The 72089-nt window shown below is 39.7% G+C and overlaps 3 protein-coding genes across 8 annotated transcripts in view; 2 read left to right on the top strand and 1 right to left on the bottom strand.

Annotated features, from left to right (window-relative positions):
- The window catches only part of LOC109922033 (fatty acid amide hydrolase-like), a 66658-nt gene extending 58584 nt beyond the window's left edge, over window positions 1–8074 (top strand). For all 3 annotated transcript variants that reach the window (XM_048603332.1, XM_048603329.1, XM_048603330.1), the window contains exons 18-20: window positions 643–727; window positions 4790–4877; window positions 6351–8074. In XM_048603332.1, coding sequence (XP_048459289.1) covers window positions 643–727; window positions 4790–4877; window positions 6351–6461 — 284 coding nt within the window. In that variant the 3' untranslated portion in view covers window positions 6462–8074. The remainder of the gene's footprint in view (window positions 1–642; window positions 728–4789; window positions 4878–6350) is intronic.
- Window positions 8075–16853: 8779 nt separating this feature from the next.
- Window positions 16854–24035, top strand: ndufb4 (NADH:ubiquinone oxidoreductase subunit B4). The gene is made up of 3 exons (XM_048603089.1): window positions 16854–17142; window positions 21453–21602; window positions 23875–24035. The coding sequence occupies exons 1-3, from the start codon at window positions 16966–16968 to the stop codon at window positions 23932–23934; spliced, it is 387 nt and encodes a 128-aa protein (XP_048459046.1). The 5' UTR covers window positions 16854–16965; the 3' UTR covers window positions 23935–24035.
- A 2316-nt stretch (window positions 24036–26351) lies between these two features.
- Window positions 26352–64424, bottom strand: hgd (homogentisate 1,2-dioxygenase). 4 transcript variants are annotated; one of them, XM_048602605.1, is made up of 15 exons: window positions 64335–64424; window positions 58813–58920; window positions 51385–51473; window positions 49309–49414; window positions 48626–48685; window positions 47931–48022; window positions 47549–47583; window positions 41169–41248; window positions 39195–39294; window positions 38041–38165; window positions 33822–33926; window positions 30538–30664; window positions 29583–29764; window positions 27733–27904; window positions 26352–26607 (listed from the first exon to the last, which is right to left on the bottom strand). In XM_048602605.1, exons 1-14 carry the CDS (start codon window positions 64347–64349, stop codon window positions 27761–27763), a joined length of 1368 nt encoding a protein of 455 aa, XP_048458562.1. In that variant the 5' UTR covers window positions 64350–64424; the 3' UTR covers window positions 26352–26607; window positions 27733–27760. The 4 variants fall into 4 exon arrangements, with proteins under 4 accessions (XP_048458562.1, XP_020376271.1, XP_048458563.1 ...); XM_020520682.2 differs by having other exon boundaries at window positions 58849–58920; XM_048602606.1 differs by having other exon boundaries at window positions 48626–48680; window positions 58849–58920.
- Window positions 64425–72089: the final 7665 nt, after the last annotated feature.

Raw genomic sequence — 72089 nt, 5'->3', positions numbered from 1 at the left:
CTTATGGTATTAACTAATTTGTTTCTTCCTTCTCACCCAAATTATATCAGCAAAGGAGTAATTTCACAATAGATCTTGAATTTAGTCAGTGTTCTAGTAGAACGAAATAAACATTCTTTTAATATTTTAGGAATAGTCATTGTGTTCAGTAGAGAAAGACTATGATTATTGCAGTCTCAAAAATGTTCAAGAATGCTGTAAGTTGATCTCTGACGAATGCATACATATTAAGAGGGAGTGAGGGGGTGCTGGGTGTGAGAAAGTCAGCACAAGCAACAGTAGCAACTATTGTGTTTAATTATTACTTTGGCAATTTTGGAGATGTAAAATAACAGCTGAGCTTCAGTATGACATCTAAGGCAGGAGTTTTCATTTTGATGGTATCCTCAATTACTTGATAATGCGAATCACAGGCACTTAAACTATTTAGGTGAATGAGACTAATCCCTGGACTAAAATTGAATGCAATTTGAGATATTAATGTTCATTAAGTATAGCTGGCGATTTGCTAAAAATGTGTACATGATAAGTAGTAATAGTAAGTTGCCACTAACTCTATAGCATCCAGTCTCCATGTGATTTAGTGTGTAGGCAGATGTATTCACTGTTATATTTTTATACTGTTCTTATCTGTGTCTCTAGCTATACCCTGTACTGCTCTACCTGCTGAACCTTCTGACTTCGTCACAGGGTGCAGTGATTTTCATACCTTGTTCCACACAATAAGGTAAGAATGAGGAATTTTTGTATCTTTTATTTTTGAATGAGGAACATCAAACAAACAAAACCACAAGAAGATCAAATGAGCTATTGATCCTGCCACATTCTACAATTAAATACTGGCTGTATTTAGATAGAAAATTGAAAATATGGACATGGATTTTTGTTTCAGACTGGAAAACACAGCTTGGGTTGTCTTACAGCTTTGAACAGTTGAGCCAACCTGCAACCCACATTCGCACCATGTTTTTGTCTTTGAGAGATGTAAGTAGGATAGGCTCAGTTTTGCAAACTGTGATGCAGTGTGGGAGGAATGTAACTATATAGGTGGGTTGAGTGGAGGTCTGCTTTTATAGATTCATAGATTCATACAGTGCAGAAAAGGCTCTTCAGTCCAATGAGTCTGCATCAACATAATTACCACCAAAAATGCGCTAATCCCAATTTCCTGCACTTGACCGTATCCTTGAATGTTATGATATTTGAAGTACTGATCCAAATATTTTTTAAAAGTTGTAAGGTTTCCAGCCTCCCAGGTAGTGCATTCCTGATAGCCATTACAAACAGCAGATTACAAACTACATGGGATTTAAAGATAAATGTTTCAGGCTACAGGAACTTCGGAAAGGACAGTGTAATTATGAAAGATATGAATACGATATCAAAAGAAAGAGATGTGAATGGTCAGTGGAAATGGATTTGGGGACAGCAGCCTAGCTTCCAATGTTGCTATTGTGCCTCCTAAACATCAAGTAGTGAGATCTGAATTTGTGAAAGCGTTTAACCCTTACCTGTCAGCAAGCTTCTTCCCTTTTTTTTCTCTCCCCATCCCCGCCACCCACCTCAGCCACTGTACTGGGGGACTCCTCATTCGATGATTTCTAACTCCATTCCCCTTGTACTCAGTTCCCAGTTATGAAGAAAGATCACCGGAGCCGAAACATTAACTCTGATTTTTTCTTCACAGATGCTGCCAGACCTGCTGAGCCTTTCCAGCAACTTCCGTTTTTGCCCCTTGTACTCTGTTTTCTGAATTAATTTGCACCCCTACGTTCCACCTTCCATTTGAATTCTCTCAACTATAGCAAACTTCCCACCAGTCTATCTCTAATTTTCCACATCACTCACATGTTCTTTCTTCCCTGTTACCTTCTTCTTTTCCACTGGAACTTTTCCTGATCACTGACTTCAAGTCAGTAAATACGAAATTTTCAAACTCAGACTTCCTATCCTCATATGTTTCATTTTGTGTGGTACCTCTGCGTTTATTAATCATCTTCAACAATACCCACACCTTTGCCTTTGTTCATGGCAAAATCTTCGTTTTCTTCCGCAACAACTTTGTGTTTGTATACTGCCTTTTAAAGTAATAGAACATCATAAGGCACTTCACGGAATAATTAACATAATGGAATGTGACATTCACGATATAATCAGAGAATCCCTACAGTGCAGATAGAGGCCATTTGGCCCATCAAGTCTGCAGTGACTCTCCAAAGAGCATCCCATTCTATCTCCATAACTCCATAGGCAGGAACTGAAGAATGTAGATTGGAGGCAGATGTTTGAGGGCAAATCAACATATGGTATGTGGGAGGCTTTCAAGTGTAAGTTGGTGAGAACTCAGGACTGGCACATTCCTTTAAGGATGAAGGATAAGTATGGCAAGTTTAGGGAACCTTGGATAACGAGAGATATTGTGAGCCTAATCAAAAAGAAAAAGGAAGCATTTATCAAGGCTAGGAGGCTGGGAGCACACGAAGAAAGGGTGGAATACAAGGAAAGTCAAAAGAAACTTAAGCAAGGAGTAAGGAGGGCTAAAAGGGGTCATGAAAAGTCATTGGCCAACAGGATTAAGGAAAATCCCAAGGCTTTTTATACATATATAAAGAGCAAGAGGGTAGCTAGACAGAGGGTTGGTCCACTCAAGGACAGGGAAGGGAATTTATGTGTGAAGCCAGAGGAAATGATGAGGTATTAAATGAGTACTTTGCGTCAGTATTCACCACAGAGAAGGACTTGGTGGATGATGAGTCTGGGGAAGGGTGTGTAGATAGTTTGGTCCATGTTGAGATCAAAAGGGAGGAGGTATTGGGGGTCTTGAAAAACGTTAAGGTAGACAAGTCCCCAGGGCCTGTTGGGATATACCCCAGAATACTGAGAGAGGCAAGGGAGGAAATTTTTGGGGTCTTGAGGGAACTCTTTTTATCCTCACTGGCTACAGCAGAGGTCGCAGAGGATTGAAGAACAACCAATGCAGTTCTTTGTATAAGAAGGGTGGCAGGGATAATCCAGCTAAGTACAGGCCGATGAGCCTTACGTCAGTGGTAGGGAAATTATTAGAGAGGATTTTTCGATTGACAGGATTTACCCCACCTGGAAATCAATGGGCATATTAGCAAGAGGCAACATGGTTTTGTGAAGGGGAGGTCGTGTTTTACTAACTTGGTTGAGTTTTTTGTGGAAGTGACAAAGATGATCAATGAGGGTAGGGCAGTGGATGTTGTCTACATGGACTTCAGTAAGGCCTTTGACAAGGTCCCTCATGGTAGGCTGATACAAAAGATAAAGTCACACGGGGTCAGAGGTGAGCTTGCAAGATAGATAAAAAACTGGCTCGGTCATAGAAGACAGAGGGTAGCAGTGGAAGGATGCGTTTCTGAATGGAGGGCTGTGACTAGTGGCGTTCCTTGGGACCTTTGCTGTTTGTAATATATATAAATGATTTGGAGGAAAATGTAATTGGGTTGATTAATAAGCTTGCCAATGACACAAAGGTTGGTGGAATTGCGGATAGCGATGAGGACCGTCAAAGGATACAGCTGGATATAGATCGGTTGGTGACTTGGGCAGAGAGATGGTAGATGGCATTTAATCCAGAAAAATGTAAGGTAATGCATTTTGGAAGGTCTAATCCAGTTGGAAAATATACAGTAAATGGCAGATCCCTTAAGAGTACTGATAGGCAGAGGGATCTGGGTGTACAGGTACACAGGTTACTGAAAGTGGCAACGCAGGTGGAAAAGGTAGTCAACAAGGCATATGGCATGCTTGCCTTCATCGGCCGGGGCATTGAGTTTAAAAATTGGCAGGTAGTTTTGCAGGTATATAGAACCTTAGTTAGACGGCATTTGGAATATTGTGTTCAATTCTGGTTGCCACACTACCAGAAGGATTTGGTGGCTTTGGAGAGGATACAGAAAAGATTTACCAGGATGTTGCCTGGTATAGTGTCATTAGCTATGAGGAGAGGTTGGAGAAACTTGGGTTGTTCTCACTGGAATGACGGAGGTTGAGGGATGACCTGATAGAGGTCTACAAGATTATGAAGGGCAAGGACAAAGTGGACAGTCAGAAGCTTTTTCCCAGGGTGGAAGAGTCAGTTACCAGGGACCATGGGTTTCAGGTGCGAGGGGCAAGGTTGAAGGGTGATGTACGAGGCAAGTTTTTTACACAGAGGGTGGTGGGTGCCTGGAAATCGCTGCCAGGGGAGATACTAGAGTGACTTTTAATTTGGCAAATATATGAATAGGATAGGAATAGAGGGATACAGTCCCTGGAAGGGTAGGGGGTTTTAGTTGTGACGGGCAGCATGTCGGTGCAGGCTTGGAGGGCTGAAGGGCCTGTTCCTGTACTGTAATTTTCTTTGTTCTTTGTAACTCTGCATTTACTGTGGCCAATCCCCTTAGCCTACACCTCCCTGGATACTACAGGGCAATTTGCTTTCAGCATGGCCAATTCTGCACATCTTCGGACTGTCGGAGGAAACCAGAGCACCCAGAAGAAACCCACACAGACCCAGGGAGAACGTGCAAACTCCACACAGTTGGCCACCCAAGCTGGAATTGAACCCAGTTTCCTGATGGTGTGAGGCCCCCATGCTGCCCTGTGCAGGTATATAGTGAGATATTAGGGAATACTGGGTAATCAAGTTGCTGATGTACCAACAGGAAGATAAATAAGTAGGAGTCCTTCATGATTGGATAAACAAAAATACCAGAATCAGATGAACATTTGTTTTAGCTGTGAAAATTCTTAATCTAACTGGGTGATATATTTTTCATCTCAGATATATGCAGCTTGCGAATTTGACAGGAATTCCTTCTCTTGTAGTCCCTGTTGGTTACAGCTCCTCCAGACTACCCATAAACCTTCAGGTAATCTTGCACTCTCTCAAAGTTGATGCAGATGGCCAGAAATGTTATTGTAAATGAATGAGGCAAAAATGTTTCATTATGTCTGATTTAAGGCAATGGTTTGATTGAGGTCATAGGTGTGTGTACCCATTTGTTGTCTGATCTGATATTACATAGATGATTTGGAGTTGGAGACTAAGTGTGGTATGTCAGAATTTGCAGATGACACTAAGCTGTGTGGTAGAGCAAAGTGTGCAGAAGACACTGAAAGTCTGCAGAGGGATATAGATAGTTTAAGTAAGTGGGCAAAGGTCTGGCAGATGGAGTACAATGTTGATAAGTGTGAGGTCATCCATTTTGGTAGGAATAACAGAAAAATGGATTATGTTTTAAATGGTAAAAAATTGCAGCACGCTGCTGTGCAGAGGGACTTGGGTGTCCTTGTGCATGAATCGCTAAAAGTAGGATTGCAGGTGTAGCAGGTAATTAAAAAGGCAAATGGAATTTTGTCTGCCATTGCTCGAGGGATGGAGTTTAAAAACAGGGAGGCTATGCTGCAGCTGTATAGGGTCCTGGTGAGGCCACACCTGGAGTACTGTGTGCAGTTTTGGTGTTCTTGCTTGAGAAGAGATATAATAGCACTGGAGGGGGTGCAGAGGAGATTCACTCGGTTGATTCCAGAGTTGAGAGGGTTGGATTATGAGGAGAGACTGAGTAGACTGGGATTATATTCATTGGAATTCAGAAGAATGAGGGGAGATCTTATAGAAACATATAAGATTATGAAGGGAATAGATAAGGTGGAGGCAGAGAGGTTGTTTCCGCTAGCAGGTGAAACTAGGACTAGAGGGCATTGCCTCAAAATAAAGGGAAGCAGATGTAGGACTGAGGTCAGGAGGAACTTCTTCACCCAAACGGTTGTGAATCTGTGGAATTCCCTGCCCAGTGAAGCTACCTCGCTGAATGTTTTTAAGGCAAGGCTAGATAAATTTTTGAACAGTAAAGGAATTAAGAGTTATGGTGAGTGGGCGGGTAAGTGGAGCTGAGTCTCAAAAAGATCAGCCATGATCTTACTAAATGGCGGGGCAGGCTCGAGGGGCCAGATGGCCTACTCCTGCTCCTAATTCTTATGTTCTTTATGTTCTTATGACTCCATTATGTGAAAGAAGACTCTATTATGCAAAAGTGAAACTACAGTCTATCGTACATGAAATGATATGAGCCAGAAAGATTTAGAATATGTTGTAATTGGGGTCGATCAGCATGAGTTGAGACAGACTCAGTATTAGCATATGCCGAAACACACAATATGATCTATGAAACGGTAGAAATTAGTACAAATGATTAGAAGCTATCTTCTGTTAGACTGTTTTTCTTATTCTCTACCTTGTGTTCCCAGCCTTTTGTGCTCTGTGTATTGTCACACTACTGCATTGGAATCACATTGTCTGCCCTAAAAAATTGCAACTTAATCACTCTGATGCTTCCTTTCAGATTATGGGTAAATGGTGGGATGAAGCAATTCTTTTCCGAGTTGGAATGAAGGTGGAACAATTCCGAACTGAAACCAAGAAACCTCAGATTTATTATGATCTTCTGCAGTGATGCATTAAGTTGTCCCTAGCTGTGCAACTGTATATTCGTCCTTGTACGTTTCTCTCTGTTGTACTACTTGTCTGCCTCCCTGCTGGGAGAACAACTTTCGTCTCTTTTTCTCTTTCCTTTTACAGATTACCTCCAGGCTCCTGGCTATTGAGAAAAATGCAAAATTAAGATAGGTATATTTACATGTGCATAATAGATGATCTAATGCAAATCGTGGAGTGTAATATTTTAAAGGAACTGAGAGTAGGTGCATGTTTTAAAAGAATCAAATTAATGATTTCCAGGAGGAATTTAATTCTAAATTAGAATCTCCGTAATTAAATATCAACAGGCACAGAGGTTCAATACATTAATTCAATTTTTGATGATGGTCATTGAGTAGCTTAATCATTAAATTAACAATCGCACTGAACTACCAATGGCTTTCTAAACCTGTATGTGTAGCATATGGATCGCATTCAAATACACAATTCTGGATTTCGATTGTAGATGAATGCTTCTGCTTTAAGTTGGAAGTTATTGCAAAGTTGAAACTTAGTACATTAAAGAAATGAAATGTGGTAAATCTGAAACAATAACAGAAAGTGGGTCAGTCAGCATCTGAGGAAGCACACACATTTACGTTTTGGCTGCAGAAAGGTCTTTATCTTAAGTATGAAACTTTCTTTCCAGATGAAGTTAACTTGGAAATGACCAGGAGTTTTCAGGACTGTGCAACAAACTAAAAAAACTAATTTTTGTCCAACTTCTTAGAATTCTGTCACAACGAATGGCTAACCGCCATCAGGTAGAAAATCCATTTGCTGTTTGTGTTAGTCTTGGGTAACCCGGCTTCCAATGTTGAAACGCACTAATGTGTCTAATAGTTTTGTCAACTTGATGCTGCTAAGCCACTGGGAGTTTGATTTTTGCCTGTCAGGGGGAGAAACTATTAGAGTGTTCTAACCCCAAAGGTGAGATTTAAATTCATAATAGGTTGCATAGATATTATAAATATTCAAACAGGAAATGGAATTTTGCAACCAATATCAAAGCTTTCTGGCAAGCTATTTCAGTTTAATTGTTAAAACATTGAATTGCATGTCTTCCTTCATTGTCTTGCATTTTAAATGGTATAACACTGATACTTTCAATTGAGTTGTTAAGGTCATTTGAAGTACATTTCCTCAAACTTTTACTTTTGATGGGGGTGAAAGGTATGTTATCTGTCTGATTGTCAATTACACACATTGCCCAGTTTTTCTTTCCATTGGTTTTAAAAGGAAGAAAAATCAAATGAGGCATCTAACAGGTAATCAATTTGTTATCAATCATTCTACACTCACGCTAAAATTGAAAACTCCAGTGTGTTATCGAACATTGAAGATAAGTAATTTTTTATTACATATTTGATTAAATAGAGAATCTTTTATTGTAATACTTGTTGATTTTTTTTAACTGTTACAGTTGTACCAACTACTTGATTGCACTGCACATAAGAATCTTTTCAATTGAATAAATCATCCAATGGAGTATTTCAAATGAATGTGATGCATTCCATTAGCGTTTTGTATATATTCACCATCTGTAACTTTGAAATATTTTAATTTTAATAAAAGATCTTTTCAACATCAGAGCTGAATAAGGTTGTTATCACTTATCTTAGCAAAATCGTTTTAAAGTCCTGTATTTTAAGCATTATAAAATTAGATTCTAAGAAGTAAGTGAACAAAATGATCATGATAGGGTTTCGGTAATTTACTGTATCAGTAAATGCTGTGATAGAGTCCTACTTAAAGCAGTCTTCACCATTTTCAATCTGATCTTGGAGCTTGAAGAAGTCATCTTGATGGATGGAGTTATATGGTCGTTCAACATAATTTCCTTGTTTTTCTAATTGACGTGTCCATGTATAAAATTTTATGGGCTGTTCCACTAACATTTACACTTCTTGATAACAATTATATTTGCACCTCAATCTCCCTTCCTAGAACAGTCAGATTAGTCACGATCATACTGAATGGTGGAGCAAACTCAAGATGCTGAATGGCCTACTCTGTCTCCCTGATCAGACAAATACTGGATTGGAGCTGGAAGCTTCAATGTCTGTTTGTAAATTTGGTATCTATAGTCAGTAAAATTTGTAGTTTTTTTCGTGTTATGTCAAAATCTTTCATGTGTGGAAAAAGAAGAGATACCTGGACCTAACAGAGCATATATCCCTCCAATCTTTCTGATTTATTTCTAGTGTTTACTTTTTGTCCACAATGATCCCTCCATCAATTTCTTTATTATACTTGTAATATCATGTGCCTAAATACCTTTATGAAATGTTTAAAATTTCTTCCAAAAATCCATGTAGTTGACATTAATTATAATTTTTCCAAGTCACTGAAATAACTCTAGCAGAATATTTCCTTTACAAGTTCATAGTGAATCCTTGATTTAATCCATGCCTTTCTAATTGTTTGTTAATTTGAACCTATTTTAGTTTCTTGTGGACTGCTTATCTCTGCATTATGGTCTCTTTCCAAGGAAAAGGATTGGAGATTCCATGCGAGTGATTTCTGTTCCATTGGTGCTTCTCAGAACCTCTAGCGCTGGGCAGGGATCCAGGTTCGATCCCAGCCTTGGGCCACTGCCTGTGTAGAGTTTGCATGTTCTCCCTGTGACTGTGAGTTTCCTCTGGGTGCACCAGTTTCCTCCCACACCAACAATGTGCGAGTTAGGTGGATTGGCTGTGCTAAACTGCTCCATCATGTCCAGGGATGTGTAAACTAGGTGGATTAGCCATGGGAAATGCAGGATTACAGTGGATAGGGTAGAGGGCTTGGTCTGGGTGGGATGCTCTTCGGAGGGTCGGTGCACACTGGATGGGCCGAATGGCCTCTTCCTTCACTGTAAGGATTCCATGATTTCTATGATTAAAGGCCAAGTGGGGGCTCAACCCTTGTGGCCGAAAAATGCTTCGGCTTAAATTAGTGTGGAAAGATCTGAGTTGTCACTGGTGCTTGCGTGCCATCTTGATTACCCAACCCTGCAGTAACATCACTTTCCACACAAACATCATGATCCCAGCTGATAGTAATACAAGTCAGATCTTGGAGTGAAATCTGGCTTGATAGATCATGAATTTCACTTCACAATTTGTTTACAAAGGTGGTCAGTCACCGAACATGTTCACAGGAGTCTGCCAACATACTTTAACTGAAGAACATCGCAATTTATAAAAGGGAAAACACACAAATGAAGTTTCAAAAACATTTTTTTCTTCCAATCTTAACTTTAAAAGCATCGAACTATTCATTTGCAAGCCTTTTTTAAAACAAAGATCTTATTTAAATGCATATGAATAAACTCCAGGCAACCTTACAGCATTCTTGGAATTCAAAATGTAAAATGAAACAAAACACTGAAAAATGTGGGATTGACAAGAAAGTTAGGAAAATCCCAAGGGATTGCCAGGTAAGAGCTTCTTGATGTCAAGAGCGGAAAGTACTATTTTCCAACCAAGCATTGAACGCCAAGATGGAATTCTTGATAGTGAGTGGTGAGGGGACTGTTTGTGTGCATTAGCAGTTCATTATTAGTTCATCACACCTCATGTGTTTGCATTTTCCCATTCTCCCACCCACTGGAACATAACTAGATGACAACAATTCCTGATAATGGAAGTTTGAGTGGTAACCTGGGAACTCCAGTTATACCCTTGGTCCTCTGACGGTCCACCTTGTACAGCAGTCACCAATGTTTCCGGGCATTCATCATGGACAGTGACCACGTACACACCCATCCACCAGGACCTCCAATTCCCAGTTATAAAGTGAGGTGCCAATTGCCATTCGGCATGTCTGGGGCAATCGATAATGACTGGAATTCCAGAGCTGCCTTGTACATTGCTTGATCAGGTGTATGCCAGGCTTCAAAGATGGCAACAGGAATCACAGGAAATCCTGGCAGTGGCCTGTACATGTGCATGTAGTGAGAGGGAGGATATGTCAAGTGGGGTACAATAGGCAGGTTTGGGAAGATAGTATGAGAAATTTTGCGAGGGCTCAAAAAAAGGAACCCTCCATGAAACTTGTCAAAACGGACATGTATCTGATCTCAGCCGTGGGTTTCATTTCCCTTAACACACGCAATATTGAAATACAAATCAAACTTAAAGCTGTATATTATTCTGACCACTTCAGTACCCAAATAAATAATATCCACAGGTTCCAAATAATAAAATATCATGAACTGTCAGCACACCTCCCTGCAGAGGAAAAGATGAAATGTTATCATTCAGAGACATTTTCATCTTTCTATTATAATTTCCTCATTCACTATAGCTGCTGTAGTTTTACAAGATGTCACTTTGGCAGTAACAATATTCCACTAATTAATCAAGAAATTTCCATAACAATGATATCCTACACAAATCCATTTTGATTACGACATTTCTTCTGTGCTTGCACTTGATAAAGTATCCATCATAATATTCTTTTCTTCCTGATGCAAATGATTTTCAAATTATGTGGTAGTAGCATTAAACTCCAATAAAATTGCCTCAAATTCTTGGTGTTGAATCGCGATAGAAAAACCAAAGAGTAATGGTGTGTAATAAGTTAACATCTCCCCAGATGTATTAGATATGAAGACTTAAATGTTGTAGAACCAATAGCAAATTCAGTCTCTTTTTCCATAGTTGAATATTTCTATTGATGTACATTTAGTTTGTGTGGGAAAAATTACTGACTGGCCATTCCCATCTCATCCTGCCGTAGCTGTGCTGCACCAACATGGATGCCACTGGCATCAACAGCTAATTAAATGATTTTGCATAATTTGATCCTGCTAAAACTAGTGCAGTAGTCAATACAGCTTTGAAGTTGTTGAACCACTCACTGACGTTCTATTTAAATTTCATGTCTATTCAAATTTCTTGTCTTTCATTGACAGCCTTGTCAACAAAATCAATATAATGCTGAAATTCAGAATGAACTTCTGGTAATATCCACTTGTTCCGATACATCACAAAATGTCCATTTTGTCTCAGGCATGGGAAAATCCAAGATGGCCCTTATTTTTGCTTCTCAAGGTGCAACTTGGTCTTTACCTACACCATAGCTCAAATAATCCACTTTTAGGAACATATAGACATTTACAGTACTAAAAGAGGCCATTTGGCCCATCATGTCTGCATCAGACAACAAAGATATAAATACGATAATTCCATTTTGCAGGTCTTGTCCCATAGCCTTGGACGTAATGGCAACAAAAGTGAATATCTAAATACTGCTAAAATGTTATACAACCCCTACCTCAATCATTTGTTCTGGCAGCAAGTTCCAAACTCCCAGCACAATCTGGGTGAAAAGAAATTCTCCTCAATTTTCATCTTAGTCTTCTTTCTCTTGCCTTGTTTTGGCAAGTTCACTTTTAGTGATATTTATGACAAAATTGGTTCTTGGTGATCAATCAGACATTTTGTTCAAGTGTTCTAAATGCTTTTCCCACATTTGGCTGAATACAACCATCCTTTTTTATTGTTAATACAAAACAATTGCATTATCCTTCAATTACCTTGTTGGTTATTTGCAGAAATGTTTCTGGTGTATTTTTAATTCTGAAAGCATGAGTTTACATTCAGGCCAATTCAGTGTGGAGCTGGAGGAACACAGCAGGTCAGGCAGCATCAGGACTGATGAAAGGTCCCAACCCGAAACATCGATTTCCTTGCTCCTCTGATGCTGCCTGACCTGCTGTGTTCCTCCAGCTCCACGCTTTATTGACTTTGACTCCAGCATCTGCAGTTCTTGCTATCTCTGAGTGACTTTACATTGAGACCATCTGAGGTTACAATTGTAAAAGCTAATATTTCTTTGGCTGTATCAGTCAGTGGAACTTGCCAAAATCCATTTAGCAAGTGAGTTGTTGTAACAAACAGCTTGTCTAATCCCCTCAATATAATTCTCTAACTGAGGAATAAGATATGAATCTGCTTTTATTACCATTTTAACTTTGCAATAGTCTATGCACAGTAGTGATCTATCTGGTTTCGGCACCATCACAATAGGTGATTTCCAACTGTCTAACTCTGTTCAATGATCTCATTGTCCATCATGAACGTAATCTCTTCTCTCACTTTGGTTAACTTCTCTGGGTTGAATTTATAAGTATGTTGTTTTATGGTTGAAACATCCCCTATATTAGCATTATATATAGCCAAAAATGACTTTTCTGACCTATTTACACAAACTGTTTTGAGTATGTAATAGCTTTTGCACATCACTTTGGCTTTCTGGGAGACAGCAAAGTAATTCTTTCTACTTTACAAGCACCTCCTTATTGTCCATTCTAATTACTAGAAGATCAACTTCAGAAATTTCAATTTCTGAATCACCTTTGAATCATTCTGATTTTTAATTCACTCCCAACTTAAACCACCTGCAAGTACACTTATGTTTTGACCATCCTCCCTATCATTAGTATTGCTCTAACAAATTAACATGACATGTATGATGCTGTTTCCTCCTTTCTGGAATACTCAGTACATAATTCATGTCATTGAGATTCTTTTTGATGTGATAAGATCCGTTGAGCATTTCTTTTAATGGTTCCCCAAAAACAGTAACAATAACTGGCACCTTTTCTCTCGCAACAAAGTTCCAAAATTTGGCCCTAGTTTTCATGGTCTGCCAAGTACACTTCAAATGCTAATGGCCAATCCATACACTTTGCTTAATTTTTCTTGGAAAATTGACAAATACAATGGAGGTGTAGTGAGTGAGCTTTGGTTTATAAGTTTTCCTTTAACTTAAGAGGTCTTTCCACATCATTTGTACATCAGTTTGAAAGGACTGAATCCTGTGGACTCATTAGTGGCATCTCTAATGGAAAACAGTAACAAAGGAATTCCTTTATCCTAATCACTAGGACATTCTCAACAATAATCTCTAATCATGGTTGTTGAAGTTTGATGCTGTTTTTACAAAGCTCCTTCAGATTGTGTATGATAATCTGAAGACTATAGTTGTTTTATTCCCAAATTGTTCACTATTTCTTTGGATATTTGTTACGTATGATCAGATTACTGTTCAATTTTTTTCTTTGGATAATTCATATCTTGTTTCAAAATAAAAGAACAAATTTTTCTACCATTTCATATGTAATTTTCCACAAAGGCACTACCTCAGGAAATCTTGTTATTACATCCATAATTGTTAAAAGATACTGATTCCAGCACCTAGTTTTAAACAGTCTATACAATGTATTAAAACCCAACAAAGCAGTTTGTTGAAAGCTGGTATTAGAATTAAAGGTACGGGTTTAATTAATGGTTAGTGTTTCCCTACTGCCAGACATAAATGGCATGTCTGGCAAAATTTCACCACAGGTATAAATGCGTACATGTATAAATTTCCCCCATTATATAACCCTGGCCAATAAAAATGTTAATATTTTACTTTGCTTCTTCCTAATACATAAGTGATCTGCCATTGGAATTTTGTGAGCCACTCATAAAATTTCATTATAATACTCGGATGGAGCTATCACCTGATGGATTACTGCCCATACCACATTGGCTGGTGTTCGAGGTGGTCTCCATTTCCTCATTAATACATTTTCTCCTAAACAGTAACATTTGGGTATTGTTACAGAGATAGCAGGAACTGCCGATGCTGGAGAATCTGAGATAACAAGGTGTAAAGCTGGATCCGAAATCTCAGCTTTCCTGCTCCTCTGATGCTGCTTGGCCTGCTGTGTTCATCCAGCTCTACACCTTGTTATCTCACATTTGGGTATTGGTTCTAATTTAGTTTCTGAGTCGACTGTTTGATATAACTCTCTCAATTCAGGATTCATCTGTTAGAAGATGGGCTAAATATGTTGGTCTCATTCTCTTTACCATCTCCCTTTATACTTATGTTTTTGAAAATAGTGTCAAATAACTTTATTTCCACATCATCTCTCTTCTTGATAGACTAGAAAGAAAGAGAAAGCATTTATAATCTGAGATCGTATCACGAGATATTCAGGAAATAATCCAGGATGTTCCTCCTGTAGCATTTCAGTTTCTTTCACTTCCACTAGTTGTTTCAGCACATTCAATGAGGCCACTTTTTTTTTTGAAACAGCCAGGTCATTACCCAAGATAAAATCAGTTTCATCTATGAGAATTTGTTGATACAACTTCTCCACTGACAAAGTCATTCTTTCGTTTAACTCTACAATGAGACTGGTTTGTAAGCTCCAACTATTTTTTTCCCTTCACAAACACCTCTGGAACACAAATTGTATCATCAGCCAGCATCAGACTTGCTCCAAAGACTCTTTAATGTTTTTTTAAAGCTTGTCTTACTGATTAAAAGAATAAGGAAATACATCTTTGGATATAAAATATTCAGAATCTCCAGGGGTCTGATTCTCTTCAGCAATAATTGTGGAAGAATTTTCCTGACTGTCCTGAGTGGTCTCTCTATTTCTAGTATATTCTGAGGGAACCACACTCTACCTATACCATTGCTTTAACTTAAGACTCATTTATTTTCCACATTTTCTGTGGCTTCCCTCATAGATCACCCAATTTAACTTGCAGCAATCCGCCTTAATGTGTTCACTCTTATTACAATGGAAGTGTATTATTTTCTTTATATAATTTTTAGGTTCTAGGCTTTTTGTTCTTCCGTTTGTTTCCTAAAACTAATACCTTTTCTATCCCCAGATTTTCTGTTCCATTTTTCTTATTGATTCCCATATATCTATTTCCCCACGTGTAACTGTATGTGTGAAGTATCATAGTTATCTGCCTGAACTGCTGATTCTTGGATTTTGATTCTTGACACTTATCTAAATGAGCCTTGAGGGTTAATGTATTACTATTTTGAAATTCTTCCATAATTGCAATTTCCCTCACATTTTCAAGGTATTTCTCAAACTTAAGTGACTGAACCCACTTATCTCATAGCATTGTGGATTTTACAAGTTTCAAAATCTCCCCTCCCCCCACCGCATCCCAAAACCAGTCCAGCTCGCCCTGCCTCCCTAACCTGTTCTTCCTCCCACCTATCCCTTCCTCCCACCTCAAGCCGCACCTCCATCTCCTACCGACCAACCTCATCCCGCCCCCTTGACCTGTCCGTCCTCCCTGGACTGACCTATCCCCTTCCTAACTCCCTACCTACACTCACCTTTACCGGCTCCATCCCCGCCTCTTCGACCTGTTTGTTTCCTCTCCACCTATCCTCTCCTCTATCCCTCTTCTATCCGCCTCCCACTCTCTCCCTATTTAGTTCGGAACCCCCTTCCCCTCCCCCTTTTCTGATGAAGGGTCTAGGCCCGAAACGTCAGCCTCTCTGCTCCTATGATGCTGCTTGGCCTGCTGTGTTCATCCAGCCCTGCACCTTGTTGTCTCGGATTCTCCAGCATCTGCAGTTCCTACTATCTCTATCTCATAGCATTTCTTTTTTTGTTTCCTTGCAAATTCTACAATTATCTGCTTAGGTTTCTTTCTTGTCCTAAATGTAATTGGTGAGCTTCAGGGACAATCAGATAAACATTGAAATAGGACACTTTTATTTTAACAAAGCCTCCAAATACCTTCCCATTTATCAACAAAAACAGAATTTGCTGGAAAAGCTCTGAAGGTCTGGCAGCATCTGTGAAGAAAAAAATCAGAGTTAACGTTTCGAGTCTGGTGACCCTTTCTCAGCGCTGATGGTAGCAGGGCAAATGTTGGTTTATGTGCAGAAAATAGGGAGGGGAATGGGGTAGGGAATAAATGATAGGATAGAGCCCGAAGAGAGATAAGAGCAGTTGGATAGACAAGGGAGTTAATAACTATCTGGCTAGGAAGGTTAATGGGGACTGTTTGTGACTAACAATAGGTAGTGTGTAATGGCAGGCTATGTGATAACGATAACAAGAACAAAAACAAAGTTGCTGGAAAAGCTCAGCAGGTCTGGCAGCATCTTGTGAAGGTAAAAAAGAGTTTACGTTTCACATCTGGTGACCCTTCCTCAGGATCAGTAGTCCCTGAGGATCACCGGACCTGAAACATTAACTCTGACTTTCTTCTTCACAGATGCTGCCAGACCTGCTGAGCTTTTCCAGCAACTTCTGTTTTTGTTCCTGATTTACAGCATCTACAGTTCTTTCGGTTTTTATTATGTGGTAACAAGGCCTGGTGCAGGGGTAGGGGGCTGGGACAAGAGTTCAGGCCCTAAAATTATTGAACACGATATTGAGTCTGGAGGGCTGCAAGATGCCCAAGCGGACAATGAGGTGTTGTTCTTCCAGCTTGCGTCTTTCACCTTTCCATTACCCCCCACCCATGTGTCTTTCATTGCCATGTTGTAAATTGCTGCTGTCCTTGTCCCAGCTCCTTCTCCAGTTTCACCTCCAACCCGTGGGGGTCGCTGCAGGGAGGGAGGGTACAGGCAGCGCGCATGCTCAGCAGCTGTACCGAGCAGTCAATAAAGTTATATTTGAAGGACGCCGGGGCGTTTGGGTGGTTGTTGATCGAGGTTTTGTTGAAGTCATGGCCGATTATAAAGAGGCGCCGCTTGCCTCCCGGCCTCAGACTCTTGATCCCCGCGAGTACTTAGAGCTGAGCCCCGAGGAGCGCCGGGCCCAGGAGGAAAGACTCGCCATCCGGGCCCGCCTCAAGCTGCAGTATCTGAGCCAACTCAATAACCCGAATCGGACTGAGCGGATAGTGAGTGAGGGAGGGATGGAAGGAAGGTGGTGGTTGGGGGGGGGAGGGAGCGAGGCTGGGTGGTGGAGGTGGTGGTGATGGAGGAGGAGGAAGAAGAAGAAGAAGAAGTCGAAGTCGAAGTCTGGGTGTTTTGACTCAGGTGTTTACAGCACATTCAGCCTGTAATGTACACACTTCTCAGATCTGACCTGTGTCCATTCAGGCTTTTGGCGCATAGCCTTGGAGGCTATGGCAAAGCAAGTGAATACCTGAATACTTTAACCATTTCGAGAGTTTTGTAGCACAGAAAACAGGAGCTGAAGTAAGGCAATTTGGCCCTTCGAGCCAACTCCATCCGTCGGTGTGATCATGGTTGATCATCCAACCCAGTGCACTGTTCCCACTTTCTCCCCATACTTTATGAACTCTTTATCCCTAAGAATTTTATCTGACTCCTCGAAAATATTCAATGTTTCGGGCTCCACTGCTTTTATTAGCAGAGATTTCTACAGGCTCGCCACTCTCTCTAGGTAAAGAAATTTGTCCTCCGCTCAGCCTTTAATGGCCTACCCTGTATCCTTAGACTGGACTCCTTCCTGTGTTTGCCCAGTCTAGTCCTGTTAAAGTTTTACAGGTTTCTGTGACATCTCCCTTCATTCTTCTAAAGTCCAGTGAAGATAGTCCTATCTCATCCAGCCTGTCTTCGTACAGGATGCCAGTCCTGCCCTCCCAGGAATCAGTCTGGTAAATATTTAGCCAGACAACCATTCCTCAGACACAGGAGCCAAAAAATTGCACACAATACTTCACAGACCAAAATACCCTTTTAAGCAGTGAGATCCAGACTCCCACTATCCTTTTAGTGAAAATTCTCATTACCCTCCTCATCTTAAATCTATACTCTCTGGTTATTGACTGCTCTACTAATGGAAAATGTGCCTTCCTATCCATCCAGCTATGACCCTCATAATCTTAGATATCTCTATCAGGTTCCCTTTCAACCTTCACTGCTGCATGGAAAACAACCCCAGCCTATCCAAGATTTCCTCATGCCTCATGGCTCAGACCTTCCAGCCCAGGCAGCATCTTCATTAATCTACTCTGCATTCTCTCTAATGCAGTTATATCCTTCCTGTAATGTTGTCACTAGAACGGCATGCAGTACTCCTATTACTGCCTAACCAGCAGTGTTTATTTTTTAACAGTTCCAGCATAACCTTATTACTCTTGTATTTGATACCTTGTCTAAGAATGGCAAGTGTCCCATCTGCCTTCTCCAACCACCTTTTCTACCTATCCTGCTAACTATAGAGATCTGTGAAGATGCACACCAAAGTTCCTCTGATGTTTAGTACTTTCCAGGGTCTTAACATTCATAATGTACTTGCCTGCCTTGTTAGCCTTGCCCAGTTGCATTCCTCTCATTTTTCCCAATTGAATTCCATTTGCCACTGCTCTGCGCATCTGACCACTCATTGCTAGGATAGTAAATAATGAGGAGGATATCAATTTATTTTGTCAGTTGTAAATTCTTGATAAAGGGGAGGCAATGGCCTGGGGTATTATCGCTGGACTGTTAATCCAGAGACCCAGGAAATGTTCTGTGGATCTGGATTGGAATTCTGCCATGGAAGATGGTGGAATTTGAATTCAATAAAACTCTGCAATTAAAAGTCTAATGATGACCACAAATCCACTGTCAGTTGTCGGGAAAAACAAGGGACCTTACCAAAAGCCTTCCATGCAAAACACACTAATTGCATTACCCTCACCAGCACTCTTGGTTACCTCTTCAAAAAGTTCAATCAGGTTTGACAAATGTGACCACATTGTAACAAATCTGTGTTGACTATCGCTAATTAATCCATGTCTCTTTGAATGTGGATATTTTCCAACCCTCAGAATTCTTTATAGGAACTTCCCCACCGCTAATGTTAGATTGATTGGAATTTTTTGGTTAATCCCTTCCTCCCTTTTGTTTATAATGGGACAAAGTTAGCAATCCTCCAGTCCTCTAGCACCTCACCGGTGGCCAGAGAGGATTTGAAAATTACTGCCAGGACTGCCGATTTCTCCGCCCTTGCCTCCCTCGGCAGCCTAGGGTACATCTCATTATGGCCTGCAGATTTACTCACTTTTAAGGCTGCTAAACCATCTAGCATCTGTCCTCTGTCCATGTTAATTTCTTCTAATATTACACAGTATTCCATTCTGATTTCTATACCTGTCCTTTTAGATTGTGAAGACCAACACAAAGTGTTGAAGCTCTTGCTCTTCATAGATTTTAAAGAAACCCCTTTGGGTTTCCATTATTCTGTCTGTCAAAGCTTTCTCAAGCATTTTGTTTGCTTTCTTAGTTTTTTTTAGGTTCTCCTCTCTGTACATTTTATATTGCTTTCAGTGACTCTGCTGTACGGAGCCCTCAGTATCTATCATAAATTTCTCTTTTTCTTAATCCATCCTTTGTGTCCATTGACATCCAAGGTTCTCTGGTTTTGGTTCCACTCTTTGTCTTTACAGGAACATATTTGCACTGTTTTCTTGCTATTTCCTATGTTTAGTTTACCCTTACTCCTACTTAAGTATAAACTAGAAAAAAATCATACTCCTGTTTATGACCCAAGTCTCACTTGAGTCCACTGCCAGTCTCTCTGCTTCTCTGTGCGGATTTCCTGCTATTTTCATTGATGTTGAGTGCCTCTCTGTGTCCTCATCTTGCCAACTCTTGTCAGTGATGTTGACCGCCTGTCACAGGATCCTCAATCCTGTGGCTGTGGAGTGTGGAAATGAGTGGTGGGAGGATATTTGATGAAAGGAAAAGAAACAGTGCTGGAGTTGTGGTGAGCGTGAGGGGATGGTTGAAAAAGGATGGAGAACGGGTGATAGTGAGGAGTGGGAGAGATGGGATATTGGAGGAGAGAGAGTATATGTGAGGTGAAGGTTAAAAGTGGAGAAGGACTGTAGGGTGACAGTCACCGGAGGGTGACTTGTATAGAGAGGAATGACCATATGAGGCTTTCAAGATCTCTCCAACCATCCAATTCCTGACCCTGCATTCAATCCCTGAATTGAATTGTTAGTCTGATACTTTTTTGATGCTTGTTACTGCTCATTTATTCTGAGATCTTCAGAAACTCAGTCAAAATGAGCCACAACATTTTGAGCCCTGAAATATTTTGCTAAGCTAAATGTGCTGTAAAAAATATTATGTTCTTCAACTCTTTAAGAAGAATAGTTTATAAAGTGAGTTGTCAATGTCTTGCGACTTAAATGTTAGAAAATAAATTGTATGTTTTCAGGCATTCCAAACTTTTATTCTCCTCCCAAGTACTTAAATTGGTCACGTTGCAGAACAGAGTAGGACAGAGTGAAAATTGCAGTTGGACCACATGTTGACTTGGATAAATATTAGTCGTTCTCCATTGTTTGCTAAATCATTGTTCTGGAATTTTCTGCTTCTTAACACTTTGGAGCAGTGTTACCAGAAGGACTGCTGCAGAGTCCACCATCATTAAAGGGGAACTTTGAGTGGGCAGTTAATGCAGACTTGCCATTGCTAGCAACAGATAGCATGTATATAGTCCCCCATATTCTGGCAGCCAGTAAAAGGAAAAACTCCCAAAATTGTGAATGATACTTCTTAACACATCTTTAGCAAGATTAGAAGTTGCTTAACAGTTTCCTCATTCAGCATGAAGTTAATTTTAACTGTTTAAATAAGTTTTAATGAGTGCAGATCACAAAACTGCCTGCAGCTTTTTACAGGCTGGTTATTTCAAGTGACGAACTTGGCTATTGTGAGAAATTGTAGTGTTAAATGGAATCAGGTTCTAATGTAGGTCTTCTGGGTCCTAGCTCAGGCAAGACTTGTTTGCGATGATTAATATTGTTTATGGTTTCACTGTATGTGATGAGGATGCAGCAACCTGCTCCAAGATGTACAAGGTCTTACTTTCTTGCCAGCAGAATGCTAGCAAATGACTACTGAGGTCATGGTGACGTTTCATCTTACCTTAGCTCAACTACCCATTCATGAAATCATATCTCTACATGATGTGTTTTGCATTAGAGAATTGGAGCATGAATAAGGTGATAACTCTGCATCTTTCTATGTTTCTTCAGGGTGACTGTAGAAATTGTTGGCATTGATGCTTAATTTGATCAGTGCTTTTCAGTGTTCAATGAGAATCTTTTATTTGAAACTCGTGTACATTTTTTGATCATTTATTGCTCAAAATTAACTATAATCCAGTTTATATTTTAACTTGTTCCAAGTTTGCTTCTAGTCCTTTCTAGCAAATAATTTGATACTATTTATTTGGATTTTACAGGAAGACCCAGCCCTCACCCGTTGGACATATGCTCGCAGTCTGAACCACATCTATCCCAACTTCCGTCCAAGTCCTAAGACGTCACTGTTAGGATTTGTCTGTGGAGTAGCGCCTCTATTTATATTGTACTATGTCTTCAAAACAGATAGGGTAAGAAGAGTGAGAATAAATGAATGAAGTAAAGTTTCATATGGCTATTGTCCAACTTGATCCAACATTAGAGAATGTGAGATTTCAGGTTTTAATCCATAACTGGTGAGAATTTTGTCAATTAGGAACTAGAACTTCACTTCCATCTGCCAGTATTTTACTGTGGAGACTTGGCCCAATATTCCTCAATATATTTTCATTAAACTGTGTTGTGAACTAGGGGCAATCCTTGAGCCCCATAGGTAGCTCTCCTTTGTGGAAATGTTCAGTGCTGGAGCAGCAACTGAAAGGGTCGGGCAGTAGTTTAATATATTTAACAATGTGGCTTAGTAAGGTTGGTGCGTCTTCAGTGGACAGAGCTCACCAATTTAAAGACATTTCAGTTGAGGATTGTGATATGACAAAGGAGGACCTCAGAAACATAGACCCATGAAGAACATGATCTTAGCCTTTGAAAGAAGAAGACAGCTGCTCAGTAAAGCAGCACTTCTCAAACCTTTTGCATTCACTGGCAGCAGTGGTGGTGGCTATTGTTATTCTTTGGGATTGGCATCCCTGGCAACATAGCCTCTAAATAATAAAACATCTAAGGCGCTTTACAAAAGTATATTATAGACAAAGTAATGACACCAAATCACAAAGAGGTAATGGGGATTACGAACAAGAGCTTTTTCCAAGCAGAGGACTTTTAAAGGAGTAAAGTGAGCTAGAGGTGTATTTCAAAACTTGAGGCCAAGTCGACTGAAAGCATGCCCCACCAGTGGTGGAGCAGTCTAAAATTGGGGATGTTCAAGAAGCTAGGATTGTAGAAGCACAGATATTTCATTGGGATATGGAGCAGAAGAGATTTAAAAACCAGGATGAGAATTTTAAAATTGATGTTACAAGCATATGAATTAGGAACAGGAGTAGGCCACTCTGACCCTCGTGCCGGTTTGTCATTCAGTAACGTCCTGACTGATCTGGTTACCTTGTATTCCCTGCTACCCATAATAATCTTTTCACTCTCTTGCTTATCAAGAATCTATGTACCTCTCCCTTAAAAACCTTCTTCTTTCACTCCATTTTTTTAGGAAGAGTTCGAAGATCCACAACCCCCAAGAAAGAATTTCTCTTTTTTTTTCTAAAATTTCCCCACCTTAAATGGGTGATCTCTTATTTTCAAATTTCAACGCCTAGTTTTAGACTCCCCTATAAGATGAAACATCCTGTTCACGTGTATCCGGTCAAGACTGCTCAAGGTAGTAAAACTTTCATTAACATCACCTCATTTTCTTCTAAACTGCAGCAGATCCAAGCCTAGCCTGTCCAATCTTCTCAAGCAATCAATCCATTAGTCTGAGAAATATCTTGACAGGGAACAAATGTAGGCCAACAAACACAGGAGCGCTAGTGGAATTAGACTTGGTTGCAACATGGGTATCATGTGAGAAACCAGTGGGAGTGCACTGGAGGCCTAGTTAAGTCTATATTTGACAAAGGCTTGATTGATGATTTAACAACAGATGAGTTGAGGAAAGGTAATGTCAGGCCATGTGATGAAGTTGAAAATAAACCTTGGTGCGATTATGAAGTTAGATGCTCATCTTAATCTCAATTATAACAGTAAAGTTGAATGCAGACTGATGACCTCAGATTGCTGTCAAGGGTAAGAACTAAGCCAGTAGCTACTGAATAGAGTTTAGAGCAGAGAAACCTTATCCAATGCTGGTTATCAGGTAACAGCTTGAGAGCAGGAAGAGAGGCATTGCAGATGATTCTCTGCCAATGATTAGACAGATAAGAATGTAACTAGGCCTGCTCAACTATTCCACTTAAGACAAATGCTTCATCTCAGGAATCAACCTAGTGAATCTTCTCTGAATTGTCTCCAAGCTAGTTTATCCATCCATAAGCATAGATACCTAAACTTCATGCAGTAGTCTCTCCTGTGCCAGAAGGAACGTCTTTGCGTGGTATCTTATCAATTGCCTTTTGGAAATCCAAATGCATTGCAACTACTGGTTCACCTTTATCCACCTTGCTTGTTATATCCTCTTAAGATCATTGTCGGAATCCTTCTAACTATGTAAGGTGATGGACAAAAATCTCAAATAACTGATAAATGGAAAGATATACTGAAAAGGTTAGTTAAGACCAGATTGCCTGTTTCCATGCTGTACACTCAATGTAATTCTTTTAAACTGAGAACAGTCACCTTTTGATGCAGTTTGATTACATTTCATTTCCATTTGAAATCTTATCTAATTTGTGGATTCTGTTTTCTTTTAAGGACCGCAAAGAAAAACTTATTAAGGAGGGAATGGAGCGACCATTTAATCTAACATCGTGAACGCTCAAAGCAGCGACAACAAACATGATTAATAATTGTACAGTATATGATGCAAAAATTGTAAAACCTCTTTGTGCTTTAATAAATGATTTAAATTCTAACTTCCTTGATCTTTCTTTGCAATTTCTCATTACCTGAATAAGACTTTGGATAGTATTGCTATATTTCTTTTGTTGTTTCTGTCTTTTCCTGAAACCAGTCACGAAGGATTCTTTAGGTTTTACTCCTTGCTCAAAGTATTTCGCAGAAGTGTGATGTTGAATATCTCAACAATTTGTATTTATATGGTGCCTTTTAACACAAAATACCTTAACATGCTCTACCATCATGAGCAAACAAAATTTGGCACTGAGTCACAGAAGGAGATAGGCCAAATAACCAAAACCTTGTATAAAAAGGTTAATTTAAGGAGTGGAAAGACAGAGAGCTTTCAGAAAGAAGTTCTGGAGTTTAGGGCATTGACAGCTGAAGGCACAGCCACTAAAAGTGTGTTGATGTCAAAATCAAATGCACATGATGCCAGAATTAGAGATTCACTAATTTCTCACTTGTGGTCTGAAGATTATATAAAGATTGGGTGGGATGAGAACAAGCATATAAACATTTTAAAATAGATTTCCACTTGACCAGTGCCTCAATGTAGGTCAGTGAGCACAGGTGGTATATGAACAGGACTTAGTGCGAGTTAGGATAGAGCTAGCAGAATTTTGGATGACTTTTTGATGAAAGTAGCATGAGAGCCCGACTATGCATTTACGTTGATCAACTATTGTTAGAAAAGACTTACAATAGGGTATCAGCAGCTGATGAGCTGAGCAGCACAATTTTTATGAACTTGATGGTGGTTGGAAACTCATCTTTGGGTTGGATACGACACGATGATTGTAAATAGTCTGTTTCAGCCTCAAAACAGTTGCTAAGGTGAGGAATGGAGCCTATAGAAAGGGGACAGAGTTTGTTGGGAATGGAAGATAATAACTGATTTTCTTTTCCCCCCAACATTTGGAAGAGAACCATTCTGCATTGAGTATCAAATGAACAAGAGCAGCCTGATCGTTCAGGTGCTGCAGCTATGCAGAGTCAGTGTATATGAAAATTGACACTTTATTGACGTTGCCTAGGAACAAGTGAATGAAAAATGAGACGGTCAAGAATCTGTCCTTATGGGCACCATAATTTAATGGTATGGTAGTGGGAAGAAATGTCGGTAATTCTCTGGCTGCAATTAGAAAAGAATGTAACTGGGTGACTGCAATCCCATCCAAGTGGATGGCAGTTGAGAGGTGTTGGAATAATCAACTATATCAAAGGTTGTAAATTTTCTCATGTAAGAAAATGGGAAGGGATGGCTTGACTTTCTCATTGTTATAGTTTTTAACTTTGACACTGATGTTTTGGTACTATAGCATGAAACACAGTTGGAGAGATTATATCATGGAGTTAAAGGAAGAACGGGCAAGATTTGGGAGGCATCAACACATTAAGGACTTACAAAAGGAAGGGAAGGAAGAAGATGGACCAGTGGTTTGCACAAACATAAGACCAAACAAATTAGGAGTAGGCCCCTCAAGCTTGCCCTGTCATCTGATGTGAACCCCACCTTCCTGTCTACCTCAATATGCTTTGACTCCCCTGTTAGTCAATAATCTATCTCGGGGAATAGGGATTTTTGTTTTAATTAGAGGCACAAATGCTAAATTTGAAGGAGTGTGGGTTAGTAACAGACGAGTGAGAACTGTTCATTATTTTAAAATTGAAGGTTGTCCTTTTAGGACAGATGAGAATTTTTCTTTCTGAGGATTGCGAAACTTTGAAACCCTGCTTGTGAAAGTCATTGAATATTTTTAAGGCAAAGCTAGGTTGTTTCTTGTTAAGCAAGGGAATCAAATGTTATCTGGTTGGGGAGCAGGGTTTGATAGGAACGTGATATTTGAAATATGAATAGATCAGCCGTGATTTGTTTGAAAAATAGAGGAGGCTCAAAGGGCTGCTGCTCTTTATTTGTATGTTTGTAATATCAACTAATGTGAGACCTAAGAAAGGAGTTTGTAGATAATCAATAATTTGTGAGAATAAAGACAAGAAAGACGGAACAAAAGCAGAAAATTGTGAAAATATTCAGCAGAGATGGCTGTGAAGGGAAACATTGGACATACCAGTTCTGTGATCTTCAGAATTGTGAAAAGTTGGAGCTGTCATAGCTGCATTGCCTTCATAATGTTTACTCCCCTGAACTGATAAAACGGTGTTCAGTAATGCAAAATTAGTTTTGCTGTGTGATGAATAACTGAGCATATATCATTCTACAAAGAATTGTATTAAATCAGTTGCAGAAATTTAGTTTCAGCTTTCTATAACAGGTAGATTGCCCAAGGGTTTAGCAAGTTGGTATAAACATAGTTTTGATGACCATGTTGTGAAGCTTTGTATTTTTTATTGTTTTCAGATAAACAGGTCAATAAGTCTTAACAGCTGACATTTAATTTTTTTACTTGATTAAACTCATCGTCAAATGCAGTCATTTATGTAACTGAAATTATACTTTTTTTTAATTACTGCCATCAATCTTACTTCAATAGAAATTAACATCACATTTCTGTAGAGACCTAATAATCGGTCCAGTTGGTGTATATGGAAATATTATGATTTCCTCCCAGTGGTCAAAAGTTTGATCTGAAATTACAGTACAAAAATAATGAATTAAATCATTAGCTAGCATCAATTGGAAATAGAAATCTAAACATTACCCTGGAACAAGTACTTTTTAAAAAAATGTTATAGTGCACTAAACGTGATAGGAACAACCTTTCATAATTTGATTCTTTGAATTGCACCTGCTGATTGGTCTTACAAAATCAGGTACAAACAATGTACCACAAACTAAATAAAATTAAACTGTCTCTAATTCAGAATCAATAAGCCATTCAAATATCCTGAAAATTGCTGGTCTAGAAAGGTGCCATGTGTCAAAACTTTTAAGATTGGTTTTGAATCATTGCCCTGAAAATCTATAATGCTGGAAAGAGGGCCCAGATTGCTTCTGCCTGGGAGCTCTGCCAATGTCCTTGCCAAAGTCACAGGACGTGAGATAGATCGCCACTTCTGTGTTCAGAAAGGCACATTCACCACTTAAGTGTGTCTTGGCACCCACCAAATTGTGACAGCTGGGAATTCCAATGTCTGATGGTTACACTTTGGAGAGAATGCTGTCAGGTATGGATATCCAATGTGAACAGTTCTTATATTCTCAGCTTTCTTATGTATGCAATGCACTGGTAGAGTAGAAACAACATATCTTGTCACCTGTACTTATTGTGTATCGGTATCTTTTAACTTTCCATTGTATTGGTGAACTCAAATTTTAGTGGTGATTTATCTCAAGGTTGTAAAGAACTATCAATTCATAATCTTTTGAAATTTCCTATTAGTTCATAGAGGTCTTCTTAACATGTTTCTCCATGAGCATGCTTTCTACTTACAGCAACAATTTCAAAACCTTAATGCAATATTTCAGCTGACTCTAGGGATCTGCCTTTATGGAAAGAGATTATGGAAAGAGAGGTTTATTTATATGTTTGCAGGTGTAACAAGAAATGCCAGGTAAAGCTTCCAATTGTATATATATATGTGTGTGTGTATATATGAAGGCCAATCAAAGGGAACTTTGTTTTATTAGCAACTCTTGTGTATTTAATCCCAATTTCCTGCATCATCTATATCTTCCTAATACTCTGACTTTCCAGGTATTTTTTTCCCCTTTTAACAACTCAGTTGATTGGGTTTCCTGGACTATCTCACCATGTTAGAGGAATCCTGGATCCCATGTTCACTTGGCATTTGGCTTCCAGTTCGGATTGAAATTATTTTTCAGTGACTGCCAACACTTTGAGTAGCTTTTGTCTAGGCAATTGCAGGTCTCCAGGCCCCATTTGGTGACAGTCATGTTAAACGAGGACTCAAACATAAATGCCTGTCAAATGAAATAGAAAATGAACTAATAAATAGATTAGCTTAACAACGAATGGGGTATTATGCAGTTTTGAACAGAAACAAGTGAACACTGAATCCAACTGAGATAAGTAACATAACATGAGTATGTTCCAAGAACAGCACATTTCTCAGTCTGTACAAACTTGGCAGTGATATTCAGTTGGATGATGCACATTGTCCAGCAATACTCTGAGCCATGAGCAATCGTGTTTTACGAAGATCTGCAGTGCTGAAGTACTTGTCAATAATACAAACTGCTTATGCATCTGTAACTAACTTGAAGTGTTGCTGCATATACCTAGATGATAATTCTAGTTCTCATGATCACATTTTGAAAAATAATTATTTTCACTTATTTTAATTTAACCCTGTTAATGTTAGTTGAGAAGTTTATGATTGGGAGTGTTTGATTTCTAATACTCTTGACTGAATAAATTTCATAAGCTGTTTTTATGGAATAAGATTATGCCAAAGACATTACATATCTTCCAGAACCAATGTCTGGCATTGACATCACATAACACTTTGGGTCTCCTCTGTAAACAAATACCCATCAGTGAATTGTCATTTTTCTGCAAATGTTTATTATGTAAACTATTTGTTGAGGTAATTGGACAAATTATTTTAGGTAATTGGACAAACTAAAAGGGTGTTCATATCCTTTAGAATATGTGGTGATGATATCAGATGTATAAGTTATTTTCCAAAATTTATCAAGGGTGAAAATGTTGTTTATTGTCTGTCTTATACAACTTTTGGCTAAGCATTATTTTTTCTGAATTTTAAAAGTTGGTCATGTTGGTGAATTATGGATCAGCCCCTCGGTTTAGTAGCTGTACTGTCAGGTCTGAGACCAACGTTTGTAGGTTCAAGCCTCACTCAGAGACGTGAACACCTAGTTCTGTGTACTACCGGGTGAGTGCTATATTATCAGAGATCGCATCTCCTGGGTCAGTGGTGCTGTCTGCTTCACAAGTAATGCAAAAATGCCCCTGCCACAATTTGATGAAGATCAGGTGAACTCTGCTTGGCTGGTATTCATCCCTCAACCAAATAACTGAAAAGCAGCTTATCAAATCATCGCCTCCATGCTACCTTTGGAACTTGATTATGGAGGAATTGGCTTTCACATTTTGCTACGTTACAATAGTGACTACAATTCACAAAAGCACTTCAGAGGCTAAAACGTGCTATGGAACTTCCTGTGAAAAGTACTTTATAAACCTAAGGTCATACTTCAAGTCAGTCCTTTCAGATAACATTCCTGGCTTCCACCTACTGGTTGCTCTTCCTGTTGCACCCAATTGTAATGGACCACATTAATTTCATTGTGGAGATCAAAAATTGAGCAGGACAAAATATTAACTCAAAAATATAAAATAGCATTTCCTTATGCTTGTTATCTGCCATCAAACTGATTTTCAAGGGCAGTGACCATATTTTTATCATGTCCAACAATATAAATTAGGTAGTTTATAGCTGCAACATCTACTTTTTTTTATTCATCTGCCAAATAGTAACAAATAGTTCCCATTGCAATAGAAAATGGTGTTTAGGAGTAAAGGCATTGCTCAGGGTATGTAGTTGGTGATCAAGAAAATGTGTCTTCTTGCATAGAAAGTGCACCTCACTGTCTTTAAGGTTCCTTTTTCACTTACCATTGTTTTATCAGCTACTCGTTCTGGTGTGAGGTCTGCCTTGCTTGCTTTCTCAAAGCATTCTGCATCTGGTCCATGTGGAGTCATAATGCTATGCAGACTACCTCCGCCAGGTAGAAAGCCTTCCTCTTTTGCCTCATAATGACCTTTAATCAACCCCATAAATTCACTCATACAGTTGCCTGGTGATGAAAGAAAGGAAACATGAAAACCTTTTATTTTGCAAACTACAGACCCTGCTTTACATTTTCCCTTTGGTATTTAACCTATTGACTAGAGACATATTGGAATTTAAAATTAAGGCTCAGTTCTTTAATAGCTCAGTAATATTAAGACTCTTTTTCATTACTAGTTTGTTGCCTTCTTGGTACAACTCAAAACTCAACGGTTGAAGACTTGGGAAATGCACATGGATGATTTACCCTTCTGGTGAAGTGACATCTGTCTTAAAATTTTTAAGCCAGCACCCTCACACTAATGATAAAGTACTTTAATCACACAGAAAATTATTGGAATCCATAGAATCCCTACAGTGTGGAAACAGGCAATTCTCACCCTCCGAAGAGCCTCCCACCCAGACCTATTTCCCTAGCCTATCCCTGTAACCCTTAGGTTATACTACAAATGGCAATGACATCATTATAGCTCATCCAATTGCATATTTGTGCACAAGCAATGCCCTATGGTGTCCTATATTTCTATATACAGAAGTAAGATGGAATATAAATAATTGGTCTAACTTAAAAACAGTCAATAAATTACAATATCTCTCCCATCTTACTGCTGGGGATTAATACAGATTAATTTTCTAATGTTTTACATCACCTGTCCAAGATCTTTTCAAATCAGTGCCAAAGACTAGACAGAATTCATTGGAACGGTGTATTTGCCTTTTTGAATATAATATGTCTATTACTATGTTAAAAAAAGACATAATGGATTTTCCATATCTTACGATGGTAGTATGGGGGTCTGAATGTGTGATCAGCCACTCCCCAGCGTGGTGGAAAGATGACAAAGTCTGCGATAGCCACGCCTGGACGAGTTGATTTAGCAGTTAACACTGTGAAAATCGAAGGATCCTGAAAACACATAGGGCTATCATTAGATTGGTGATCCATAGTACAAACATCATACAGAAGTGTCAAGATTTGGTTTCTTCTATTGTAATTTTCCCTTGCACAGGAATCTATTATATGTAAACTTTAAATTTTAACTGGAAAGTTTGGATATTCAAAGAAAACAGAGTGCAGGATTCTTAAAATTCATCTTTAATACCTTGATACTTTAATATTTATATAATACCTGTTTTGCAGATTACATACTTAAAATTAGACCAGAAAAAATGGCAAAATACCTGTCCCCTGAAGAGGATTCTTTTTTTTCTAATGATTCCTTCTCTCAAGAAAGGAGTTTAAATGGGTTTCAGTCTGCTTACACCACAAGCAAAATAGTTGTTGGTAGTACAGAACTACCAATGAAATGAAAATGATACATTTTGTCAAGAAGAGCAGGTCAGTGGAGGACTCTGAAATAGGCAGGAGCAGGTGAGAAAAGGATAGCATGGCAGCATTCAGAGACAACCAGACTGGAATTAGTCTTCCTCTACTACAGGGAAAGGAGGTAGCTGTTGGTGAAGTTCTAGTAAGTGGTTAAGGTCCTTTTTTATTCTTCAATTTTAATGTAATATACAAATTGTGAAGTTAATAAAATATAAAATTGGCAACATAAGTAAGTAAATAATATTGTTAAATAATTGAAACTCATTAAGGATGGCAATTTGGGTAATGTGTCAAGGCTGGATCATGTGGCAGCTCCTGGATACCATTGCGACCCAGGGCAAACATGTCAGCAGTAAGCGTTTGAAGTTCAAGCAGCTTTGGTTCAGTCTGAACTGGAGGCAGAACTACAGACACTGGGATGCGTCTGGATGGGGGAAATTTATCTGGATTCTTTGTATCAGGTGGCAGTCACACCACTTAGAATAGGGTCTTCTGATCTGATCAGTGGTCAGGAACAGAGGGTTGTGACTGAGTGAGACATATAGTGCTGTCCATGGAGATGGAGTGACAACCTCTGCAATTGTTCCATAGGTTTGAGGTTTGCTCAGTCTGTTTGGATGAAATCAGATCTGCGGGGTGAATGTATAGACTGACCATGGTTCAGGATGCCATTTGAGTGGGGGAAGAGCAACAAGGAATGTTGTAGTCATTGTGATAGTATACTGAGGAGATTGACACTATTCTATACAGCAAAGAGTGAGAGTTCAGGAGACTGTTACCCCTCAGTGCCAGGATTCAGGACTGAAAAGGTATTTGCAATGGGACAAGGAGGATGCAGAGGTTAGGGTCTGTGTGCATACTAATCACAAACAGAACTAGGAAATAAGTTCTATACAGACAACATGAGGAGCCAGATACTGAATTAGAAAGCAGAACCTCAAGGTTTTAGTCTCTGGAACATTACCTAAACTGTGTGCAAATTGCACAGGGTAGATAAAATTAAAGAGATGAATACATGGCTCAAAGAGCTGTGGAAGGAGTAGGTTCCAGTTCATGGACCACTAGCTCTAGTATTGAGGAAAGTGGAGGCTGTACTGTTGAGATGGTCTATACCTGAACTGTGCTGAGACTAATGCTCTTGTGAACCATGTAAGTAGGGAAGTAGAGAGGGTTTTAACATTGGGGCAAGGGATCAATGTAAAAAGATGTGGGATATCAAAGTGAAATATTCTAACAGGGTGGCCCAATGTTCACAGTTAACTAAATTAGTAAAGGAAAGTTTAATACTTAAGAAAAAAAACACCATAGTGCACAGATGAATGGCAGGTCAGCTGCTTAGTCAGAATATAAAGAATGATTAAAACGTTATTCAACAGAAAGAATTTAAAATATGAGAGAAAGGTTGATAGGAATGTAAAAATACATGGCAAGAGTTTACACAAGTATTTAAAAACGAGTACATGAAGTGAATGTTGTTCCTCTAGAGGTGAGAATGGGCCATTAACAGTAGATACTAAGGAAATGGCAGATGGAATTAAATATTTTACTTCTATGTTCACAATAGAAGATATGATTAAAAAATCCAATAATGGTTCTAAATAAGAAGGTGGAAGGAAGAGAGGCATTTACTGAAATTACAATCAAGAGAGAAGTCGTACTAGCCAAACTGTTAGAGCTTCAGGCAGGCAAATATCTGGGTCTTGGGTCTTAAAAAAGGTTCCTAATGATGTAGTAGATGCATAGATGTTAATTGTCAAAAAAAATTCTAGATCCAGGAAAGATTCCACAGGATTGGCATGTAGCAACTATCAGGAATGGAGAAAGGCAGAAAACCGGAACAACGGCCAGTTAGCTTGATGTCTGTCATGAGGAATGTCTTAAAATTGATCAATAAAGATATTAAAGTTAGAAAAACTCAAGATAATTGGGAAAAGTTAGGATAGTTTTAACAAAGGGAAATCACGTTTAGTCAAATTGTTGGAGTTCTTTGAAGGAATAACAAGAGCTGTGGATTGAGGGAAACCTGTAGATGTACTGTACTTGGATTTCCAGAAGGCTGTAAGATTTCTGTAAAATGTCACATCAAAGGTTCTTGTGGAGAATAAGCTCATTGTGTCACGGATGACATATTAGAATGAATAAAAGAATGGCTGGCTGGCAGAAAACAGTACGTGTAAATAGGCCTTTGTCTCATTGGCAGGATGTGAGTCGTAGGATCATACAGGGGTCTGTACTGGGGCCTCAACATTTTATAATTCATATCAATGAATTAGATGAGGGGAGCAAAGGCATGATGACTAAGTTTGCTGATAACACCAAGATAGGTAGGAAAGTATGTTGTGAAGAAAGCATAAAGAAATTGCAGACTGATAGATAAATTGAGGGAGTGGGCAAAAGTCTGGTAGATGGATTATAATGTGGAAAGATGTCTAATTGTTCATGTTGGCAGGAAGAATATAAAGTCAGTGTATCACTTAAATGGAGAACAACTGCAGAATTCCGAGGTGGAGTGGGATTTAGGTGTGCTGGTGTATGAGTCACAAAAGCTTGGTATACAGCTACAGCAGCTACAGTAATCAAGGAGGCTAATCGCATGCTATCTTTTATTATGAGGGGAATTGAACATAAATTGAAATGTTTTGTTTTAGTTATACTAGGCATTGGTAAGACTATAGAGCAATTGATATATTACCTGTGTTTTATGTGCCAATAAAAATACATGAAGAAAATTACTTACTGCATGATCAAATGAAACAGAATTAATGACCATGAAGTCCTGCAGGTTGTATTTGTAAGGTGTATAGTTTCCATGCCAGGCCACAACATTAAATGGAGAGAAGTCCTGAAAGGAATATATTGAATTTCTTAATCTGCTTCAAAATTAGAAATTGAAGAATGACGTTTGAGATTCTGAGCAATTTGATTTGAGGATCTATTGCCCTTTCATTATGTAGTAATTCAGAATAATCAAAGTACATTTGCCATTACTTCAAGTGACTGAGAAAACAAAAGTGAGAAAGTGATGCTTCAATTGTACAGAACCTTGGTCAGGTCCCAGCTCGGTGACTGCATTCAACTTTGGCCATTAAATTTCAGAAAACATATGTTATCTTTGGAGTGGTATAGCAGTAATTCTCCAGAATGATACTAGAGTGAATTGTATTATGAGAAGAGGCAACCACTTTACTCAAAGTCCTTTGAATTTAGAAGGTAATAGGTAATCTATTTGAATTGTTTTAAACCGTAAAAGAGATTAGATAGGGTAGGTATCGAAAAATGATTTTCTCTGGTGTGGAACCCAGAACAAGGGGCAGCAATCTTGGATAATAAAAAGAGAAAGCACTGGAGAAGCTCAGAAGGTCTGGCATTATCTGTGGAGAGAGAAATAAAAGTTAACTTTTTGGAAATGTTATCATGAGAGTACATTTATTGAAATGGCAAACAACTGGAAAATTGTGTCATTCCTACAGACAGAGCAGAGGTATTGCACAAAGCAGTCACCTGTCTGCATTTGGTCTTGCCAGTTGTAAAGGACACTACACTGTGAGCAGTTCCCATGTAGACATTTCTATCCTGGGCCTGCTACAAAATGTTCCAGCAAAGCACAAAGCAAGCTAAAGAAACAGCACCTCATTTTCTGCTTCAGCACCTCACAACCTCTAGGACTCAATATTGAATTCCACAAAGTTAGAGCATCACCTCTATTGGTCATCTTCTATTTTTCTGACACCCTCCAACACCATCCCCCACCAATTCCTTCCTATAGAATACACACGCACACAGCCGAGTCTAATTTGTAATTTGTTAACTTTCCTCTCAGCAGAGTGGGCCTATTTACTCCTTTTCAGACCTTAATTTATGCACTTTTTACATCTCTATCTCTCCTTCACTTCCATTAACAACCCCTTTGCCTTTGGCTCTAAGCATTCTTACAATCTGTTCCTCTTGCTCCTCCTCCCCCTCTGTCCACAGCATGAAAAACAGAGATTTCCCTTTCAGTTGTGAAGAAGAGGCATATCAAACTTGAACTGTTAGTATCTGCAGAAATAGAAACAGAACTAGATCTGTTAAGTGTCTTCAGTATTTAGTGTTTTATTTCAGATTCCTAGCATCCACAGTATTTTGTTTTTATTGGAGTAATCTTAGAGTTAAGCATTTAGAGTCATAGAGTCATACAGCAATTCGATCTTGTTTGCCTTCATTTGATCCATGTCCCTCTAAACCTTTCCTATTCATTTACCTGTTCAAATGTCTGTTAAATGTTGTAACTGTACCTGCACCCTCTGTGTGAAAAAGTTCCCTCTCAGGTCCCTTTTAAATCTTTCTCCTCTCACCTTAAAATTATGCTACCTGGTTTTAGTTAGGAGTAAATCAAAGCCCAGTGAAAATCTTGTACTCACTACCAGGTAGTGGTTGCCGAATCAAATTAAATACTTAGAACCAGGCTAATAGACTTTTGCGAGGTTGATGAATCAAAGAATGTATATGGCAAGCAGGTGAGGTCTTTTGATAATCTTTAGCACATGTGTCTATAATCTCTTGTAGATAGAAGGATGCTGACATACTTTACACCGCATTACGACAGAATCATTGCAAACATGCTTCTCCATCATTTGTGCAGGCATGTAAGTAGGTTTCAGAAACCTGCAGTCTGTTATGGAGTAAGTGACAATCATCTGCAGGAATTGCTGAAGACAGAACCTGTGGGTTGAATCTTATCAGAAATCGATGAAGTATAATTTTTGGTGAGCTTCATGGAGGTTTTTTTTTCACTGTGAGATCTGGCGAGTTTTTGTCATGCTACCTTCCCAAACTCACCTCCACACGTATGAACTGTGTGACAATGGCACTCTATTCTCCCTCACAATTGGCAGTACCAACCAGTACTGGGAGCTTCCAGGTTTCCTAGCACTGGTGCCATCTTTAAAGTACTGCTCTGCATCCATTCAAGAGCTGGCAGTGTGCAGCTGCCCTGAATTGTTTGTTTTATTTGCCCCAGACATGTTGGATAGATTGGCACCTGGAGGTCCTGCTGCCCAGGGTGTGTGAGCGGCCTCTGCCCAATGGGGCACACCCTTAGATGCTGGTGACTAATGGAAGGTCCCCAGGGGCAGGTAGCGAGTTGGAGTCACCACGTTACCGTTCTGACTTACATATTGGAAATTGCCACCATCTGGCATTTGGGAGAATGGGAACTACGTATCAATGAGGTAAGATTGTGTAATAATGAGGATGTCAATACATGTCAGGGCATGAAACTAGGCCTATGGTCACATACTAGTGAGAAGCTGATCTCACCACCACTTTGTTAGGAAATGAGACTATTTGCTCTTGGATCAAGAAGCTCCTTAATGGCCTCTCACATGATTTTCCTAATGTTATTGCCAATGCCTAGAAAAATTTCTCCCTGTGATTTTGACAATTGATTTTAAGTTGGTCTTAGTAACAAACTGAGGAAAATATGATGTTGATGGTTTCCCACATTACAAGGGGAGCTTTGGGATGGGTGAGCCAAATGACCAATTTTACATGCCTACCCCTGTCATAAAAGCAGCCAATGGGCACACATAAATGCCAGCCCAATGACAGGCCTTCCACCTCAGGGCCTTTTTTACACACTATCCCTATTTCCTTTGATGTCTTTAACATCTAGATATTTATCAGTCTCTGTCTTGAGTATATACAGTGACTGAACATCCACAGCCCTCTGGGGTACAGAAACCCAAAGATCCACCATCCTCTGAGTGAAGAGGTTTCGACTCATCTCAGTCCTAAATGGCATGTCCCTTATCCTAAAACAGTGCTCCCTTGTGATAAACCACCCCCCACTTTTAGGGAAAATAACCTTTTTTGCACTTACACTGCTGAGCCCTTTAAGAATGTTGGATGTCGCATAAGATCATGTCTCATTCTTCTTATCTTTAGAGAATACTATAAGATAATAGAGCAGAATTAGGCCATTCGGCCCATTGAGTCTGCTCCACATTCGACGATGGCTGATATGTTTCTCAATCCTTCTCCCTGTAACCCTTGATCCCCTTACTAATCAAGAATTAGGCTCAATTTTTCCTCATAATACAATCCCACCATCCCAGGAATCAGTCTGGTGAATATTTGTTGTACTCCCACGAGATACATAGGAAATCAAAAATGTACACAACACCCCAAGTGCACTCTCACCTACTTGTGATACAATTGCAACAAGGAATTTTTACTCCTGTACTCAAATCTTTTTGGAGTAAAGGCTAACATACTTTTTACCTTCCTAATTACTTAATACACCTGCATGTTTTCTTTCAGTTCATTGTGAACAAGGACACCCAGGTCCCTTTAGATATCAACGCTTCCCAATCTCTCCCCATTTAAGGAATGCACTGCATTTGTGTTTTACATCTGTCATATTCTTGACCATTCAAATCCCCCAAAGCCACTCTATATCATCCTCACAATTCACTTTACCACTCAGTTTGTGTCATCAGCAGAACTGGAAATATTACATTTGTTCCCCATATCTAAATCAATGATATAAATTGTGAATATCTTGGGTCAAAGCACTAAATGTTGTGATACTCCAAAGGTTGTAGTCTGGAAACCTGAGAGTGAACCTATTTCTACTCTTTCTGCCCTTGAAGCAATCCTCAATCTATGCCAATATATTAACCCATATCCTATGTGCTTGAGTTTCGTTTACTAACCTCTCGTGCGTGTCACCTTATCAAAAGCATTATGAAAGTCAAATTAACCACATCCACATGTTACACTGCAGACAACTGTGTAAACATTGACTTTTCCTGCTCCATATGATTCAACGTTACACTGGAAGTACAATTTCCAAGTAACTTATTAGTAGACTATTTCAGTAACTTTAGTTTGTGCTTAAAATTTAGTTTGATCTGTTTCTGTGTATCCTTATTACATGCCCAGTATTTAACACTAAGAATAAAATGCCCATTCACCTGCTGGGCAGCAAATAACTTGCCCTGAAACTTGCTGATGACAGTGAATCCAGTTGGAATCTTTCGGTTCTCATACCATGCAACTGGAACCTTAAAATCCCTGGGATTGGCAAGACCATTGGCTCCTAGTAAAGCAAATCAAATGAGTTTATAGGATTAATATCATGGATCTTTGAGAATGTAGAAGAAAAAGTTATCTGACATGATGTAATAATTTACTTGTACTTTAAAGACAATTTCTATTTCCTCAACTCATCAGAAAAAGATGTGACATCCCACTAAAGTTGGCGGAGGATGCAATTAAAAGTAGCTTAAATTCAATATTTTTTTGTAATGTTGATGATATTATTAGCACAGGATTTGTTTGTCTTGAGATTCATTATGGACAGAGAAAACAGAAATTGCTGGAAAAGCTCAGCAGGTCTAGCAGCATCTGTGGAGAGATGTGGTCCATTGGATCCAAAACGTTAACTCTGATTTCTCTCCACAGATGCTGCCAGATGCGCTGAGCTTTTCCAGCAATTTCTGTTTTTGTTTTTGATTTCCAGCATCCACAGTTCTTTCAGTTTTTATTAAGGACTGAGAAAAATCTGGCTCCTGGGAGATAAGTAACAGTCAGAAACTGATTTTAACTGATCCACTAACACAGAAATGTCCAGGAATAGGCCACTGGAAATCTGTAAATATCAATTTTAATGATTTCTAAAATCAGTAACGAAACCAATGAATTCCATCTAAACATATGTGAAATACTGTGAATGCTGGAAATTTGAAATAAAAACAGAAATGCTGGAAATACTCAGCAGATCTGTCAGCCTCTGTGGAGAGAAACAATGTTAACATTTCAGACCCATTCTGAAGAAGGGTCATCAGACTTGAAACATTAACTCTGTCTTCTCTACACAAATGTTGCCAGACCTATTTAGTTTCTCTAGCATTTTCTGTTTTTGCTTAACATTTAAGATTAATGGAATATCAGGTGAGCCTAACTTGATGAGTATTTTTAACTTTTCCAAGATCCAACTACAACCCTGGTATGTTTGTTGATTTGTTTAAAGGAATCCTCTCCAGACTCACGTACAAGTGTCACATGTCACTGAGAATGGGTTTTGTTAAAGCCTAGAACTAAATATATTGCAGTGAAAAATCTTCACCAATTGGTCCAAGATCAGGCAACTCAAAATGGCCTGCAAAGATCTCCAAGATGTAACCTCGTGTCTCTTCAAAGACCTGAATGCTGAAATGCATCCCTTGCTGAAAGAAAAAAAAATCAGAAATGTGTCATTATCTTTTCTAGATGTCATTAGTTATTGTTCGTATAAACTCTTAATATGTACGTCATGCAGATAAACATTTCTAATTTTAAAAAATCATGAATAATCTTTGTGAAAACAGAAAAGGTTGCAAAAGGAGCTTGTCATCACATGCCTCTTGAATCATAAGGGTGCAACTAAGGTAATTGTTTTAAAATTAGAATTGTGTGTGAAATATACTTTTTAACTTTTATGTTACTAACATGATTTATCTATGTAGTGTGAGTAACACCTAAAGCTAGCCCCATGACTTTACAGATAAAAGCACTACAATCGTGAAGGAGGCTACTTCTATTAGGGGTTTTGAATTACATTGGATTTAAATGCAGCAATTTGTTGCCAATTCAAATCTTTTAAAAATTAAATGGTTGTTTCTCAGACTGGAGGAGCATAGACTGTGTTATTCCTGAAGGCTCAATGGTATAATGTATTATTTTTTGATATATAAAAATGACACGGACATTGAACATTTAAAAAATTGCCAATGGCACCAAAAATGGAAGTGTGGCAATCAGTGAAGATGATGCCAATCAACTGCAACAGGGCATTGATAGGCTTGAAAAATGGGCAAAGTGGAAAGAAGTATGAGGTGATGCATTTCGCAGAAGGATAGAGGAGGAAAAACAGAATAATACAGTTTTAAAGAGTGCATAGAGACAGAAGGAGCTGGGGTTCATGTACCTAGACCTATAAGGTGATAGGACATGCTGAGAGAGTAGGTAGTAAGGTAGATGGAATTGATGAATAAAAACATGGAGTACAAAAGTAAGCCTATATAAAATACTGGTTCAGCTACAACTAGATTTTTGGATCTAGTTAGTATCAGCACATTGTAGGAAGGATATGCAGGTTTTCAGTAAGGTGCAGAGAACAATTCCAAGGATGAGGATTTTAGCTATAAGGTAGATTGGTGAAGGTACAGTTGTTCTCCTTGGAACGAAGGGGAGCTCTGATTGTGATAAACAAGATTTTGATAGGATAAAGATCTAAGATTTTTTGGCAAAAGATGCTAGACCATATGAGGATGAACGTCTTTTATGCAGACACTGGTGATGACTTCAAACTTGTGCTTGTAAAACAGAAGGAGAGATAATCAATGATTTCAAATAGCAACTAAGTATTTGAGGGAAATAACCTGCAGGGCTATGGGAATAGCAGGGGGAATGAAACTGATTGGGTTGTTTTACAGAGAGCCAACTTGATCTTGATGAGCTGAATGGTGTCTTTCTGTGGAATAACAACAATTGGGAGTGGATTTTTATTTGTCAACTAGGTTGGGAATGAGGGCATCTGTGAATTCCACGAATTTCAGGATGTGCTCTGATTTACAAAGGGCAGGAGGTAGGGAGCGGGAAACACACTCACCTTCATTTAATGGCCCCTTAGGCTCCTGTTGTTAACAGGTCTGGGAGCACAAGAATGCAATTTTCAAAAGTAAACTCATACAATCTGATGCATGAATGTGCGTAGCTGTTGGGTTCGAAACAGGGAAATGTGGAAGTATTTTCTGTGCAGTGATTGCATTGGGACCTGGGGAATCTTGCACTAGAGCGTTTGCAGCACCTCTTACTTGGCCCTGCATTTTCACTTTTATAAGCATTGATGCTGCCGGGCCTCCAAGGCACCACCTACTCTCACCATCACGGCTGGCTTTGCTAGTTACCTCCTGCAGGCAGTTCCTATCTCTTGGAGATTGTCAGCACCATGAAATGAGCTCTAGCCAATTAAGGCATTTACATTTCATACTGGTGTTGTTGGAGTAGCATGGAGCTAGGCTGAGAATCATTCGGATGTCAAACCTCTGGTCTCTCTTACCTGAATGACACAAATTTCTTTAGGTTCAACCAGCATTTTGCCAAACTCCGTTGTAATCAACAGACTCCCTTCCTGGGGCACTGCAATCAAACAGGTATCCAATTAAAATCAACAGGCTTTAAGACAAAAGCCTACAAGATACTTCCTATTGTCAGTTTTGGAGAAATATGAACATACGAATTAGGAGCAGATGGACATCAATCAGTCCCTCAATAAGCTTATGGCTGGTTTGTTTCTGTTCTAAATTCTATGTTCACGTCTACCCCCATAGTCAAAGAATCCCTACAGTATGGAAACAGGTCGTTTGGCCCAACAAGTCCACACTGACTCCCCAAAGAACATCCCATCCAGATTCACCCCCTCCTCCCCCAGCCTATAACGCCTTTTCCACTATGGCTAATCCACCTAACCTAAACATCCCTGGACACAACAGGCAATTTAGCATGGCTAATCCACCTAACCTGCACGTCTTTGGACTGTATGGACGAAACCCATGCAGACATGGGGACTATGTGCAAACTCCATACAGACAGTCACCCAAGGCTGGTATTAAACTGGGGTCCCTGGCGCTGTGAGGCAGTAGTGCTAACCACTGAGCCACCATTCCGCCCCAGTCCTTGAGACCCCTGCCAAAATGGAACCTTTCAACCTCTATCTTAAAAATATTCGATGACCCTGTCTCCACTGCCTTCTGAAGGCAGAGACATTCAAAGTTGCATAACACTCAGAGAATAAAAATTCTCCTCATCTCTGTCTTTAAAGGATGATCCCTAATTTTAAAATCAGTATTATTTTATTTTGTCCTCAAAGACTCCCATTTTCTTTTCCTGTGTGTCATTCAGCAATCACAGAAAATGAAAAATTGAGAAAACTGAAACCAGCAAGGTGGAATGGTAAAGCCTGCATATTTTCTTGTAATTGTCATTCCCTGTCATACCATTCCCTTCACTTATCACACAGGTGATTAATATTCAGTGGCAGGTACTAAATATGGGTGAGAGGTAGGATTACATGTGGAAAATAATTACAAAAATTATTTTTGTTCTTTATTCTTTCATGGGATGTAGGGAAAACTAGCAAAGTCAGCATCTGCTGCCATCCCTTCAGAGGAGTGGTTTGTTAAGCCATTTCTGGAAAGAGTCAACGACATTGCTGTGGATTTGCAGTCACATGCTGCCCAGACCATATAAAGACAGCAGATTATCTCTCCTTAAAGGACCTTAGTGAACCATATGACTTTTTATAGCATTCAACGGTAGTTTTCATGGTCATCATTACTAAGACAAACTTTATATACCTCAGAGGATTAGGTTAGGCTTTGGGCTTATTAGTCCAGTGACATTTCAACTATGCTACCATTTCCCCCTTGTATCATTGCGTAGAGTCATCACAGAAAAAAATAGACTGAATGTTAGCTACATTCTATGGGATGAAAAGGGATAAAGGGATAAATTAAACTAGCACAAGATTAATGTGGGGGGAAAGGCAGGAAGTAAACATTAGACTAGATGTAAAAATTACTTACATGCTAGTGTGATAAATTAGCAGTTAAATGGAATCTGACTTGGAATAAAAGGAAGCACCAAGACTGGGGTTCCACGGAATAATTGTCATGAGATCAAAAAGGCATTTAATAAATATTGGGGATGACAAAAGAAATCAATGAGAAATATAAAACGTACTGGTAAATCTACTGTGACATTGTTCTATGGTAGAACTTGCCATGCAGGCAGTGCAACAGAGGTTCACTAGGCTAATACTGTGGATAGCAGAAATGTCTTATGATGAGAAATTGGTTTGACTGAGCCCATATTCACTTGAGTTTAGAAGGATGATCCTAAGATCTTAGGATGGGGTCCATTAGGACCTGGGAAACAGTTCAGAGAGTATTTTCTGGTCTAATACCTGTAATGGGCAGATTGTCTTATGAGGAGAAGTTGGACAGGCAAGGCCTGTATCCACTGGAGTTTAGAAGGGTAAGAGACAACTTGACTGAGACCTACAAGCTCCTGAAATCTTGACGGGGTCCATATGGAAAGAATGCTTCCTCTTGTAAGAGAATCTAGAACTGAGGACCACTACTTAAAAATAAGAGTGACAAGGAGAATTTTTTTCTCACAAAGGATCATTAATCTTCAGAATTCACTTCCTCTAAAGCAGTGGAAGCAGAGTCTTTGAATATTATTAGGCAGACATATATAAATTCTTGATAAGCAAGGAGGTGAAAATTTATTGGGAGTAGGTGGGAACGTGGAGTAACCAGAACAACCATGGTCTTACTGGATGGCGGAAAAAGTTCAAGGGGTTGACTGGCTTACTTTTCATTTTACTTATTCACACAACATTGGAAGTTCTGGCTGGTCAATATTTATTGTTCTTCCCTAGTTGCATTTGAGAAGGTGGTGGTGATCAGGCTTCTTGAACCTGCTGCTGTCCATGTGCTGCAGGTAAATCTGCAATATTGTTGTGAGGCAGTTCCAAGATTTTGATGCAGCAACATTGAGAGAACAGTCAGAGATAGTGGGGACTGCTGATGCTGGAGAATCTGAGATAACAAGGCGTAGAGCTGGATGAACACAGCAGGCCAAGCAGCGTCAGAGGAGCAGGAAGGCTGACGTTTTGGGCCTAGACCCTTCTTCAGAAATGGGGGAGGGGAAGGGGATTCTGAAATAAATAGGGAGAGAGGGGGAGGCGGATAGAAGATGGATAAAGGAGAAGATAGGAGGAGAGGAGACAGACAGGTCAGAGAGGCGGAGATGGAGCCAGTAAAGGTGAGTGTAGGTGGGGAGTTAGGGAGGGGATAGGTCAGTCCAGCGAGGATGCACAGGTCAGGGAGGCGGGATGAGGCTGGTAGGTAGGTGATGGGGGTGGGGCTTGAGGAGGGAGGAGGGGATAGGTGAGAGGAAGGACAGGTTAGGGAGGCGGGGATGAGTTGGGCTGGTTTTGGGATACGGTCGGGGGAGGGGAGATTTTGAAGCTTGTGATGTCCACATTGATACCATTGGGCTGCAGGGTTCCCATGTGAGTTGCTGTTCCTGCAACCTTCAGGTGGCATCGTTGTGGCACTGGAGGAGGCCCAGGATGGACATGTCGTCCAAGGAGTGGGAGGGAGAGTTGAAATGGTTTGCAACTGGGAGGTGCAGTCTTTTGTCGCGAACTGAGCATAGGTGTTCCACAAAGTGGTCCCCAAGCCTCCGCTTGGTTTCCCCGATGTAGAGGCGGCCACATCGGGAACAGCGGATACAGCATACCACATTAGCAGATGTGCAGGTGAACATCTGTTTGATGTGGAAAGTCTTCTTGGGGTCTGGGATGGGGGTGAGGGGGGAGGTGTAGCACTTGCTTCGGTTGCAGGGAAAAGTGCCGGGTGTGGTAGGGCTAGTGGGGAGTGTGGAGCGGACAAGGGAGTCATGGAGAGAGCAGTCCCTCCGGAAAGCAGATAAGGGTGAGGAGGGAAAAATGTCTTTGGTAGTGGGGTCAGATTGCAGATGGCGGAAGTGCCGGAGGATGATGCGTTGGATCCAGAGGTTGGTGGAGTGGTACGTGAGGATGAGGGGGATTCTGTTTTGATTGTTATTGCGGGGAGGGGGTGTGAGGGATGAGTTGCAGGAAATGTGAGAGACACGATCGCGGCCATTTTCGACCACTGTGGAGGGGAAGTTGCGGTCCTTGAAAAACAAGGACATCTGGGGTGTCCGGGAGTGGAATGCTTCATCTCAGGAGCAGATGCGGCAGAGACGAAGGAATTGGGAATAGGGGATGGCATTTTTGCAGGAAGGTGGGTGAGAGGAGGTGTATTCTATGTAGCTGTGGGAGTCAGTAGGCTTGAAATGGATATCGGTTTCCAGGTGGTTGCCAGAGATGGAAACAGAGAAGTCCAGGAAGGAGAGAGAGGTATCGGAGATGGTCCAGGTGAACTTAAGGTTGGGGTGGAAGGTGTTAGTGAAGTGGATGAACTGTTTGAGCTCCTCGTGGGAGCACGAGGTGGCGCCGATACATTCATCGATGTAACGGAGGAAGAGGTGGGGGATAGGGCCAGTGTAGTTTCGGAAGAGGGATTGTTCCATGTATCCTACAAAGAGGCAGGCATAGCTTGGGCCCATGCGGGTACCCATGGCCACGCCCTTTGTCTGTAGGAAGTGGGAGGAATTGAAGGAGAAGTTGTTAAGGGTGAGGATGAGTTCAGCTAAGCAGATGAGGGTGTCAGTGGACTTCACAAGCTTCAAAATCTCCCCTCCCCCGACTGCATCCCAAAACCAGCCCAGCTCGTCCCCGCCTCCCTAATCTGTCCTTCTTCCCACCTATCCACTCCTCCCACCTCAAGCCGCACCCACATCTCCTACCTACTAACCTCATCCCACCCCCTTGACCTGTCTGTCCTCCCTGGACTGACCTATCCCCTCCCTAACTCCCCACCTACACTCACCTTTGCTGGCTCCATCCCCGCTTCTTTGACCTGTTTGTTTCCTCTCCACCTATCCTCTCCTCTATCCATCTTCTATCCGCCTCCCACTCTCTCCCTATTTATTTCAGAATCCCTGTCCCCTCCCCCATTTCTGAAGAAGGGTCTGGACCCGAAACGTCAGCTTTTCTGCTCCTCTGATGCTGCTTGGCCTGCTGTGTTCATCCAGCCCTGCACCTTGTTATCATTGAAAGAACATGGATATTTTTCCAAGTCTGAATGGTGAATGGCTTGCAGGGAACTTGCAGGTGGTGATAGTCCCTTCTATTTTCTGCTCTTGTCCTTTTAGATGGTAGTGTATGTGGGGTTCGAAGGTGCTGACTGAGGAGCCATGGTAAATTTCTGCAGTGCATCTTATAGATAATACACATTGCTGGTACTCAGTGTTGGTGGTAGACGAAGTAGATGTTTATGAACGTGGTGTCAATCAAGAGGGCTGCTTTGTCCTAGTTGATGTCAAGTTTGTTGTTGTTGGAGCTGCCCATCCAGGCAACCTCGGAGTATTCCATCACACTCCTGACTTGTGCCTTCTAGATGGTGGACAAACTTTGAATAGTCAGGAGGTGAGTTACTTGCTGCAGTATTCCTAGCCTCTGATTTTGCTCTTGTTACCATTGTGTTTATTTGGCCTTTGTAATTAAGGCCAAGATTCCATTTGTCTTCCCTACTATCTGCTGAACTTGGATGCTAGCTATTTTGTGATTTCATGGACAAGGACTCCCAAATCCATCTGCTCCGTAACCCTCTGTAATCTTTCTCCATTTAAGTAATATTTAGCTCCATAATTCTTTCTACCAAAGTGTAAAGCTGGGCCACGAGGTTGCAAATTGTCCTGGAGTATGATTCTGCTGCTGGCGATGCCTCACAGCACCTAAGATATCCAGTCCTGATTTGCTAGATCTGTTCAGAGTTTATCCCATTTAGCACCCTGATTGTGCTGCAACACATTGGAGGGTTTTCTCAATGTGAAGACAGGACCTTGTCTCCACAAGGACTATGCTTTAATCACTCTTACCAATGTGTTCATGAATGGAGGATGGATGCATCTGTGGCAGGCAGATGGGTGAGGTTGAGATCAAACATGTGTTTTCCTCTCATTGGTTCTCTCACCACTAACCACAGACCCAATTTGGCAGCTATGTCCTTTACATCAGCTCAGCCAGCTTGACCTGTAATGGTTCTGCTGAGTCTCTCTTGGTGATGGACATTGAAGCTTTAATTTTACTGTGTTGTGAATACAGGGATATGGAAGCTGGTTTGGCTGTCTGTCTCTGTTTTGTAACCATGGCCACTTTATTATCATCTCTTTATACTTCCTTGTTCAATTTACCTTGATAAAAGTATTCTCATTCTCTTTATATGACTTTGCAGAGTTTTTCATCAATTTGTCAGATTAGATATAAGGTTTGACTTCAAAACTGATGGAACAATTCTCTTAAAGATCGCACCAGCTTTGATTGTTGCTGAGAAACTTCCTTTCCCTTGTTGGCTAAATATGAATCCAAGTGTTAATGGTGAAGGAGGCAGAGCTAAGCGATTTCCACAGTGAATCTAGGGATGTTGGAGACTGAAGTCAGTTATTTGGTCCTCAACGAAATGAAACATGCATGCCTTGTTTGATTTATTTCTTAGATTCATATTCTGCTACTCATCAACTGGAACGCTGCCACTTAAATTCATTTCCCGCAGTCACAGCAATGCTGCTTTCTAACATTAATGTTGTTCTATGGTCCCGCAAATAGAAGGCTCAAATTCATGGAATGCATGACTGATACTATTTTCTATGCAGATGTTTTAATGTTAAGTTTCGAAGGAGGTGTCATTGGAATCCATGGCAAAATCATTTCTTTCAAGTTATGATAAGTTGGTAAAGTGTATGAACTGACTTTTCAAAGGGTGGGGGAGGGGTCTTACCTACCTAGAAGGAAATCCCCATCTGAATTATAAAATGACCTGAAATGCAAAACATAAACATTAGATTATCTGAGAATCTGATTATTTTAAGTAGGAAATTACATCGAATTACAAATCTTTGATAGCTTAAAATGAGGTTGGGACAAAAGAATTGTATTTACTGTCAGGCCAATGAAACAAATGATTTTTTGCCTGGTATTTTTGTGTGAAACCCTTAGTCAAAACCATGACCTAGGCCTCAATATTCAATGCCACAAAGATGGCATGGTAGCAAACAACAGTTAGAGTGAGAAATAACAAAAACAAGGTCTTATCTCCTTTAATATCACCGAAAAAGGCAGAAAAAAAGTATATGACAGAAAATGTTCTTAAAGGTAGTAACATACTTATTCTCCATTGATGAGTTGCAGGCATAGATGTGAATAGCCAACCCATTTCTAGACCTGATATCTCCAGCTCCACATAATGTATGTAAACCCTGTTGAAAAAGAGTACCATTCAATAGCTGTGCTGCCCAAAGGAAATAGATGGTACACTGGAATGGACAGTTTATTCCTGGGCATAAGGACAAGCTCATAACTGACTGAATGATAAAATCATTACGGAGGAATTTGTTCATGCTGAGATAACTTGCTCCTAAGAATATAAATAATAACCATCATCACATATATTCTTTAATTAAAGTGCATTGTTCTTAATAAATTGAGAGAGATGGAGAACATGAGTGGGTAATAATTTGCAGGATTCTATTTACATAATATTAAAACCTTATATCTCTCTGGTCTATAATTGAGGGCCTTTTTGACAGCTGCTGTTCTAACCTTGCTGAAATCTGCCTGAAGTCACACAGCAGGCACCTGCAGCTCACTGGTATGATTCAAATGAAGCCCAAACCCAATCCCAACCAGAACTCAGCAACCTGAGTAGCATTTGTTCCATTCCCAGTCCATGTTGTCAGTCCAGTGTGTTCCAGTTTCCAACCTATTAAAGATACTCCCCTCAACTCTAAATTTTATTGACATGACATTATGTATATTTGCAGGCAGAGAGACAGTCAAAAGCAAAATAAAATCAGTCTTACTGATACAAAGTCAACCATCTTCTCTGATGTTTTATGAATTTTAAATGGTAGCCATCTGAGCTAGAAGCAAGATAAAAGAAATTGTATGAGACAGGTTTTATTTCAAAGCTGAGGATGTACACTACAGGTGATATGCCACTTTTTCAAACATTCCTTGGAACACTTTGAAGTTCTGCAAAGATCAAAGGAATCAAAAGTGTGTTTTTTAGTGTCAAATAAAACCTTCTAACTCAACAGCTGATTAAAAGGACCAGAAATTTCTTGGGTTTAGTAAATATCAGGAGCTTCTATTTAACAAATCAGTTCCCCATTCTCATATTAAACATAACAAATAGAAAAACTAATTGGTTTTGGTGGCATTAACCTAAATGTCATTGCACTAACGTATTATTAACTTGTGCAAACCAATTGGTCTCTCCTCAGCCAATTTGTCTCCCTTCATTCATATTAACAACATGAAATGTTTAGCTCCTAGCTGGGTCATCAATACAAACAAATCTGGTATCACGTTGAAAATATTGAATATACGTCTTTGCCAATATTTAGCTATGATGTGCAACACGTGAGACTGTTTGATTTATAAGATAGATTATGCCTTTTATAGAAAGGCTGAAATCTTTTAAAAATGTGGCCCAATATTCTTATGAGTGGATTATTTTAACTTCATGAAGAAATAGTGTTACCTGGTTGGGATCAGGGTTGATTTCATCCCAATTATAGGACAAATTTCCCTGGGGTATGGAAGTGAAGGGCTTGTGAAGGACTGAAGGTACAATACGATAAAGCCAGCTGCATGGAAAAGAATAGAAAGAAACTAATTAAAATTGAATCAATGTGTAGATGATTTAGGTCCCAAATTGCAAAACATGATCAAAATTAAATTAATTTGACCTATAGGTAGGTTCACCCAAATGGTAGGTAAGCCAAATTTCCAATGTCTCTAGTTAATTTGACTAAATGACTGGGACATATAAGTAAGTCAAGAAAATTTAATTTGTTCTGCAATATATGGAAGAGTCTAAGCACCAATGAAGAGCGGTGTTTAAAAGGGCCATATATTTCACTATAGAGCCACTGTTACTGGAGGAAGAAAAATAATTTAACTGTTTGTAAATCGTGAGCAATAGTAATTCAGTTCAAGGCAAAAATTGGAAATCTCCCACAATGGGTATACCGAAGGAATAAAGCCATATTTGCAGTTGAAGTCTTGCCTGCACTTAAAGCATAATTGCAAGCTGGACAGAGGTCAATGCGGTCATCATGACTCCCGATAACTGACTTCAAATGATCAAAAGGCTCGCTAGTCAAGAAGCAGGAGAATATAAATTGGCTCCCCCTAACAAACACACATTTCCTGTTAAACTCACCAGAACTGATACATACCCAGGTTGAAAGCTCCCATGTGTTTTGTGAGTTACTGTTGAAGTACCATTATAGATTAACATAGATCTTGTGTTGTTAAACTGGATAGTATTCTTTTCACCCATTGGAAGTGGTGGTTATGAAATAAATTTGAGTCTCTTCTCTGAGATTAAGAGGTTTTCCAGTGGGGTTATTAGCCATTAATGCAGAGAACAGTCATGATCTCCTAAGAGTCATCACCCTAATGTTTTTCTATTTTTAAAAATGTTGAAAAAAACTGTTAGATTAATACAAGCATTACTTTATTCCAACCATAAGCTATTTACCAAAACTCTATTTTGTTCCTTTTCATGATTAATTTCCTTGGGATTAATTTCATCATGTTCGCTAAATTAAATATTAAATTGATTAAGCATTAAGTTACCTTGCTGCCTTATTTTTGGTTCTGTCTCTGAACATACGACCAAACTCCCACTCATCATCTCAGCAGTGAGGTAATATTATTAATCCAACAAAGCACAAATACAATTTTGTAATTACCATGTATCAGAAATACATAATGATTTCTTTTACTTCTTCAAGGCCTCTTGTGAGGATGTAGTACTTGCTTTGGAAGCTTCACTAAATTGAGGTGCTGATATTGCATGATTAGTGGAGTTTTTTTTAACAATTTGAATAATTGGAAGTTTAGAATCTGTCTATTAGAACATTTGTAAGATTATATTAGATCTTCTGAAAAAAAACACATTTTGTTAATTTTTTTTGCCTACCACTCATCAGGGCAATTCACAAGAATATCAATTTAAAGGGAAAAAACAACATTAATACTGTATGACAGGAGAATGCTCATTGGTTGGCTAGTGGACTCTGCCTGATAGAGGTATTCACATGAAAAATGCACCAATTAATGACAAGTGACAAAACAAAGAATTGAATGACAGTTGTGTAGTTTTTTGAGCTGAAACAGATACAATACATGTTTCAACAAAATAGATGTCAATCTTACGCTGTTTCATTAATCAGAAAAGGGCATTGATCAATCAGAGGCAACCTGCCTAGTTTAAAATTTAAACAAGCCTAGAAGTTAACTGTCAATCATTGTTAATGCATTCACATTGTCAATACATTTACCAATCGGTGTCTACTGGCTGAATAACCAGTACCCTTCTCTCATATGTTATTAATGATGTTTTCCCCTTAAATTCTCAGTTCTTGTGAATTGACTTGATGGGTGCATGATGAAAATTTTCTACAAACTGTGTCTTTTTCAATAAAACGTAAATTCTGTTCTACCAAACAGCTATTTATAACAGTTTTATGTTGATTAAATGAGAAAATTAATGTCACCATATGATGAGTATGTAATATTCTTAACTGTACCATAAAATCAATGTTACCTCCTCTTATTGTTGTATCTTGGACAGGTGAAGGCTGAACCAGAGAGCTGTTCAGCATATAAACCATAAGGACAAACCTGTGGATTATTCTGAAATATACATTAAAAAAATCAGAAATGTCACTATTTAATTATTTACTTAAAAAGATTGTTCCCTTTGTGGCTGCTATTAACAATTAGAAATCTACACCATTTCTGATCAATGAAGAGTATCCTTTCATGCACAAAAACACATTGTCAATAGATATGGACTCCCTCCATCACTCACATCAACAAACCCCAGATTGTTCTGAATTTTAAAGATATGTATCATCAATTTGTTTTGTTTCTGTCTGATCACAAAACATTCCATTGCGGAATAAACATTTAGTTGTGTTGTAGTAATTGTGAAACAAATTAAATTGGTGTGGCATTTAGGGATCAAAGGTGGAATCTTATGACACATGGGCTATGGAAAAAAATGTAGCTAGGTTATGAGAGAGGTCCTGCAATACCTAGCTTGACATTAGGACCAATTTGCTGCATCTTTTAGCTAAATTCCAGGTGTTTTTTTTAATATTTATTAAGGAGATGAGGGTGGTGCTGACTGGACAGTATTTATTGCCCATCCCTAATTGCCCAGAGGGCAGTTCAGAGTGAACTACATTGTTGTGGGTCTGGAGTCACATGTAGTCCAGACCAGGTAATGATGGCACTCTCCCTCCTGAAAGGACATTAATGAACCAGATGGGTTTTTCCAACAATCAACAATGGATTCATGGTCATTATTAAATTCCTAATTCCAGATATTTTATTGAATTCAAATTCCACCATCTGCCGTGGCGGGATTTGAACCCAGGTCCTCAGAAAATCATCTGGGTCTTTGGATTAACAGTCCAACGATCATACCACTAGGCCATTGTCTCCCCTTGAAGTATGATTCTCACTAGGGAATGGTGAGTTGCCTATTAAGAGGGATTATGGCTGAGAATCATAAAATCATACAGTACAGAAGAGGCCCTATGGTCCACAGCATCTATATTGCCATTTTAACCATCTTATTAACTGCAGATCCCACCTCATTAACATGCAGTTTCCAATTCTGCCACCCACTATAAACAAACTAGACATCAAAAATTCTTGACATGAAATTCAGAACAGGTAGCTGGCAACTTCAGCTCGCTGCTGCTGTGAAAAGCCTCCACGTTGCTCATCACACAACAGCATCTCAGGACATGATGCATGGACACCACCCACCAGTACACCTCATCCATACATATTGGCATCCAATATTTGCCAACTTCTCAGGATCCTCATGGCACCTCACTGACCAACCTGCAGCATATTAGGAAACACAGACCTGTATTGCAAGGTGCACCAGCAACTAGTGTTGAAAGGTTGCTGCAAGAGCATTTTGTGTGCAGGGGACACACATCCAATCCAGCTCACAGATTTGATCAAGGTGCATCTCCAGCCTGCTCACTTGCTCTCTTAGCAGTCACTCAATTAGAGCCAACCTGCAAGCTCACGGCATTCATGTCTTGCCTTGCTGTCCTTATTAGCGCAGTCACACAAACGTAGTCTTGCCTTGCAGGTCAGCAATCTTTCATCAAGGGGCATACACCCCTGCTGTATGACACTATATAACATCAATCTCACACCCGCACCATGTGCTAGCACTGATGCAGTAAACACGATCAGGCATCCAGCTGGGGAGTTCTCAATCAGGTGGTCTGTATCTCTGCTGCCCATGAACTGGTTGCAGTCAGTCTTGTGGCTCCATAGTGCCCAGTCTGGGCAGTAGGGCTAATACAGTCAGGGAAGTGAACAGCCATCAGTCAGGATCATGGACACATCCTGTCTGCGGCTGTCCTATTAGGTCAGGTAATCAGGAAGGCAAATGGAATGTTGGCCCGCATTTCAAGGGGATTGGAAGTCTTACCGCAACTGTAGAAGGCGCTGGTGGGACCACATCTGGAGTACTGTGTGCAGTTTTGGTCCTTTTACTTAAAGAAGCATATTATTTCATTGGAGGAAGTTCACTAGGATGGTCTCTATTTTGGAGGGATTGTCTTATGAGCAAAGACTAAACAGGTTGGGACTCTACTCAAGGAAAGAAGGAGAGGTGATCTTATTGAAACATATCGGATTTTTAAGGGGCTTAACAGTGTAAATTTTAAGAGGATGTTTCCCCTCATCGGAGAGTCTAGGACCAGACATTATAGTCTCAGAATAAATAGGCACCAACTTAAGATTGAGATAAGGAGGAACTTCTTCTCTCACAGGGTTGAGAGTCATTTGAACTCCTTTCCACAAGAGAGCTGTGGGGGCAGAGTCCTTGTGTATATTTAAAGTTGAGATAGATAGATTCTTGATCAGTCGGGGACTCAAGGATTACGAAGAAAAGGCAGGAAAATGGAGTTTAGGCTGAGATGAGATCAGCTATGATTCTATTGAATGGTGGAGCAGGCTTGAGGGACTGAATGGCTTAAACCTGTTTCCAATTCTTATGGTCTTACGGAAATAACCAGATGATCAAATGCTTGAGATAGCTGGGTTCCCAGTGTAGTTGTAGCTCCTGTAGCCTCTGGCCTAAGAGGGTCATTATGACCCATGTACAATGCGTCTGCCACTCCTATTCTTCCCTGTGAATGTGGGTGAAGTCTGTGATTGTCGAGACCACGGGGCTCTCTCCCATCTGTGATTGTGCAGTCTAGTCTCCGACACTTCTCTAAGTATCTGGAGCATTTCTTCCTTAGCCTGTGCGGCGATATCACAGTGAGATGTTTCACCAAATTGCACTCCCACATTCTTTCTAAACCTGATGTTTGCATGAGGGGTTAGTATCTCAGCTGGGTTGGGGTGCAGGAGGCATGCTTGCTGGTGCCTCCATACACTCAGCCTCAGAGGTTGTGAAGGTAGCTTCTGGTGGAGCAGCCTTTTTCAGCCTGGGACCATGGACATCCTGCTGGTACCTTCAACGCAAGACAGAGAAGGCAAGGTGGTCATTGTTTAGAGGATAAGTGCAATGAATGACACTGACAGCAGGGCTACTGTGAGAGTGATACTTACTCAGTTGACGGGGCATGGTTCTCTCAGCAACCTCACAGGAGTGGTCCTGGTTTCACCTGTGAAGAACAGGATTCTCTTCTCATGGTGCGTGAGAAGCCTAATGTTGATGACGTGGGGGTGCCATTGGTAGACTGGGGTGGACAAGGTTAGAAATCACGCAACACCATGTTATAGTCCAACAGGTTTATTTAAAAACTCAAGCTTTCAGAGGCTTACTCCTCCTTCAGGTGTTAGTGAGAGAGGTAGTATCAGACACGGAATTTATAAGTAAAAGATCAAAGGGTCACACCACTGATGAGGATGTTTTAAACAAACCTAAGACGCTGTTAAATCTTTAATCAGTTAGAAGGTTTTAATTGATGAATATGTACATGCAAATCCCCGAATTTCTTTCAAGTCATTGCCCTGAGAGAACTAAAGGTTTTATCAGTGTAAAAAAGAGGTGACATTTTAGGCCAGACAATGCATGTTAGGTGTGAGGCCTTGTTTAGAAACTGTTTGTGTTTTGGTTTGGGGTCAGACTGGTTTTATTTCTAAAGTAGGAATTTATAAAATGCCACATTGACTGACTGTCTATAAATTATGTTCTTTTTGAACAAAATAGAATGTATCTGGAAATACAAATTCACCCCATAGATATGTGTGTGTGCGTGTGTGTGTTAGGGGAGAGAGAGAATGTGGAGTGTGTGTGTATGTTGGGGGAGAGAGAAAGAGTGGAGTGTATGTGTGTATGTGTATGTGAGAGAGAGAGTGGACTGTGTGTGTGTGTGTATGTGTGTGTCTCGTGTGTGTGGGGTGGGGAGGAGAGAGAGAGTGTATGCGTGCACGTGTGTTGGGGTAGAGAGAGTGTGAGTCCATGTGTGTTTGCAGGGGGTGGGAAGAGAACTTGAGTGAGTGCATGTGTGTGCGTTGGGGGTGTGGAGAGAGACAGTGGAGTGTGACTGCGTATGTGTTTGGGGGGTGTAGAGAGAGACCGAGTGAGTGCATGTGTGTATGTGCATTGAGGGGGGAGAGAGAGAGTGATGTGTGTTTGTGTGTGTGTGGATGGGGGAATGGGGGAAGAGAGTGAGAGAGAGGTGATTAAAGATTTAACAGCATCTTAGGTTTGTTTAATACATCTTCATCAGTGGTGTGAGCCTTTGATCTTTTACTTATAAATTCTGTGTCTGATACCACCTCTGTCACTAACACCTGAAGAAGGAGCGAGGCTCCGAAAGCTTGTGTTTTCAAACAAGCATAATGTTGGCACTGGTTTATCTAATATTGTGATTTGTGTTGGCTGCTAGTGATGGTGTTGATGTTCAGAAAGTAGTGTTACAATGTTTGGTAGAGTATTCATGAATTGAAAGGCAGGAAGTTAGAATTTGTTGGTAAATATGATTGTGGGGAGAAAAGCACCGTGGTCCCTCTAAGAGCTTGTGCTTGGAAGTTTATAAATGCAGAGAGTGCTTGAATGGAAACATTTTGTATGGAACCGCCAAGAAACAATTTTTCCAAGACAACAAGTTTGAATTTGGCCAATTAATTTAAACGAAGCACCTAGATAAGTTAATTGAATTGTAAGTTAATTGAATTTAAATCTGATGGTGTTGACAACTGAAACCAAACCTACTATAAGAATTTGATTATGTCATTACGGGTATATAAGTCGAGGGAATTTGGAAAATTGGGGAGAGCCAACTGCCATCTGAAAGAGAGAGCCATCCACCACCTGCCAGACTTAGCACCATTCAGCTCTCAGAGAAATTAATTAATCAAAGGTACCACGGTATTTTAGTTGAAAGTCCTCATTGAAGAAATTATAGAGATAAAACATCCCTGACAGCAGAATTAGCAGGAATAGCATTTGCGAAGAGAGTTGAGGAGACAGAATATTTCAGAAGACAGACTGTGTGAATTTGGAGAGATTAAGTTATAATTTATTGTTCTCTTATTATTTGGATTTATTAAGTGGGACTTGTGTTTATTTGAACAGTATTCCAGTAGAATCTAGACCAATTAGGAAGTAATTTGGGGAATTGACAGTTTGTTAGTAATTCTGTTAATTTGTTCATTGTTGGGTTAAATAAATAAATTGTTTCTTGTTACTTGTAAAGTGGAGATCAGGGATTTTCTTTCTTTTAAGCACTCTTTGAATGGATTACAAAGGGAAAAGCGAGCATTTTCTGGGTGTTTCAGGAGTAATTATTAGAGGGGAACCCCTACTCCTGTCATAAGAGATTGTGGCTTGTGATTTAGTTTAATTATCAGAGGGGTTGGGCTATTCCCCTCTGTAACAATAGCGAAGTGTTCTGTAGCAATGAGTAGGCGGTACAGAGGTTGTGCAGGGTTATTGTTGTGGGAGGTGCATGAGAACAAGTGAGGGCAACTGATGCATGCAATAGTGGGAGTGGCAGAGCATGGGCCTTGGTGAGCGTGGGTACAGTAACAGAGGTAGAGTGAATATAGGGTAGCAGAGAGTGAAGAGTGTGGCACTTACCCTGGCAGGGTGAAGTGCTCATTGACCTGCTTGTAGCACTGATGGCCATTCCTCCAGTCTGCAGAAGCCACATGGAACTAGGTGGAATCCTTAAACCCGGCTCCCAGGTCTAGTGGTGTGGCCTCCTCTGCCAGTCCTTCTGGAAAAGGATGTCCCTCCTTTGCCACATCCTGTCCACCTGGACTTCCAGGTCACTGTTGAAGAACTGTGTCTCCCCTTCCGCGTTCTGACATTCTGGGCAGGGCAGTTTTGGAATGCCAGTGTTCATTCTGGTGTGCAGCAACCTTTTAAAGATGGCGCAGGGAGCAGGGGTGCTGGTTTTTCAGTCAATATCTGGTGAGCAGTCAGTCCATCCGGGAATGGCACATGATGAGATGGGAAAGGGGATAGAGTCAGATGAGAGAGGTGCCAGTGGACTGGGATAGTCTGGGTTGGGTAAAGAGACACAAAGCTCCGCGAAGTGGCAGCAAGGGCAGGTCTGGGGATCAATCCCCTTTGTGAATTACTGCCAGAAAATAAATTTAATCCCTCAAAAAAGCTGCTAAAATTGGCTCTGGTCCATTTTTTGGACCCTGACACAGCTCATGTACTGTCAATAAAATCTCTTGTTGCCTGGCAAAGTGAAGATAAGTTTGACGATAACATCATTAATTGGCTTCCTGCTGCTTCCAACCTGTTGGACCTGCTGGTGTGTCATTGGGAGAAGTACTTGGAGACATGGAAGTATTGGACAGCTGATCTCATGCTCATTTTTCCAAATAAACTTGCACTCCACCTCCAAATCCACCTCTACAGCCTTGGGAATATCCAAACCCTTAACTCCAATGCTTTCTCAATAAATGCTGAATATTTCAACCATTTTTTTGTGTCTCTTTTCATTTCAGATATCCACACTTTTTTAACTTTTACATTATATGATTTCTGGGCACTATCGCATATTTAGAAAAGCTATGTGAGTCAGTGAAAGTAGGTGTAAAATTTGTTTCACATTAGCCATTTGGTTTGTAGCTTTTTCTCACTTTCCTGAAGAGTAGAGATAAAGATAACAGCATGTTCCATGGCCCAGCAGGTCACTTATTGCAGGGGGAAGTTTTAGATTTGATGGAACATCTGTTGAAACACTTCTTCAATAACTAGAACCTAGTATTAGTTTGTTTTTATCATCCCATGAGCACAGTACCTTTTTTACTGTGATTGCATTTTCAAACTGACTGCTTGTTATTTTCTGAACTTGATTTTATTGGAAAAGCATGAGAAGCATCCACCCAGTTTACAAAATACATTGTAAGGTTCCCTATTGGAGATTCAGGTGTATAAAATATCGCATATTGCCTGAATTGTTCATGGTTCCTTTCATTTGCGGATCTAGTGAATGGAAAGGAATCTTGAAAAAACACTCTGTAGTTAAAGAAAGCATGTATGGCCATCATTTTAGAATTCTATTATTAATATGGACCAGTGATACACCATAATAAGAAGTCAAAAGAGAACAAGGGTGTAGCATTCTTAATAGGTAACAAAATTAAACAGCATCACTGCAGCATCAGCAATCTCACTTTCATTTTGAAAGTGGTAAGAATAAAAATAAAAACATGCAAATGTTAGACATCTGAAATAAAAACAGAAAATGATATGCACTCTGTGTCATTCTGTGGGCAGCTCAAAGAAAACGTCATGTTTCAAGCACGTATACTATGGAGATCATTTTTACCACTGAAATTTGATTTGGTGCCTCAGCAGGGCTTTGCAAACTGCACTGAAGTGTTATTTTTAATAAGATCAAGCCTACAAGTAGGGTTTGAATCATCAAACTGGCTGTGCAGATAACCATCAGAACTGAGTGAAAAATGCCAGTGAATCAGCAGGCCTGTGGGTTACACCTGCTCCTATTAAACTTACCGCATACACAAGACAAATGGGAGAGTTGTACACTACCTGACCCTTTGGTAGGGACCCAGGGCAGCTTGGATCTTCTGACGAAAATTCATTGCCAAATCCTGTCATGTACTGGAAAAGAATAGACAGTGAGCAGTTACTGTTATTTCAGTATTTTTGTATGCAACTGATGAAAATAGCCTGTTGCACCAAATTCTATGCCTGATTAGAAAATGTATTTGTTTTGTTTCTTTGGTTTTTTTTTATGCAAACACCTGATTTAACAGTTATATAACTTGAAATTTTTTTTAATATTTCATAACGATGCTTTGAAATTTCTAAGCTAAATATATATTTTTGGAAGGTGTGTATATTTATCTGGAAATACAGGCTTAAGGCAATGGTAATTTAAATTTATTTTTCCACCAATTCTAATTATTATCCTGCCTGAGTCAGAAGTCACAAGATACCAGGTTATAGTCCAATAGGTTTATTTGAAGTCACAAGCTTTCGAAGCACTGCTCGTTCGTCATGCCTGAGTAAGGATAAGCTCAAAGTATGGATCTCCTCCTCTTTTCTACCAAATAAAAGATGGGCAATGATAACATCAGAAGTGAAAGGCTTTATTAATCAGAGACATTTGAACAAATGATTCTATTCTCTAAAAACTAAAGGCTGAAGGATAACTTTAAAATTATTGATTGTGTTTGTTAGGGCAGATATAGAGAAGGTGTTTCCATTTCTGGTGTCACGGGATGAATCCAAAATTAGAAACCAAGAATATGAGATAGTCATTAATAAATCCAATAAGGCATTCGGAAGAAATATCTTATCCCAGAGAATTTTTAGTATGTGGGAGTGCATTTAAGATGAGGCTACATCAACACATTAGAGCAAAAGGAAGAGACAGTTATGCTGGTAGTTCTAGGTAGGAGGAGGCAACTGTGGAATATAAATAACTATGTGTCCCAGCTATTTTTGTGAAGTAATTCAATGTATTGGACTTAGACTATTTGAAGATTTTTTTTCACATTCTCATGAATAATTAGGAACATGCAATTGCACTAGAGAGGATGCAAAATGTTCCCTAGGCTGGAAGAATTCAGCTATTGATAGAAGAGAGGCTAGAAAGGATGGGATTGTTTTCCTTAGAGCAGAGAAGGCTGAGGGGTGAATTTGATTGAAGTGTACAAAGTTCTGACGGGCATAGACAGGGTAGATAGGGAGAAACTTTTCCCCTTAGTATAGGGGTCCATAAACAGGCGCTATGGGTTTAAGGTAAATAGAGGAGTAGAGGGAATTTGAGGAAATAATTTCACCCAGAAATACCTGGGTATCTGGAACTCACTGCCTAAAGGGATGGTAGAGGCAAGAACCCTCAAGACATTTAAGAACTATTTAGATGAACACTTGAAATGCTGTAGCATACAAGGCTACAGGCTAAATGCTGGAAAATGGGATTAGATGGATGTTTTATGACTGGTGAGTACGCAATGGGCTGAAATTCCTCTTTCCATGCTGTAAAATGTCTATGACTCTATAACACAAGAGTACAATGAGGACTATTACAGAACTATTCAAAGGACTAGAATTAAGCTAAGACAGAGGGTTTTGTCAAGTGATAGTCTGGCCCACCAGTGTTTCGCAGTGTCTTTTCTGTTTTTCTGATTCTGCTCTTCACCTCATTAATTATGGAATGGAATAGGGTTCCTCGGCCTTTCTGTGGGCATTGTGCAGCACAAGAGGTTGACGTGCTTGCCACTGATGGGACTTTGCAATGCTCATGCTACTTGTGTCATACTTCAAGGCCAGCTGCTTGCTGTTTTAGAGGTTGTAAGCTCAGACTGACCCAGTGTGGTGCTCAATCATTACTAATGAATACATGGCCCAGAGCAAAGGAAACCTCATTCCTCTGCTTCAGAGAAGGATCTGGAAGTGCTGGCAGATGGGGTATTGGAGAGAAAGAAAGACAGTCCTTTTTGAGCCAGTGCTCCACAAGGGTAAATGCCACCATCCTCTTCCTGCTAGCTCACACCCATAGGACCTGTGCACACTCTTGCACTACCACTATGCACAAGTCTCACCAAGACTCATGGACTACAAATCGCAGGATTGTGTGCAGCATGTGGATACGGCTCTCATCCACCTCATCCTCCCAAACTACAAACCCTTCCTGCCCTCTGCACTTCCTACTCACTCACTGGGGACATCTTGTCATGTCCCCTGCGCCTGCAACTCCAGAAACTTCTCTTCCATCCGCTTGATTCTCTCTGTTTGCCCCAAGGGAGGAAAATTTGACCCACAATCAGGCTGAAAGATCCAAGACCAGCAGGAAGTGCTGGACATCAGGCTGCTCACTCCTTACGAGGAGGAATTAATCCAGGCAGCAAAGAGCATGACAGCTTATGTAGGGATAGAGAGACATCAATAACCAACCAATTCTGTAAACATCATCGTGACCAACTGTACTGCTCTCCAATTACCCTCTGCATTAACCATTCTTAATATTCAGAAGCCTTTATACATCGTTAACAACTAATTCCCTCCCCTTATGCACACATTTGTGACACTCAACAAACATTGGCTGGGTAGAAACCAGGACTCTTAGGTTCACATCCGCCTCTGACGACAGGAACCCTGAGAGGATGTACCATCAAGGCTTTCCCTTGCACCATCCACCAGCACAGAGGCTGGCACCTCAGTGGGTACCTTTTCTAGATTAGACTCACAGATATGAATTTAGTTGATAGGATTCAGCTATTGATAGAAGAGAGGCTAGAAAGGATGGGATTGTTTTCCTTAGAGCAGAGAAGGCTGAGGGGTGAATTTGATTGAAGTGTACAAAGTTCTGAGGGGCATAGACAGGGTAGATAGGGAGAAACCTTTCCCCTTAGTATAGGAGTCCATAACCAGGTGCTATGGGTTTAAGGTAAATAGAGGAGTAGAGGGAATTTGAGGAAATAATTTCACCCAGAAATACCTGGGTATTTGGAACTCACTGCCTAAAAGGGTGGTAGAGGCAAGAATGTGGAAATGTATCAAAAGCCTTTGAGAGATCAAGTTATTGGTCATAACAGTCCACAAGGAAATCAAAACAAAAATGGTCAGGCAGTATCTCACCCTTGAATCCACAGAGACTATAATTAAATAAGCTGATACTGCACAGTTTACTCCTGATAATCAATTCCATTATTTTACAAAGAATGGAAGTAAGAACACTGGGTTTTTCATTGTCTATCCTTTTTATTTGATATAGACACCACATCAGCCTGTTTCTAAAATACTGCTGCCTTTTCTGTTCATATGAATATTAGTATATTACAAGTCTCCTTCCTATTTTCTTTTGATAGCGTGCAATAACTATCATACACCTTTGTGATCCATTTGTTTTGAGGCCATTCAACCGGTTTTATGTTTCTATCTGATTTAGAGTGAAATCATTGATTGTTTGGAGAGTTTGTGGTTGATCATACCTTCCTGTGAGGTACAAGCTGTATCGTGTACAGTTTTCACCTCTTCCCTGATTGCTTGTTCATAGTTATAGTCTGAAAGAAATTTTACTGTTGTACTTAGCTTCAGCTATGATACCAATTCCCAGGTCTCCCTATCCTCTCTGATCATCCTTTCCAAGTGTCTCTGACTGTATTATTCTTCACATTGAGCCCTTCCCTGTTTGTCCCTGCACGATTCACACAAATTATTCTTTTTCTGTCTCACCTTTGTTAATCTAATTAGGTCAATATTTAGTTAAACTGAGATTATTGATTTTAACTTTCATCTATGGCCTTGGACCCTTAACAGTGTTCTATTTATCTTCCACTGAAGTGTTGCTATGATGTATTTCATTTACATTGATCGGGTTATTAAGAAATATCAGAACCTGTGGCTTCTTCACTGCATTCAGTCAAGAATCACATGTGAAAGATATCTATATTACTTGATTTTTCTCAGTATATTTATTTTTGTTAACATAAGATTTGACTTCCAGATGATATTTTTAAACTGAATTCAAAATTTGGATCTGCTGTAGTGAGATTTGAACTCATGTTCTTTTTAATATTGACCTTAACCTCAGGATTATTAGTCCATATCATAACTACTAAGCAAATGTACAAAGTAGTTATCCAAACAGAATGATTCATTCTGAAGAAGAGTCACTGGACTTGAAAAGTTAGCATTGCTTTCCCTGGACAGGTGCTGCCAAACCTGCTGAGTTTTTCCAGCAATTTCTGTTTTTGTTTCAGATCTTCAGCATTTGCAGTTCTTGGTTTTATTTTGGTTCATTCTGAAGATTTTTTTTATCTCCCACAAGATCAGTTATGTCTCTTAGCCAGGTATCTCTGACACACAGGACTACATAAATATAATCCACTTTCTTTGATCTAAAAACTGTTCTGCTCCTGAATGCTTCACCCTCTGGAGTTAGCTATGTTTCGATGATTTATGCAACAACCTCCAGTTCCAGCATTTCTTATTTTTTTTGGCATTCATGTAAATACCTCCTTACAGTTCTCCCTCTTCCTATGATCTCCGTAATTATTCCAGGTCTCTAGTTCATAAAAATCTCTCAGGTTTTGAGTCAATACCAGCCTTGTGGCTACCTTCTACAATCTGTTTAATCCCTTGACAATGTTTAATCCTTGCAAGTCTGTTGGTAGTTATATAATCTAGATACCGCCCACCTTTCCTATGCCTGTACATTCTTCTTTCTGGAAGGATTCCTAATTATTTGTGGAAGTAGGAATATTGTGCACATGTTGCCATCATTTATTTGCCTCTGCAATTCTTTTGGTAAATTGTGCTCCTTTGCTAAACATTTTTGTAGAAATTAAGACAGGATTATCACAGAATTATATAATTGCAAATGATATTTTTAAAATTATGAAGTTTGAAAGAGGCAGCATTACTGCTTAAAAAGGCTTCAATATATTCCATAATAATGAGAAGGCACAGGACAATGTCCCCATGATGACTGTGACCTTCTGTCAGTAGGCAGCTACATTCAGCCTCCTGCTTATTGGCTCTTGTTCCTGCAATACCTAAATTTCAAAATATGTTTGTGATCAAAGTCTGAAAGTCGTGCAGTCGACAGTCACAGACTACTGATCTTTAACCGAAAACACACTGCTATGTATTTCTTTCCAATAGTGAGCAACTTTTTGTGAATGAAAATAATAAATATTGACATATTGGAGAAAAGTATGTATTTAAAAGAGAATAATAAAATGCAGTAGAATTTCAGCACTAAGACCAGCAACTGATAATAACTACATAAGTAAACATTATTTAGGAGGATAGTACTTTTGTAATAAATCAAACTGGCCAAAGAAAGTTAGAAATGTTCGTACAATTAGTTGGGAGACAATAGAAAATGGAATATATATCATGAATTTGGTTTTATCTTTTAGTAAACTGGAACCAAGAACTATAACAATAATTATTTCAACATTGATGAACAAAAAATTATACAGGATGTTTATGAAATTTTATTTCTGTAATGAATAAAACACATTTATGTCTAACAAAGATATTCTTATAGTTCTTACCTTGAGTGATGCCATTTCTACGCTTCTTTTCTTTTGTTCAAAAAATGTACGGCAGATTTAAACTGCAACTGGACCAAAGCAATTAAGCTCCTAAATGAAAGAGAACCTTGTAGCACCAGGGCAACAAACTTTATACAGCAGGGCTCGCATTAGGCATGCTCCAGCACTGATGCAACACACTGATTTTAAAAAAGTAAACAAAGTCACAGAATGAGAGGTAGAGAGAGGAGGGGGAATGGAGACTAAAAATTGATAAATACAAACCACCAAAAAGTAAGTAAGCAAAAATAATATACAATAGCAATGAAATGGAGTGGAAAAAGAGAAAGGCTTTAAATTTGAGAGAGTTTAATTACTAAATTGTGTCCCTTCCATTTACCTTTCATAGTACAACATCCACCACAAACTTTGAACACTTAGCACTAATCTCATCACTGTCCGTAACCACAGTCTCCAACTAAATCAGAGCATTCACTACCTCAGTATTCTGTTTGATACTAAATTGATCTTCAGGTGCATACATTGTCTTTACAGAGACTGTCTAGAACAAACCTTGTAAATTATTCTTCTGTGAATCTACCTTAGCCCACCTGCAGCTGAGATCTTTACCATGATTATCATTTTCACACATGGTCATTTCGTTGCAGTTTAGGATCCTATTCTTCATTCTCTGCAAACTCATCCTACTTATAGAACTCCAATGGTTCCATTTTCCCAAGCTCCTCAAATTTTAAATTCTCAACCTTGTGTTTAAATCTTCTCCCTACCCTCTGTATCACCATTTCTATCCTCTGGCTGTGGTTTCTTGTTCATTTCCTACTTTGCACACATCCAATAGGCCATCATCTATCTAAGGTGTTTGTTGTGGTGTTGTTGTTTCAATGGGACTGGAGCAGGTTATCTTCAACCAGCAAAAGGATAGACTGAAGATAACCTCATCTGTCAGGGAACCACACACACGTAGAAGTTGCAGATTGTGTCAAAGCACTACAGATAAATGTTAAGGACACTGAGGGTAGCAATAAGGACCTAGTGAGGAGCTAGTACCTGGATGTCTATATATGCACCTTATGAGTGTAATGGCTGAGTCTGTCATGTGCTTACAGTCTCATAGAAGGAGATGTCTGTCTTTTGTCTAGGATTCTCCAGCAATTATATTATTATATATTGTAAATGATAACATATAATAATGTGATGTGGGAAATGGGGTAACTCACACATCAATTCGCCATCATTATGGAGCTGAACAGAAGGAACATATCACAGAACACTTCACAGTTCACTGTAGTAGAGATGTTGTCAGTCATGATGCTAAGGCATTACAAGAGTACTGTGAAGTTTCATTCATTCTGAAGCACTACAGGGATAATTAGGGTCTAATTTACTCGAGTTCTTCAAAGATGTAACAAGCAATAAGGGTCCTGTGGATGTAGTATATCTGGACTTCCAAAAGGCATTTGATAATGTGCTGCACAAAATATTAATACACAAGGTAAGATCACACAGGGTTAGGGGTAAGATATTAGTTTGGATAGAAGATTGGCTTACCAACAGAAAACAAAGTCAAGATAAATTAGTCTTTCTCTGATTGGTGAGATTAAACTAGTATAGTGCCATAAGGTTTGGTCCTTGGGCTCCAACTATCTATAATCTATATTAATAACCTGGATGCAGAGGTAGAATGTACTATAGTCAAATTTGCAGATGACACTAATATAGATGGGAAAGTAAGCTGCAATGAAGAAATAAGAAACTTACAGATGGGTATGTATAGGTTACGTAAATGGGCAAAATGTTGACAGATGGAGTTTAATGTTGATAAGTGTGAGGTTATCCATTTTGATCAGGAATAGAAAGGCAATTTATTATGTAAATGGAGAAAAACTTCAAAATGCTTTGGCACAGAGTGAGTTGGGTGCCCTTGTCCTTGAATTGTAGAAAGCTAGTACAGCAGGTGATAAGGAGGGCAAATTGAATTTTGGCATTTATTGCAAAAGAACGGAGTATAAAAGTAGGGAAGTGGTGCAAAAATGGTATAAGGCATTAGTGAGATTACATCTGGAACACTGTGTACAGTTTTCGTCCCCTTGCTTGAGGTTGGATGTAATTGCATTGGAAGTGATTCAGAGAAAGTTTACTAGATTAATTCCAGAGCTGAAAGGTTTGTCTATGAAGAGAGATTGAGCAGTTTAGGACTTCGCTCTCTGGAGTTTAGGAGAATGAGAGGACATGAATTTGAGGCATGTAAGAAGAGGTATATAAGTTGAGGTATATAAGTTGACATAGAGTAGATATTTCTCCTTGTGTGCCAATCTAGAGCAAGACATCATAATTTTGGGCTAAGGTGTGGCAGATTTAAAGCAGAGAAGAGTAGGAATTAAAGGGTAGTGAATTCCACAGTATTCAATATCCTGGAGTATGGTGGATGCCGAGACACTGAGTAAGGTTAAGGAGGAGAAAGACAGATTTTTAATTAGAAACAAGTGAAAAGATTATTGGGAGTGGGCAGGAAAATAACGTTCAGGCCAAGCTGAGCTCAGCCATGATTATATCAAATGGCATGGCATGCTCAAGGACTGAATTACCCACTACTTCTTCTAGTTCTTCTGTCCTTATGTAACATAGCAAACAAGGCACAAGATGCTCTCTTTCAGTACTTCAGGAGATGAGGTGCAAATTGGTTCCTATAAGGGGAATAAATATTACTTTTAATCAACGTTTGGACATGACACACCCATTGGGCAGGTGGGAAATTAACTGCTTAACTGTGGTTTGAAGACAGGTATACAACAGTGTGTAATTGCTGGACTCAGGATTATAAAGTAGACCTTTAGGTGGTCTCACATTCCAACATTGAATTCTGCCCTAATCAAAGCAATAGGTATTTACTACTCCTACTTCCGATTCTGCTTTGTCAATATTGAAACCTTATTTACTCACTTGCCTTTTTGAATTTATACAGTGATGTTTAGAAGTTGCATTCACTGCAGTAACTTGCAGGCTCCACCTTTGATCATGACATAGCCCCTAATTTTCATATCCCCTACCGTGTCATGCTCCCTTTGCCTCTGATGAACTGTAACCCTCCCCACATTTTGATTGAACCCCTTTATGTGAGCATTAATCTTCCCATTTTATCCCCAGATTTTATGACTACTGAGGCACTGACATCCTTGCTGGACCTGCACCTTCCCTGCATTAAGTGTTGACTGCGACTTGCCTTGACCTTCCTTTGATATGATATAATTCCCTCCCAAACCGTACTAGCTCCTATCCTATTATCTAGAATTACCTCCCATCTCTGTGACCACTCTCTAAGTCACAATCAGTCCAATCCCCAGAATTGTGCTTCCTGCAGTCTCAAGGATGTCATGGATTGACCCAAAGACCCCCGTGGATTATGTATGCCCTAACTCACTTACTGAACGTACCCCATGCCATGAACAGATATTACATGACAACCCAGACTGACTGCAGCCAATGTCCTGGACTGAACTGGATTGATGACCAAGGCTGAGCAGCTAATCAGGCCCAAACTGATTTTGCTGGACTGCCAGGTTTTGCTGAGGGCAACCTGATGGACTGAAAATGGCTCAGCCCTGGGATTGACTGTGATAGTACTCCTAGTTAACTTGGGTCCACCCTTGTCCAACTAAGCATGCCTCCTCTTGAATGTTCACCATTGCCAGCTCTTCAAGCACATGCACTGTTTGCTGTATAAGCTTTTGATAAATGCACCACTTTTGACATTGACACTGTGCTATGCATTGACTCATCCCTTCTTTTATCCTAACTCATCATGGTTTCCTTTACCCACATTCTCATGCCATTCCTTCGCTGCTAAAGTCTCTAAGCCATAAGCTATAAGTCTTTCCTTATGCATAAGATAGGATATAAAAGCTGCTGGCTGAATCTGCCTGCTAAACTATCATCTGAGAAGTAAAAGCTGCTGCCTGATTGTACCTGTGATCTCTCAGATCAAAACTGCTGCCTGTGTCTTCTAAGGTACCACTTGAGAAGTTGACGTAAGTGTGTTGCTGTCATCCAGTTCAGTGAAGCTATAGTCCATGGGCAGAATGTGCCTTCATCGACATGGATGCACCTACTGCAGTTATAACAGATCAAATTTCAGTGAATGGGCATTGAGAAGGTATCAGTAGCAGCAACAAAAGCCTTTGGGTGGCACAATAACTCAGTGGTTAGCACTGCTGCTTCACAGTGCTAGGGACCTGGGTTCAATCCCAGCCTTGGGAGATTGCCTGTGCAGTTTGTACATTCTCCCCATGTTTGTGTGGGTTTCCTTCAGGTGTGGTTTCCTTCCACAGTCCAAAGATGTGCCAGCGAGGTGGATTAGCCATAGGAAATATGGAGATGGGGTGGGTCTGGGTGGGATGCTCTGTGGTGGACTCAATGGGCTGAATTGCCCGTTTCCACGCTGTAGGGAGTCTATGAAAATCTGTGTAATTATCCAGACTGGAGACCGAGAACCCAAGTCACTAGATATATGCTTATTCTATTATAATAAGAGGTATGGGACATATAAAATTATTATATATATATACATGATAAATACACATATATATAATTTATAATAGAATTTAGATTTGAACTAGTGCGGTGAGTTTGGTCGACGTCTACGAAGGGGTTTAATGATTTACTTCTAAGTATTCATCTAGCTACGGCCATTTCTTTCAAAACGGGATGAGATTTCATAGAGAGTAATGAGGCTTTGTTTTTATTAGGTGAATTTTATAAGCAAACAGTGTAAGCATTATTAGGCATTAGGTTGAAGGTCCCAGGATGAATGGACTGTTTTTTTGGCATAGGGGAAACACCAATAGCTTAAAGAAAGTCCTTTTCGTTCCTGTATTGCAGAAGTCTTGAACAAAAACAGTTCTGAAGAAAGGGCAAGGGGTCTGAAATGTTAACTCTGCTTTCTCTTTACAGGTGCTGCCAGCTTTGCTGAGTTTTTCCAGCAATTTCTGTTTTTGCTTCTGATTTCCAGCATCTACAGTTATTTGATTTTTTGCAGAAGACTTAGCTAGATTTGGATATGCTTCTTGCTCCCAAATAAGGGAAATAACTTAGAACTATTAAAATATAGGTTAGCTCCATTTATGCAATTTAGTTTGAAAGTTCCAGACCAGAAATATTTGGCTAAAACCCTCAAGGGTTTATTTGAAGTTGAGAAAGTCTAAGCTCAATAGTAGACTTGAGGGAAAAGCTTTCAATTTCCCCTTCTTGGGAATGTGAAACATTAGTTAAATTAATCCCTACCAGTGTGATAGAGAATTCACTCTGGTGTGAGCACTGTGAAGGAGGGTTATTGGTGTTAACGGGACTGTACCTGTGGCAGTCAGTTAACTCAGTTGACTGAGGGCTAATTTGCAATGCAGAGTGATGCAAACAGAATGAGTTCAATTCCCATACTGGCTGACATTGCCATGAAGGCCTTACCTGCTCAAGCACACCCTTCACATTTTAACATTTCTTTTGTGCACTAAACTTATAGTTTATTGTTAAAACTGATTTTTTTTAAATGGAAGATCACCTTGTTAAAAATGAAAACAAAAACAGAATACTATCTATCAGAGATAGTAGGAACTGCAGATGCTGGAGAATCCGAGACAACAAGGTGCAGGGCTGGATGAACACAGCAGGCCAAGCAGCATCATAGGAGCAGAGAGGCTGACGTTTCGGGCCTCGACCCTTCATCTTTCAGACCAGGATATGATTTGCCCAGTAATCACATCAGCTGGGATCATAAACTTAAGGTTTTGAACTTCTGAAGCATCAGGTATCTCAATAGGGAGGGTAAGTTCATTTCAGTGGATAACTTATGAGATACAAGAATATATAGCTAGGCTTCTCATTACCTGATGGTGAGAATGTGATCTCGCCATTGAAGGAATGAGGACTTAATTGCGATTGTTTAACTCGATGGCAAAAATGTGATCTCACTCTATTAAGTGATCACACACGCCATTATTCTCAACACCCCAGGGCAATTCATTCTTTGTGTATCAAGTGGTCTAAAGCCACAGAATAACTCTTCTAAAACTCAAGTCTCAAAATGGTTGAACATTTGTATTACAACTGAAAATTTACAAAGTTATTAGAACAGAGACAGATTGTCTGGGGATAGCCGGTCAAAGGTATTAAACTTTATTGAGCTTGAATTGCCAACTCCTGATTGGGTCAAAGATATTCAGATGTAATCTGATTAGTAAAGTGGAGGTGGACTAACAAATTATACTTGATCACTTTGGGCATTGGACCTTGGCTGAGAAGTGGGTCATCAACTGCTTTTATCTAATTCCTTTACAAACAATAAATCCAGAATGAATTTATGATGACCATGTTTGGCAAGTTGCCAGTTTGTGAAGCAAGGTCATGAGACAGCAAGCCTGTATGTTGTGTTATAAAATCTGCTTTTCTAGAGCCAGAGGCAGAAAGAATGTGCAGGTACCTGACTGAGGAGAGAACACACAGTCCTTGTTTCTGTCCAACCATTCATTTATCTTGCCTGCACCTGACCGCACAAACACCACGCAGTGTCTCCAATATAAACCAAGCAGTTACTGAAGCATAAAGATAGAGATCATCTGTTAACATTTTAAATTATCTCAACACAGAATCTAGAAGAACCCGGTGTGAAACTGTGCGAGTCATCAATTTCTAGGTTCTGCATATGATTGATGTTCTTTTGGGATTCTTAATCTATTCTGTATTTGTAACTTTGTGGTGTGTTCTGGTGCGAGTTAGAGCATCTATTGTATTCTTTAATCAGGTGTTAGCTACAATAAATAATATTTCTTTTTTGTGTAAACATTAGAAGAAAGCTTGTGTCATTTTCACAGCACTTAAGCACTCACTGAATTGATAATCGAATACTTTAAAAAACAATCTTTGGGCAGTGAGAGGAACCATTGAGGAAAAACCGAGGAGGTTCCAGAAACAATGGTGTCAGGGCAGGAAATATCTCATTATCAGATATTCTTATGCTAGAATTGGATAGCTAAGAGTTGAATGAGGTCAAGGCAGCTGGAGATCAATTGCATCATAGAAACATTGAAGATAGGAACAGGAATAGGCCATTTAACCCCTTGAGCCTGCTCCATCATTCATTATGATCATGGCCGCTCATTGAGCGCCATGCCCTGATCCGGCTCTCCCCCCATAGCCCTTGAGCTGCAAGAGCTGTATCTACCTCTTCCTTGAAAGCACATAATGTTTTGGCCTCAACCTTTTTCTGTGGTAGTGAATTCCACAGACTCACCACTCTGGGTGAAGAAACTTCTCATCTGAGTACTACAAGGTTGACTCCTTAACGTTAAGCTATGATCCCTAGTTCCAGACTCCCACCTCCGCCCCATTGGAACATCCTTCTTGCATCTAAAACAAGTCCTGTCAGAATTTTACAGGTTTCTATGAGATTCCCCACCCGTCACTCATTCTTCTAAACTCCAGTGAATACAATCAAACTTTCCTCACGTCAGTCTTGCCGTCAGGAATCAGTCTGGTAATGTTCACTGTACTCACTATATAGCAACAACAGTCTTCCACAGGTACGGAGACCAAAACTGCATGCAATATTCCAGATTTGGCCTCAGCAATGCCCTGTATAACTGCAGCAATGCATCCTTGTTCCTGTACTCAAATCCTCTCACGAAAGGCCAGCATAAAATTTGCCTTCTTTACTGGCTGCTGCATTTGTGTGTTTACTTTCAGTGACTGGTGCACAAGGGCATCCAG

Source organism: Rhincodon typus, chromosome 11 (genome assembly GCF_021869965.1).
Source record: "Rhincodon typus isolate 14 chromosome 11, sRhiTyp1.1, whole genome shotgun sequence".
Taxonomy (NCBI): domain Eukaryota; kingdom Metazoa; phylum Chordata; class Chondrichthyes; order Orectolobiformes; family Rhincodontidae; genus Rhincodon; species Rhincodon typus.
Note: the sequence above shows the minus strand (reverse complement) of the source record. Positions and strands in the feature narration are given on the sequence as shown.

Bases quoted from the DNA above. Each gene is read 5' to 3' on its own strand.
- ndufb4 (XM_048603089.1), top strand. From the start codon at position 16,966: ATGGCCGATTATAAAGAGGCGCCGCTTGCCTCCCGGCCTCAGACTCTT. The intron at 17,143-21,452 runs GTGAGTGAGGGA...TGGATTTTACAG, and splicing joins CGAATCGGACTGAGCGGATA to GAAGACCCAGCCCTCACCCG. The intron at 21,603-23,874 runs GTAAGAAGAGTG...TTTTCTTTTAAG, and splicing joins ATGTCTTCAAAACAGATAGG to GACCGCAAAGAAAAACTTAT.
- hgd (XM_048602605.1), bottom strand. The intron at 48,023-48,625 runs GTAAGACTGATT...CTTTTTCAACAG, and splicing joins AGATGGTTGACTTTGTATCA to GGTTTACATACATTATGTGG. The intron at 27,905-29,582 runs GTAAGTGAAAAA...TTCATTTGACAG, and splicing joins GAGTAGCTGATAAAACAATG to GCATTTATGTTTGAGTCCTC.